Source organism: Corylus avellana, chromosome 9, assembly GCF_965113065.1.
Source record: "Corylus avellana chromosome 9, dhCorAvel1.hap1.2, whole genome shotgun sequence".
Lineage (NCBI taxonomy): Eukaryota > Viridiplantae > Streptophyta > Magnoliopsida > Fagales > Betulaceae > Corylus > Corylus avellana.
Genome location: NC_142498.1, coordinates 17,690,598 through 17,743,260, shown reverse-complemented (window position 1 = coordinate 17,743,260; position 52,663 = coordinate 17,690,598). Strand labels below are relative to the sequence as shown.

At 36.2% G+C, this 52,663-nt stretch overlaps 7 protein-coding genes across 7 annotated transcripts; 6 read left to right on the top strand and 1 right to left on the bottom strand.

The window, feature by feature from the left end:
- Positions 1-12,665: 12,665 nt before the first annotated feature.
- LOC132191132 (putative pectinesterase 63) lies at positions 12,666-14,541 on the top strand. Its single transcript, XM_059606146.2, has 4 exons — positions 12,666-13,160; positions 13,678-13,884; positions 14,009-14,247; positions 14,382-14,541. Exons 1-4 carry the CDS (start codon positions 12,666-12,668, stop codon positions 14,539-14,541), a joined length of 1,101 nt encoding a protein of 366 aa, XP_059462129.2.
- A 2,172-nt stretch (positions 14,542-16,713) lies between these two features.
- LOC148583893 (uncharacterized) lies at positions 16,714-17,652 on the top strand. Its single transcript, XM_088510812.1, has one exon. It carries the CDS (start codon positions 16,714-16,716, stop codon positions 17,650-17,652), a length of 939 nt encoding a protein of 312 aa, XP_088366938.1.
- Positions 17,653-23,214: 5,562 nt separating this feature from the next.
- Positions 23,215-25,150, top strand: LOC132190627 (putative pectinesterase 63). Its single transcript, XM_059605668.2, has 4 exons — positions 23,215-23,709; positions 24,282-24,488; positions 24,618-24,856; positions 24,991-25,150. The coding sequence occupies exons 1-4, from the start codon at positions 23,215-23,217 to the stop codon at positions 25,148-25,150; spliced, it is 1,101 nt and encodes a 366-aa protein (XP_059461651.1).
- Positions 25,151-28,277: 3,127 nt separating this feature from the next.
- LOC132191142 (uncharacterized protein At5g08430) lies at positions 28,278-37,573 on the top strand. The gene is made up of 10 exons (XM_059606160.2): positions 28,278-28,340; positions 28,629-28,757; positions 29,745-29,824; positions 30,729-30,916; positions 31,526-32,384; positions 32,657-32,751; positions 36,080-36,139; positions 36,227-36,277; positions 36,555-36,627; positions 37,029-37,573. Coding segments are annotated over exons 1-10 (1,725 nt in total). The 5' UTR covers positions 28,278-28,338; the 3' UTR covers positions 37,217-37,573.
- Positions 37,574-39,278: 1,705 nt separating this feature from the next.
- Positions 39,279-42,315, top strand: LOC132189281 (metacaspase-1). The gene is made up of 5 exons (XM_059603948.2): positions 39,279-39,736; positions 40,869-41,199; positions 41,359-41,479; positions 41,568-41,774; positions 42,059-42,315. The coding sequence occupies exons 1-5, from the start codon at positions 39,361-39,363 to the stop codon at positions 42,116-42,118; spliced, it is 1,095 nt and encodes a 364-aa protein (XP_059459931.2). The 5' UTR covers positions 39,279-39,360; the 3' UTR covers positions 42,119-42,315.
- Positions 42,316-45,780: 3,465 nt separating this feature from the next.
- On the top strand, positions 45,781-47,246 carry LOC132189282 (putative xyloglucan endotransglucosylase/hydrolase protein 23). The gene is made up of 3 exons (XM_059603949.2): positions 45,781-46,294; positions 46,404-46,597; positions 46,692-47,246. Exons 1-3 carry the CDS (start codon positions 45,872-45,874, stop codon positions 47,083-47,085), a joined length of 1,011 nt encoding a protein of 336 aa, XP_059459932.2. The 5' UTR covers positions 45,781-45,871; the 3' UTR covers positions 47,086-47,246.
- A 906-nt stretch (positions 47,247-48,152) lies between these two features.
- On the bottom strand, positions 48,153-50,537 carry LOC132190064 (Transcriptional coactivator/pterin dehydratase). Its single transcript, XM_059604945.2, has 3 exons — positions 50,127-50,537; positions 48,675-48,870; positions 48,153-48,507 (listed from the first exon to the last, which is right to left on the bottom strand). The coding sequence occupies exons 1-3, from the start codon at positions 50,463-50,465 to the stop codon at positions 48,416-48,418; spliced, it is 627 nt and encodes a 208-aa protein (XP_059460928.2). The 5' UTR covers positions 50,466-50,537; the 3' UTR covers positions 48,153-48,415.
- Between the last annotated feature and the right edge of the window lie 2,126 nt (positions 50,538-52,663).

Genomic DNA, 52,663 nt, shown 5'->3' with positions numbered 1-52,663 from the left:
GATGAAATGAGTTTTTCTACCAACTCAACTACCACCTTGGTGGTATGTTGTACATCTTTTGATGTGTACACAACAGTTTTTTTTATTTATACAATCAGTGGCGCAGAGTCATGCTTTCGTTTCGAACGGCAAGATTAAAAAATGGATCGGAGTTGAACAAAAATTAATTAAAAATATTAAAAAATATAATTAAATAACGAAATAAATAAACAATTCAGTAAAAATTAATTATTGTTTAAAATATATAAATGTGACTTATAATTTATTTTGTTATACCTCGCATTAATTTATTAAGTTGTCTTCAACGAGTTTTCATATTTTGAAATCACTATAAAATTTCTTCACGGCTGATATTTTTGAATATATCATTCTTAATGTATTTAAATGATTAATCCACTAATCTTCTATTCAGTTATGTAAACGATTTTTAATAATGTTCATTGCTAAAAATGCTCTTTCAACAATAATTGTTGTAACTAGCAAAATCATTGACAATGATATCAATGAATAAACCAATGGGTGCACAATACCATTTTTCATGATCTCTACCATCTCCTCAGCAAGGTGTCCAATCCTTTTAAATATTGTTAATTCTTCACTAAAACACATGTCAATGATATATGTTGGAAGATAGTTATTCAAGGTGATAAGTTGAATTGCTAAAAAATTATGCAGATAAAATTGAGCAAGATGAATTAATTTTTCCTTGTTAAGAGAAGCAAATGAGTCATCTAGACTCAAGCACGCAATACAAAGTAATAATTCAAAATTCACTTTATCAAAACGATTGTTACGTTTATGGAGTTGCATGTCTATAATAGAATAATGAAGCTTCGCATGGTAATTATGTGAATTTTTCCTGCTTTGAGCTTTTCATCGAGACTGCGGTTAGAATAGATCATCCACATTAGGAACAAATAATATTGTTTTTTGCAAAAAATACATAAACTTCTTCAAATAAAAAGCTACAATCATCTTCACTCATAGCTTGTACACACTACTTTGAAAGTTCAACTAACTTCATTACATTTAAAATATCTTGATTTTTTTCATTGTAATGCTTGAAATAACTCAAATGTATTCCCCAAAATACTTCATCAAATATACATTAAAAGCAAATTCGAATTCTAGAGTGAATGAATCAATATATTTACTTTTGCTCTCTATTCAGAATATATAATCATCTTCTACAATATCTTCAATCACATCAATGACAGAAGAAAACATGTTAACAAGACTAACATTAACTGCACCATAAAGAGAACTCCAATGCTTATCTTCAACTCTCTCTGTATTCATTTCTTAATTCAAGTCATGACTAGTAGAAATTTTACTATTTTATAGTGCTTCCACAACTTTAGCAATTCTTTTTTCACAAATTAATGACGTTTGCATAATGCTCCAACAACATTAAAAACAATTTAACCAATCTAAAACAAGTTGTAATTTGGATGTAATTTTTAGCAATAACAACTAATGTTAGTTGAAGCTGACGTGCAAAACAATGAACATAATAAGCAGATTGATTATCGTTCAAAATAAGTATTTTAAGTACATTCAACTCAAATCACATATTACTAGCTCCACTGTATCATTGTCCTTACAATCTGATAATATTCAACGCATGCTTGCTAATTAAGCACTAACACAATTGCCATCTTCAATTCCAATTGTGGTATTGCTGATGTAATGCCAGAAAAGCGGTCGATTATATGGACATGCTTATCTACATACCACAAAGAAATTGTCAATTGTTCTTTAACAATTAATACATCAGTGGATTCAACAACTATGATAGCAAACAAAGACTCTAAGATCGACTGGAGAGAGCCCTAGGGTTTTATACAGAAAAAGTCAATGGAAAGGGGATACATGCATGGGATACTTTACGTCCCCAAATAACAGAAACCACAAGAAGGAGCGAGGAGCTCTCAAAATCTCACATTGTTTACGCTTCCCTCTCCTGGTACATGCTCCTTTTATAAATACACCCCATTTATCTAATTCAAAAAAAAAAAAAAATGTCAATAGACAAATATGGCCCGAAAAATGACATGTGTTGCGGTCCATGCGGCTCTCACGATAATTCTCCTCGTCGCTACCTCGGTCATCTCCGATACGCCGATCCCTGCCGACAAGTCACAAGTAAACACGTGGTTTAACAACAATGTGAAGGGCAAAGGGTGCTATAGAACCAGCACTTGCGAAGGCCGAGGAAGCTCCTAAAGTTATTAAGGTTGCCAAGACTGGAGGAGGAGATTTCAAGACCATCTCCGATGCCGTCAAAAGCATTTCGGACGGGAATGGCAAACGTGTTATTGTGCATATTGGAGGCGGAGAATACGATGAGAAAATTACAGTTCCGTGGAAAGCTGTTTGTTACTTTCTATTGCTCTCTGGGTGATATGCCAACTTTGACACATGCCGACAACGTGGCACAGTATGGAACCGTGGATAGTGCCACCTTGATTGTCGAATCTAATTACTTTGTTGCTGCAAACCTTATTGTTGAGGTACCTATATTGTCCAATCTAGCTGCTTTTTATTTATTTATTTTTTTTTTGTGTTCTTTTTTTATTTTATTTTATTTTGTATGATATAAAAATAGTCATAAATTCAAAGTTTTACATGATTTAGATACTAGGTAAACTGAACTTTATAAAAGATTTTAAACAAATTTTAGGAAAAAATGCACTTTAATCACCCCATTTGTAATTTGGCTTCTAATATTTAAAAATTGACAATGTGTTCCAACAAAGTATCAAAAATTCGTAATATAACTCATCTGCCAATAATTTTCGTTAGAGAAAATAATGGAAATTATTAGAAAGACCTATTTGCCCATATATTTTTTTAAAAAAAGAATAAAAATTAAAAAATTAAAAAATAAAACAACAACAAAAATTGGGGGTGACTCGCCTATGGGGGTGATTTGGCCACCCCCAACCCCGAAGGAGCCAAATGGGGGTGGTCGAGCCACCCCTTTGGCCATTGGGAGGTGGCTCATGTAACCACCCCCAATGGGTTTGGTGATGGTTTTGGCCACCCCCAGTTGGTGCCTTGGGGTAGCCGAACCACCATGCACATGGCCAATGGGGTGGCAACGACTACCCCATTTTTATTTTGGTTTTTTTAATTGCGGGTATTTTTGGAATTTCTTCAAAAACATATTGGGCAATTTGGAAAGTAGAGACAAAAAAATGCACGTGCTAAATTTTCAGTCAAATTAGACGAAAATGGGTAACGAATGTGTCACATTGCAAATTTTTGATACTTTTTTAGAATACATTGTCAATTTTTAAACGTTGGAGGCTAAATTGCAAATGTGGTGAAACTTTGAAAGGTAAAATACATTTTTCCTAAAATTTTAAATTGATTTATGTGAATTTGAGGAGTCAACCATTGATTTATATGGGTTCTACATAAGTCTACGAATCCAATGGTTAATTATAATGAAATATAGGCCAAATATAAAGAACTTATTAATTCATAACATTTCTCCCTTACTCTGTATCTTTTGTTTCTTTTCCTTTTTGCAACGATTAAGGATATGTGTTGCACATCTTTTCATGAGTAAAAAAATTTTATTATATATATATACACATTAATGTCAGAAACCATATTAAATAAAATTTATGTGTGCACTTTTTATACAATATCTTTTGACGTGCCATAAAATGGGTATAAAAATTTCAATGTCGTACTTTTGTAATTGTGGTACCATAATTTTTCACATTTGTTTATAAAATTGATAATGCAATAGGGCGAACTTTAATTTCTGAATATTTTATGACAAGATTGCAATTAAGCATGTATTATAAACAGTTAGCAGAATGAAAAAATTTCTTCGGGAAGCTAAATTAATATCAAAATATTAATTTTTAATAAATTATTTTTTTAATTTCACACGACTACGAAGAGTAATACTACACTTACTTTTAAAGCCACCATTTAATTAAAATTCAACAAAGATCTATTTCATATTTAATGGTATATATATATATATATATATATATATATATATATATATATAGGTGTGTAGAAATGGATGTAAGGAATTGAAGTGGGAGTAATTAGTGTAATATTATTTCTAATTAAGAAGAATACAAATGATCGGCTCAAAGCATAACTTTTTTTTTTTTTTTTTGACATGTCCGCACAAAGAGAATGAAATGAGAATTTGAACTAGTGACCTCTACTTTATATGATGCGTGCTTCTCGACCCACGATGCATAACTTTAGATTAACCCAATATTGTTCCCATCACAAAACTTGTTAGGATGACAAATACTTCTCTAAACGCCCAATATGGAAACCACAACTTTAAGTACCCTCAAAATGATATCCAAAGCAACTTGACGAGGAGGGGTGGTACCACGTTTATCTTTCGGGGGTGGGGGCAGTAGCCTCCAAAATTTTAAAAACTCCTTTAAATTTCATATTTTCTATGAAATAAATCTTTAAAAATTAATTTTTTACTATGAAAAATCTAGTTTTACCCTTGTTGATGAGATTCTTGTGCCACATATGCCTAAGTGCTTTCACCTCCACTTTAAATTAAGGGAAAACTTCACTTTAGACCTCTAAACTACCGTGCGTTTTGAGAAAACCCTCATAAATTTCAAAAACTCTCAATTTAATCCCCTAAACTTTTAATTTGATTCAATAATTGACCCCCTTCGATCAAATTTTAAACGTTCAAAGTGATAAAATGACTTTTATACCCCTGAATTTTTTTATAAAATTTCAAATTAAAAAAATATATATAAAAAAATTGAAGGGTAATTTAGTCTTTTTAGGCATTTCCGTTAGAAGTTAAAGGCTAAAACTAACGGAGGGGAGTAAATTGATTGAAATTGAAAGTTTATGTGTGTAAATTGAGAGTTTTTGAATTTTAGGGGGTCTTCTCAAAACGCGCAGTAGTTTAGGGGTCTAAAATAAAGTTTCTCCTTAAATTAAATCTCAGCTCGAACCCTAGACATCAATCAATCAATCAATTTAATGAGCTAATGCATGAAAGGGAAGGAAAAAAAAATAAAAAATTGAAGGACAAACATTAATTTCCGAAATTTAAAATTTTATGCCAATTAAGATGACAAACTTGCACATCAAGACGGTCGATCTACAAATTTCCTCCGTAGAAGTTTCTTTCTGAGAGACTACTGGGTGCGAGGGAAACGTCTCTTATCGGGTTTCTCGAGAAGGAGGTTTAGTGGGATTATTGCTGGAATTGGGTGTATGGCGGAGGAGATAGAGGAGTTATGTGGGAATATCTCTCTCACTGAGGGAGAGCAGTATGGTATTAAAATATCTGAAGGTGAAATTGCACTGGCGAGAGAGAAAGGAATGAGGTGTTTGGTGGGAAAGATTTGGATTGGAAAGCGTACTAATCAAGAAGCATTTAAACAAGTTCTATAAAAAATATGGCGAACAAGGCGAGGGGTTATATTCAAAGAAGTGCAGGACAATTTGTGGATTTTTGAGTTTGAAGAGGATGGGGATAAAAGGAGGGTATTGGAGGGCAGACCTTGGTCCTTTGATCGACAAATTCTGGTAATCAATGAGTTAGAAGGCAATACTCCTCCTTCTCAGATGAAATTCTCTATGTCACCATTTTGGGTGCAAGCACATGATATGCCACTAGTATGTATGACTAAAGGGGTTGGAGTGAAGATTGGGGAGTCATTGGAGAATTTGGAGGTAGATGTGGCAGGTGACGGTGCCGGATGGGGGAGATGCCTTAGGATCCGGGTGTCCATTGATATTACGAAGCCATTAGATCGCGGAAGAGCATTGGATTTGGGTGGAAAATCAACGTGGGTACCTTTCAAGTATGAAAAACTCCCCTTATTTTGCTTTAGTTGTGGACGTATTGTTCATGGAGATCAAGGTTGTCTAGTCCCACGGCCAACACGATTGAGTACAGTGGAAGAAAACAAATGGGGGGTGTGTCTTCGAGCAGAAGACCCTCGGAGGCATTGGAATGGAGGTAGAAAAGATTATTACTCGGCGACTGACCATTCCGGCGAGGGGATGCGGGACAGAGCAGCGGAGAGCAGTGGCCTGGTTGGAAATCGATACCGCAGGGAAAGCAGCGAAAGTCCAGGAATTTCAAATCGTGGGAAGCAGTTACAAAGGGCAGTTGGCGATGATTATGGTTCCTATGTTACAGGGAGTGTGGATACTGCGAAAGGTGGGGAGCAAGTTTCTCCAACAATCGTATGTGGAGATGTGGATAAGGAAGATGTGGTGGGGCCAGCTCTTGATGTGCATGATGGGCTTTTCTCCAAAAAGGCTCATATAGATCATCAGGCCCTTTTGAATGAAGAAATTAAGGTGGCCCAAATGGAGTGTGAGGGTAGTCCGACAAGTGCAATGCAAGGGTCTCTCAATTTCAATGTGGAGAATGCAGAGGGGTATGTGAATTTAACGGAGGTGGATCATGATCAAACTAGTGGGGTGTCCGATGCTGGAACAAATATTCGTAAGTGGAAAAGGAGTGCTCGTGGTGCATCTGGAATTTGCGCAGAACTGGAGGATGGTGTACTCATTGGCAACAAGCGGAAAATGTCCAAAGATGGAAAGAATCTAGATGAGACAAGGGGAGGCTGAAAGGGAAAAAAATCAAGGCAAGCTCAGGCACATAGTGGCATTGTCATGGCGGAGACTGTTAAGCAGTCCCGCCAAATCCAATGATTCTACTAAGCTGGAACTGCCGAGGGCTTGGGAACCCTTGGTCTGTTCGTGATCTTTGCCAAATGGTAGGGAATAAGAAACCCCATTTTGTTTTCTTGATGGAAACAAAGTGTAAAAAGGCTAGAATGGAAAGTGTTCGAGTTCGACTGGGGTTTGAAGGTATGTTCACAGTGGACCCGATTGGAAGGAGCGGTGGGTTAGCTCTATTATGGAAGGAACGGGATGAACTGGAAATTCAGAATTTTTCTAGAAGCCATATTAATGCCATAGTGAAGCCTTTGGGGGAGCAAGGAGATTGGAAATTAACTGGTTTCTATGGGAATCCAGATTGGTCAAAACGTAATGAGTCATGGGAATTGCTTCAACATCTCCAGATTTACTCCCCACTGCCTTGGTTATGCTTGGGAGATTTTAACGAGATACTATGTCAAGAAGAAAAAGTTGGGGCTGCTCTTAGGCGAGATAATCAAATGGTGCAATTTAGAAATGCATTGGAGGTTTGTGGGTTGGCTGATTTGGGGTACAAGGGCTCAAGATATACATGGAATAATGGTCAGAGTGCTAATGGTTTCACGAAGGAGAGGTTGGATAGAGCTGTGGCGAATAAGGAGTGGTGTGTGAGTCATTAAGCAGTGGAGGTCCATATTCTAGCTGCAAGGTCTTCTGACCATAAACCAATCTTAGTGGTAGGAAGGGACAAAAATGATGATAGAAGGCCATTTAAAAAAGGGTTCAAGTTTGAAGCACGGTGGTGGCTTAATGAGGAGTATAATCATATTGTGCATAATGCATGGGGACGTGAAGAAGGTGGGCTGAATGCCATGCAAACTACTCAGCAGAAATTACAGAATTGTCAAGCCGAATTGTCCAGATGGAGTCGCCAGAAATTTGGAGATACTGAAAAAAAGGTGAAGGAAAAAACAAAGAAGTTGGAAGGCTTACAATTGTTTGAAGGGCCTGCACACCAAGAAGAAATACAGCAGATTAAGGGGGAAATTGATTATTTGCTGGAACAAGAGGATGCAAAATGGAAACAAAGGGCTAAGCAGAACTGGTTCCAGAATGGGGATCGTAACACTCCTTTTTTCCATGCTTGGGCTACCCATAGAAGAAAGATCAATCATATTAGGCAAATTAAGGATGAGGAAGGCCGGGAGTCGAAGAAACAACAAGAAGTGAGTCAAGCATTTATTCAATTTTATCAAGGTCTTTTTAGGACAGCATGTGCATGTGATGTGGAGACATGTTTGAATGGGCTGGAGAGTAAGGTTTCTATAGTAATGAATGATAATTTGCTGAAAATGTTTACATCTGCTGAGGTGGAAGGAGCTTTGGCCCAAATGCATCCTCTAAAGTCACCGGGCCCAGACGGATTTTCTGCAAGTTTCTACCAAAAATCTTGGGGGACAGTTCATAATGAGGTATGCCATGCAGTTCTGAATTTTTTAAATCATGGTAATTTTGTCTCTTCCATCAATGAAACTTATATAGTATTGGTCCCAAAAAAAAAAGAACCCCACTCTTGTTACGGAATTTAGACCCATAAGCTTGTGTAACGTCCTATATAAACTCATTGCGAAAGTCCTTGCGAATAGAATGAAGAGAGTATTACCGTTAATTATCTCCCCAAGTCAGAGTGCTTTTATTCCAGGTAGATTAATATCTGATAATGTACTTGTTGCTTTTGAGGCATTACATACAATGGATACTAGGTTGACTAGGAGAAAGGGTTATATGGCCTTGAAACTCGATATGAGTAAGGCCTATGATAGAGTGGAATGGAATTTTCTAGAGGAGATCATGAGGAAGCTTGGGTTTGTAGATAGATGGATACAATTGATGATGACGTGTGTCCGTACAGTTTCCTATTCAGTTTTAGTTAATGGGGTTCCATATGGAAAGATCACCCCCTCGAGAGGTATAAGACAAGGAGATCCATTGTCACCTTATCTCTTTATTCTTTGTGCGGAAGGTTTGAGTAATCTTTTGAATAAGGCAGAAATTGATCGACAAATTACAGGGTTACCAATTACGAGGGGAGGCACTCGATTAAATCATCTCTTCTTTGTGGATGATAGCCTACTATTTTGTAGAGCTACAATATTTGAATGGGCTCGTATACAAGAGATTCTGGAATTATATGAGAAGGCTTCAGGGCAAAAATTGAACAGAGATAAGACCTCTATTTTCTTCAGTAAGAATACAAAATGGGAAACTAAGTCCCATATTACAGCAGTTGCGGGGGTCGGTTCTACCAATCGTTATGAGAAATACTTGGGGCTTCCATCTCTTATAGGGAGGTCTCGTGTGAGTTCCTTTAATGGAATTAAAAGCAAAATCTGGGAAAGGATTAATGGTTGGAAGGAGAAGTTTTTGTCACAACCAGGGAAAGAAGTGCTTTTGAAGGCCGTTGTTCAAGCAATTCCTACTTACACCATGAGTGTATTTTAGCTCCCTAAAACGTTATGTAAGGACATCAATTCTATGATGGCACAATTCTGGTGGGGACATAAGGACAAAAAATCCAATATAGCTTGGTTAAGTTGGAAGAAAATGGGCTTGGCAAAGGAGAGTGGAGGACTGGGGTATCGAGACTTGGAATGGTTCAATATGGCACTTCTTGCAAAACAAGGATGACGTCTTCTACAAAATCCTGAATCATTGGTTGCTAAAGTTCTCAAGGAAAAATACTTTCCTAATGGGACTTTTTTGGGGGCAAAGTTGGGGAGAAGACCTTCTTATACATGGAGGAGTATTTGGAATTCTAGAAAACTGCTTAATGAAGGAATTTTTTGGAGAGTGGGGGACGGCTGTTCGATTAATATATGGGGAGATAAGTGGATGCCTAAGCCAACTCCCCATATTGTTCAATCCCCTGTAAGAATTTTGGATAGTTCTGCTAAAGTTAGTGATTTGCTGGACCAGGATACAAATTGGTGGAAAATAGGATTGGTACAAGACATCTTCAATGAAGACGAGGCTCAAGTAATTTGTAGTATGGCAGTCTGTCCAACACGTAACAAGGACCAAATAGCTTGGGCTGGTACAGCAAGGGGGGAATACACAGTGAAGAGTGCGTATCATCTTGCTAAGGCAAGGTTTGTTGTTAAAGAGGGTAGCTGTTCTAATCAGCAGGTTCTCAAGGATGAATGGAAGAATATTTGGGCCATAAGGGGGAGCAGAGTAGTAAAACTTTTCCTATGGAAGGCATGCATGAACATTTTGCCAACTATGGAGAATTTATTTCGGAAACATGTAATAGTTGAGCCGTTATGTCCTATCTGTAAGCTTGAACCTGAGACAGTGGATCACATATTATGGAACTGTCCGTCGGCCAGAGATGTTTGGATTGAGTGTTCTGGAAAGTTACAAAAATGCACTAGTGATAAGAATGATTTCCGTGATATTATTATCAAGCTGATGGAGAAGTTGTCTATGGAAGAAATGCAAGAAATGGTTACAGTGGCAAGGCTCACTTGGCATAGGTGGAATAAATTCATTTTCGAAGGTGAATTTACTCCACCTGCTGCTCTGGTGCGTAATGGCCTTGACCAAGTAGAAGCTTTTAACCAATCAGAAGCAAGGTTACGTGGGAGTGGAGCTTTGGCTAATGTCCAGGTAACTGAAACATGGCAGAAACCACCAAATGGTTGTATTAAACTTAATTGGGTTGCAGCTGTTGATAAGGTAAGAAACAAGATTGGGCTGGGGATTGTTGCACGAGATTCAACTGGTCAGGTGGTGGCGATGCAGACTTCTACTCGTCAGTGTTTTAGCGACCCGGCTGCAGCAGAGGCGTTGGGAGTGTGGACGGCGGCAGAACTCAGTTGCAAACTTGGATTACAATGTATAATTTTGGAGGGAGATGCTCGAGAAGTTGTCCAATCATTTTGTCAACATGGAATTTGCAGAGGAAGTTATGGACATGTATTGAATGATGCAAAATTCTTACTCACTCATGTCCCTGAATGGAGGATCAATCACGTCAGACGTACTGCAAACACGGCTGCACATGGATTGGCGAAAAGGGCGTTAGTGTATGGTGAGAATAGAGTTTGGATAGATGAGTATCCTCTGTGTATTGGTGAAACTGTACTTGCTGAACAAGATTCTTGTTGATTCATGAAAGTTTCGAGTAACATTTCAAAAAAAAAAAAAAGACGGTCGATCTACATTGTATTGAGAAATCATATATATCAAAGCATTTCATATATGATCGAGGAAGATCTCTATTCTTCTGATTTATTTTCAACTTGTGCTAACAAATTTCAGCTAAAAAAACGTATCCATGAATTCATAGAAAACTCAGACTGAGAGAGTTGAACAATTGGTGCATTTATTCCTATCTCTTTTACATTTGCTAGCTGGACGTACGTAATAGCAATTAAGCAAAATAATATGATAACATAGTTAGTAATATTTGATAAAATAGTTTGTTAACGGTCTATTGAATAAAATAAATTACTACATAAATATTGCATGTGTACTTATAATGTACTTATAACAGGATGCACCGTCGTCCCTAAGTGATGCAACGTGACGTAATGGGATTACAAAGAAAAAAAAAAAAAAATCACAGCCCTTTCTAAAACCAAGAATTCAACTAAGGAATTAAGGTAAAATAAAATAAGACGTAAATTCTAAGTAATTCTTATTTGAAATTTGATCAAATATACCAAAGCTATGTTTTAGATTGTCTATGTAGAAGTATTTATAAGCAAAAAACTCTCAAAACTAGTAGAAATTGAAAATAAGTCAATTAATAAATCTGTCGCAACTCGTTTGAACGAGTAGGAGAGCTCGTCACTTTTACTCGTTTAAATGAGTTCACAATAAACATAATAAAACACTAAATTTTATCACTCATTTATACGAGTCTTCGGACAAGGTAGCGAATGAGCACTGTCGTGATTCCTTGAAACATCTTGTTCGGACAAAATAGCGAACGAGCGTTACTGCAAGCCTCATGGATAAACTCATTCATATGAGACTTTGGACGAGTTATTGAACAAGCACGCACCTCTAAACATCAAAAACTCTTAATTTAGTTGATTTATCTTTCTTTCTTTTTTTTTTCTTTTTTTTTTTTTTTCAATTCCACCCATCCATTAAATCCTAATGAAGGCACATCAAAATTCCCAAAATGTCACTATTTTTTTAGGAAAGAAAAAAAAAAATGTAAGGATTTAGGCGTTTGTTAGAATTTTCAAAAATACATACACCTGAATCTTTGAAATTTTGTTTATATATATATATATATATATATATATATATATAAAGAGCATATCAAAAATTTTGACAAAATTTAACAAAAATCCTAACCGGTGATGAAATTTTAAAAAAATTAATAGATTGATATACTGAAATTTAAATTGAGAGTTTTTAAAATTTAGAGAAGTAATTACAAAAGTTAGCTAGCAACAACTCAAGTGGGTTAAACTAAGTTTTTATTTTTTATTTTTTTTATTTATTTTTATAAGATATAGTACCAATGCAGACGCCACTGTCATCATTGCTGATGTGAATTTCTTTTTCTTCATTTTAAATGCAACAGCTCATATATTGCTATTAACACATGTTAATAAATATATTAATGCTATTTAACACCTGTTAAATGCAACAGCGAATATATTGCTATTAACACTTGTTAAAACAAAAAACCAAAAAAAAAAAAAAAAAAAAGAGGAAGAAGGTTTTGTGTGACAACATGTTCTATTCTATTTTCAGAAAGATCAACTAATTAAGAGAAGTAGAGCAAATTAAATATATAACCTCCTGGAAGTCCATTTTGCTAGCTGATAATTAATTAAGAAGGAATGACAGAAACCACAAATGAGAAACAAAAAACCGTGCGTGGGAATCTACCATGAATTTAGGATTCCCTCGCTCGATCTCCATGGTTCAGCTAGCATATAAATACCCTAGTACCCTTGCTTATTATCAATATTCAGACGCCAAAACACGCATAAATGGTCGAAAAAGTGACATCTATCACACTCCATGTGGTTCTCACGACAATTCTCTTTGTTGCATCCCTTGTCATATCGGATGATACGGCGCCGGCGCCCGCCAACAAGTCACAACTAGACAACTGGTTCAACAGCATTGTCAAGCCCTACACGCAGAGAGCGGCTACTCTAGACCCTGCACTCGTGGCGGCTGAGAAGGGTGCTAAAGTTATTAAGGTTAGCAAAACTAGGGGAGGGAATTTCAATACCGTCTCTGACGCCATTAAAAGCATTCCGCCGCGGAATACAAAACGTGTCATTGTGCATATTGGACCTGGAGTATACAATGAGAGAATTAGAATTGACTGGACTAAGCGTTTTGTTACTTTCTACGGATCGCCGGCAAATATGCCAACTTTGACATCTTCCGGGACGGCGGCACAGTATGGAACAGATGATAGTGCCACCTTGGTTGTCGAATCTAATTACTTTGTTGCTGCAAACATTATTCTTGTGGTACGTACATACGTACCTGTGTACGTTGTCCCATATATATATATCACTTAGAACTTTTGAACTATCACGCGTTTTGATAAGATTTCTTTCAATATTAAAAACTTTCAATTTGATGCAATTGACCTCTCCGTCAATTTTTTCCGTTAAACCTTAACGGAAACCACTAAAAAGACTAAATTACTCTTCAATTTTTTTGAGTTTTTTTTTTTTTTTTTTTCCAATTTAAAATTAAAGGTAAATTTAGAATTTTATAAAAGTTTTAGAGGTATAAAGGTCATTTCATCACTTTTAACGTAAAAAACTAACGGATCAGGTAGATTGTATCAAATTGAAAGTTTGAAGGGTAAAATTAAAAAGTTTTAAAATTTAGAGAAATATTTTCAAATTGCATGGTAGTTCATTAATCTTTGTAGAATTTCCCCATATATATATATATATATATATATAGAGAGAGAGAGAGAGAGAGAGAGAGAGAGAGAAACACACGATATACATGTAATGGATTTTTTGTAAACAGAATTCTGCGCCAAGGCCTGGGAACGGCAAAAGTGGAGGGCAGGCACTTGCAATTAGGATCGCTGGCGACAAGGCTGCCTTCTATAATTGCAAGTTCAAAGGATTTCAGGATACCGTCTGTTCCGACCATGGCAACCATCTCTTTAAGAACTGCTACATTGAAGGCACTGTCGATTTCATTTTTGGGAGTGGCACTTCTCTTTATTTGGTACGTACATCTCAACTATATATATATATCATGTCAAAATGAGACAACTTCATCAAACAAAAATATTATTCAGTAGACAGTTATCTGATAATAAAGAAAGATGTTTTTTTTTTTTTTTTCACAGAATACTGTATTAAATGTACCTGGGGATGGTGGGTTCACGGCGATCACAGCACATGGGGAACTTCCCTCGGAGACCAATGGATTCTCGTTTGTGCATTGCAGCGTAACAGGCACTGGAAATGGTACATACTTGGGAAGAGCATGGAGACCCTATTCCAGAGTGATTTTCTCCTACACTACCATGAGCGGCATTGTCAATCCTCTTGGATGGAGTGATAACTCACACCCAGAACGTGACAGGTGACCCATCATCATTTTCTATTTGTTTCATCACTTCAATATGTAATATAATTCGTTTCTAAACATCTAATCGGAGGCGATTAGATCTTTAATCGTTATGGAAATTAATTAAGCGGCGATTATTTGCATTGCAGAACGGTTTACTATGGAGAATACAAATGCTCAGGACCGGGTTCAGATCTTTCTCGCCGTGTCCCGTATACAAAGAAATTGAGTGACAATGAAGCCCGACCATTCCTCGCCCTTCACTTTATTCAGGCTTCCTCATGGTTGCTCCCTCCTCCAACGCTGTAAATGCACTACTGCTGACAAGAGTCGCCCAACAATTGCTCATGCATTGAAGGAGAATCAAGAATTTTAGTGTGGGAGACTAAAATGAATTAAAAAAAATATATAAAAAAAATAAGGGGTGGAAAGTAATTTTTGAGGGTCTACCTCATATATACACGGCTATGTACTTTTTTTGGAGGATGTTTTAAATTTCTAGGGGGAGTCAAGCCCCCAAGTCTTATGCTGGGTCTGGCGCCCCTCACTCTCTCTCTCTCTCTCTCTCTCTATATATATATATATATATATATAAAGTTTAAAAGAAAAACATATATCTCCAATAATCTTTTTATTTCCACCGTCTTAATTACAAGATGTTTGTCAAATTAATGGCATGAACAATGTATTTGGATTTAAAAGAAAAACTTTAAATTTTGATCGTGAAATGAATACTATCTATTTCATTTAAAAATGAGATGATCTTGTCCTTAAGGGGTAGCTCAATCAACTGTGAACCACGTCTCATAAAGCAAAGGTCACTAGTTCGAATCATCTCTCCTCCTTCCCTTATGTGGACATGCATGTCAAAAAAAAAAAAAAAAATGAGAGGATCTTATTTGGTTTAGAAACTAACAACAATTTACATCCCATTAAATGCCAAGCTAATGCTAGGACTTTCTACGTAATAATTAAGCTAGTAGCTCATCAAACTACATTAGCTTGCTAGTTTCTTTTAGAGCATTTCTAGAGAGCTCTCTGATGCAGTGCGACTTAGTGAGCTGCATAGTAGAACAACAAGAAATAATGAATAGATATTTCTAGATCTTGATACGATTAAATAATTTAAAAAAATTTCTCTAAACGCTAGATACTCTGTATGGTTTGAAAGAAAATAATGAAGAAACTCAACTCTAAGACTTCTTATTGATAAAAATTGATTCATAAACAAAAGCTATACGTTTCTAAAGGCATAAGGATATATTTATATTTATAGCCCTAAAGTTCTAACCCTAATTGTAAAAGGAAATTAAGTCGGTTTAGACTTTTATGCTGGCCATTCGAACGGGACATATCCGTGTTCAGACGATCACCCAAATAACTAAAATTAAAGTACGTAAAACAACTAAAAATTAAGTAAAAACTGAAACATAATATAGGGCCGTTCCGATGGCTTGTGAACAGGATGTGAACGGACGTCTCTGGTTTTACCATATATGGTGACTTCCGGAAGAGGCCCATGCCGGTTTCCGAACGAAGGTTCTTTTGACCTAGTAAACATTGAAATTAGCAAACTTTCGTGAAACATGACTTTGTAGATATTTGAGTTAGCTTTCTAACGCTGCAAATCTTGCTTAAATCTGAGGTCTAAAACTCTAGATATAGCATTTTTAGTAGGACTTATAATGTGTGAATCATCGCTCTTCTTTATGGAATCCTTAGCTTTCCGATCTTCATCACTTTCTATTTTTAACTTTTCCCTAAAAGTTAGAAAAATCTCATAAAACAACCATTTATCAAGCTTTCTTCTCTTTCTCCATTTTAGTTTTTGACAGAAACCCTTCCCAAAAGAAGACAGAAGGCAGCCGGTGGGGAAGAACATGGAGGAGGGGTATTTCGGGGAAGACGGCAATCTGAAACTCCACATGGAAAAGGCGAGACTCACGGCAGAAGTGTTGGGGAGATTTTGAAAAAGATCCCTACAGAATCCCAGCATGCCGAGAATGGTGGAGTCGTAGGTATTATGAAGGACCATTTTGAAAAACAATCAATCAACCTTGATGAGGAGTGTAATCAAGTCAAAAATGGAAAGAATCAAAGGGAAGTTAAGAAGGGAGGATTCGCTGAAAATTCAAATGGCAAGGAACGGAAATCACCAGCTGGAACTTGGTTGGCGGGACAGGGATTTGAAAGGGAGTCCAAATCTCAACAGGCGCTGACCTTTAGTAGTCCCGGGGGCCCATATTTAGGCCCAGTGCTTGCAGACGTTGAGAAATCCATGAGGGGGGCCTAGATGGGAAATATGGCAGCAAAGAGAAAGTACCGAGAGGAGGACTCACATCAGTTGGAAGGAACGGTTTATAGGAGGAAAAAAACAGGAAGTGAAGGTGATGAATTAGTAGCAGCTCGGGGCAGTGGGGAAATTGAAGTAAATTTTGGATCGGGATTGGCGGAGGCTGAAAACCAGCCCCGCCAACCGCAATGATCGCCCTAAGTTGGCACTGCCGGGGGCTTGGGAACCTCCGGACAGTTCATGAACTTCGCCGTATGGTGAAAGCAAAGAAACCCAATTTGGTTTTTATCATGGAAACCAAATTACGCAAAAATAAAATTGAGGTGATTTGGATGAAATTGGGATTCGAAAACATGTTTGTGGTTGAGAGTGTGCGACGTAGCGGAGGATTGACACTTTTTTGGGAGGAGGGATGTGAAGTAGAAGTTCAAAATTTCAGTCAACGACATATAAACGCTGTAGTGTATGATCGGGCTTTGGAGGTTGACTGGAAATTCACGGGCTTTTATGGCCACCCGGATGCTACCAAACGCCATGAGGCATGGTGTCTCCTAAAAAGATTGGCTCTTTTGACCCCGGGCCCTTGGGTGTGTCTCAATGACTTTAATGAAGTTTTGACTACTACAGAGAAGATGGGGGGACAAATACGACAACACAACCTCATGCAAGATTTCCAAAACACTCTTGAGGTATGTGAACTATTTGATTTAGGTTTTGTGGGACCTAAATTTACCTGGAGCAACTATCAAGAGGGGAGTGCACTTATTAGAGAGCGGCTTGATAGGGGAGTAGCCAACGTTGAATGGAGAAACTTATTCCCGGATGCTGTAGTAGCTGTGCAAACAACTACTTGCTCTGACCATGCAGCTTTAGTCCTATCTCTATCTAGGCCTCGAGCAGCTATGGGAAGACGAACCCGTTTTTTTTATGAGGCTAGTTGGACCTTGGAAGCAGGATGTCAAGAGGCCATTAACACGGCATGGAATCACTATCCAAATTTTGATACCAGTTGGGCGTGTCTTACTACAAAACTAGCTGGCTGCATACACGAGTTGAAAAGCTGGCGGAGAAAGGCGTATGGCAGTGTACCTGAAGCAATATCCAAGCTGCAAGGGAGGCTTCAATAGCTCCAGACCAGGGAGGATCTCTCGGCTTTACAGGAGATTAAGACCATCCAGACAGAGTTACAAGTTTTATTAGACAAAGAGGAAATCTGGTGGCGTCAACGAGCAAAAGAAGATTGGCTCAAAATGGGTGATCAAAACACAAAGTACTTTCATGCATGCGCAAATCCAAAACAAAGACATAACTATGTGGGGATGATTTTGGATGAAAGGGGGCAGCGGTGGGAAAATCCAAAAGCAATAAAGGAAGCCTTTGTATCTTATTTTACAAGCCTTTTCTCCAAGGGACCGGATGGTGACTCTAATCCATGCCTTACACCTATGGCTAGCCAAGTAACTGACCATATGAATTCAGAATTGGTACAGAATTTTTCTGTGGAGGAGATTGAAGTAGCTATATTCCAAATGGCGCCGCTCAAAGCTCCAGGTCCGAACGGGCTGAATGCATGCTTCTTTCAAAATAATTGGCCTATTATGGGCAAGGAGGTATGTCATGCCATTATTGATATTTTGAATGTCGGAGTGATGCCACATGATTTGAATTTGACTCATGTCACACTTATCCCCAAACTAAAAAACCCCACGAGAGTCACGGAGTTTAGGCCAATAAGTTTATGTAATGTGTTATATAAACTTATCTCAAAGGTCCTAGCAAACCGTTTGAAAAAGATTTTGCCCAATATCATTGCCCCTACTCAAAGTGCTTTTATCCCGGGGCGCCTCATTTCGGATAATGTACTTGCGGCATATGAAACACTTCATACTATGAACACGGGGATGATGGGGAAAAACGGTTTTATGGCGGTAAAGCTTGACATGAGTAAGGCGTACGATAGGGTGGAATGGGGTTTTTTGGAGGCGGTAATGCGACGGATGGGTTTTAACGACCGATGGATTTCTCTTGTTATGATGTGTGTTACATTGGTGAAATACTCAATTCTAGTGAATAGAAAGCCTTGTGGATTGATTACCCCATCTAAGGGCATCCGACAAGGGGACCCCATATCACCTTATCTTTTTTTGTTGTGTGCAGAAGCTCTCAGTTCCATGATCACCCAAGCAAACTGAGAAGGTGTTTTGTTGGGGGTGCCTACTTCCAAAAGAGGCCCGAAGATAAGCCACTTCTTTTTCGCAGATGACAGCTTGTTGTTTTGCAGGTCAAATGTATCGTAATGGAATCATCTGTCAGCTATTTTACACTTATACGAGATGGCGTCGGGGCAGAACATGAACGCAAATAAGACGGCTATCTTTTTTAGTTAGAATACACCCCATAGCGACAGAGATCAAGTACAAGGGCTAGCTGGAATCCCTATCAATCAAAAATATGACACCTATCTCGGGCTGCCTGCCTTAGTGGGAAGGTCACGAACGAGAGCTTTTAAAAGAAAAAAAGAATCGAGTATGGAAGCGTCTTCAGGACTGGAAGCTTAAATTTTTGTCCCAGGTGGGGAAGGAGATTTTATTAAAAACGGTGATCCAAGCGATGCCCACTTACAGCATGAGTGTCTTCAAGCTTCCAAAGGTTTTATGTTCCGAGATAAATTCCCTCATGATGAAGTTTTTTTGGGGTCATAAGGAGAGAGACAAACGGATTCATTGGGTGAATTGGAATAAAATGAGTTCCTCCAAAGCTCTTGGCGGTATGGGCTTTCGTGATATAGAATGTTTTAATACAACTCTATTGGCGAAGCAAATATGGCGCTTATGGAAAACACCGGACAGTTTCATTGCGAGGATAATGAAAGCCAAATATTATCCAAATTGTTCGGTGCTAGAGGCGGTTTGTGGAAAAAAACCGTCCTTCGCGTGGCGTAGTATACAAAGCTCAAGTGACCTGGTTTAGGAAGGGATGGTGTGGCGAGTTGGCAATGGAAAAAAAAAATCAGAATATGGCAGGATCATTGGCTTCCCTCCCCGACCACTTTTCGAGTGATCTCTCCCCCACGGATATTGGATGCTTCAGCCACTGTGAGTACATTGATTGATGAACACACTAAATGGTGGAACTCTGCTCTGTTGGAACAAATCTTTTCGCGAGAAGAGATTATCTCCATTCAATCAATTCCAGTTAGTGTTACGGAACAAGAAGATGTCATCATCTGGAGGGGAACGACTAAGGGTTTGTTTTCCGTAAGAAGTGCATACCACCTACAAAAAGCATGTGAGCAGCAGAATAAAGCTGAGAGCTCTGTTCCACTTCGAAATTGTACACTATGGAGGCACTTGTGGCAACTCACCATTCCAAATGCAGAAAAGCATTTTCTATGGCGAGCCTGCCATGATTCCCTGCCCACTCGAGCCAATTTATGTTCGCGCAAGGTTCTAATTGATCCTCGCTGCCCAATATGTGAACAGGAGCCTGAAACTCTTTTTCATACATTATGGCAATGCCTTGCGGTGCGTGATGTCTGGACGGAAGGTGGTGTTTGTTTCCAAAAGAGCAGTTTTGAGGGGCCTGAGTTCTTACAGGTGGTTGAAGGAATGTACAGCATGTGTGATCGGTCAGAATTTCAACAATTTGTGGGCGTAGCTCGTCGAATATGGCTCCGGAGGAATGATTTTATCCACAATGGTTTGTTCACACACCCAAAGTCCCTTGCTAAACAGGCTCTCCAGGCCACAGACCTGTTCCAAACTCTAAAGGACAGAAAGCAAACAGAGGAGGCATCAATGGCAGAAAATTCGGTGCTAGGATCGATGGACAGCGCCACCTCACGGTTGGTTTAAAGCCAACTGGGATGCAAGGGTGGACATCAAGAGAGGACGAGTGGGGCTTGGAGTTGTTATTCGCGATCACTAGGGCCAAATGTGGGCTGCTCGTAGCCAAACGCGACAGGGATATCTGGAACCTTCAGCGGCAGAAGCGATGGGGGCCCTGATGGCAATGCAACTTTGCCTGGAGATGGGGATCCATCAAGTCCAACTGGAAGGCGATGCAAAAACTGTAATAAGGGCGGTGAACTCAGAAGCTCCAGATGAGAGTAACAGGGGACAGCTGACTGCAGATATACGATTGACGTTACGGGCCATACCGGCTTGGGAAATGCATTTCATACGTAGAGAGGAGAACCAAGTGGCCCATGCATTAGCTAGAATGGCTGTGACTGAAACTATGCAAATGGTGTGGCTTTATACCCCACCGGACTGTATACGTGATCTTTTGCAAGCAGACTTATCTGCTTTGCAAGATATGCAATAAATGAATAGCGAATGCTACTGATTCAAAAAAAAAAAAAAAAAAATGGACATAAGGAATTGTAGTAGGAGTAATTATTGTAATATTTTTTCTAAGAAGAATACAAATGACCGGCTCAAAGCATAACTTTTTTTTTTTTGACATGTTCGCACAAAAGGAGGGAAATTAGAATTTAAACTAGTGACCTCAATTTTATGAAACATGCTTCCTAGCCCTTGAAGCATTACTTTAGATTAACCCAATTGTTCCCATCACACGACTTGTTAGCATGACAAATACTTCTCTAAACGCCCAATATTATGGAAACCACAACTTTAAGCGCCCTCTAAACGATATCCAAAGCAACTTGATGAGCAGGGGCGGTACCACGTTTATCTTTCAGGGTGGGCGCAGTAGCCTACAAAATTTTAAAAATCTCATATGCCTAAGTGCTTCCAGCTCTACTTTAAATAAAATCTCAACTCGACCCCTAGACATCAATCAATTTAATGAGCTAATTCATGAAAGGGAAGAAAAAAAAAAAAAAAAATCGAAGTACAAACCTTAATTTCCAAAATTTAAAATTTAATTTATGCCCCAAGATGGCAAACTTGCACATCAAGACGGTCGATCTACATTGTATTGAGCAATCTTATCAAAGCATTTCATATACGAGGAAGATCTCTATTCTTCTGATTTCTTTTCAACTTGTGCTAACAAATTTCAGCTAAAAAAAATATATCCATTAATTCATAGAAAACTCAGACTGAGAGAGTTGAACAATTGGTGCATTTATTCCTATCTCTTTTACATTTGCTAGCTGGACGTACGTAATAGCTATTAAGCAAAATAATATGATAACATAGTTAGTAATATTTGATAAAATAGTTTGTTAACGGTCTATTGAATAAAATAAATTACTACATAAATATTGCATGCGTACTTACTGGATGCACTGTCGTCCCTGAGTGATGCAACCTGACGTAATGGGATTACAAAGAAAAAAAAAAGATTCACAACCCTTTCTGAAACCAAGAATTCAAGTAAGGAATTGAGGTAAAATAAAATAAAACGTAAATTCTAAGTAATTCTTATTTGAAATTTGATAAAATATACAAAAGCTACGTTTTAGATTGTCTATGTACAAGTATTTATAGGCAAAAAACTCTCAAACCTAATAGAAAATTGAAAATAAGTCAATTAACAAATCTGTCGCAGCTCGTTTGAACGAGTAGGAGAGCTTGTCACTTTTACTCGTTTGAATGAGTTTACAATAAACATAATAAAACACTAAATTTTATCACTCATTTATACGAGTCTTCGGACAAGGTAGCAAATGAGCACTGTCGTGATTCCTTGAAACATCTCGTTCAGACAAAATAGCGAACGAGCGTTACTGCAAGCCTCATGGATAAACTCACTCATATATTTGAGACTTTGGATGAGTTACTAAAGGCGCACCTCCAAACATAAAAAACTCTTAATTAATTTAGTTTATTTATCTTTCATTTTTTTATTTTTTTCAATTCCACCCATTCATTAAATCCTAATGAAGGCATGTCAAAATTCCCAAAATGCCACTATTTTTTTAGGAAAAAAAAAATGTGCAAAGATGTAGGCGTTTGTTAGAATTTTCAAAAATACCTACACCTGAATCTTTGAAATTTTATATATATAAAGAGCATTTCAAAAATTTTGACAAGATTTAACAAAAATCCTAACCAATGGTAAAATTTAAAAAAAAAAATTAAAAGATATTGATACATTGAAATTTAAATTAAGAGTGTTTAAAGTTTAGAGAAGAAATTACAAAAGCTAGCTAGCAACAACTCAAGCGGGTTAAATTAAAATTTTATTTTTTATTGTTTTTTATTTATTTTTATAAGATATACTACCAGTGCAGACGCCATTGTCATCATTGCTGATGTGAATTTCTTTTTCTTTTCTTTTTTTTTTCTTCATTTTAAATGCAACAGCTCATATATTGCTATGAACACATGTTAATAAATATATTAATGCTATTTAACACTTGTTAAATGCAACAGCTAATATATTGCTATTAACATTTGTTAAAACAAAAAACCAAAAAAAAAAAAAAAAGAGGAAGAAGGTTTTGTGTGACAACATGTTCTATTCTATTTTCAGAAAGATCAACTAATTAAGAGAAGTAGAACAAATTAAATATATAACCTCCTGGAAGTCCATTTTGCTAGCTGATAATTAATTAAGAAGGAATGACAAAAACCACAAATGAGAAACAAAAAACCGTGCGTGGGAATCTACCATGAATTTAGGATTCCCTCGCTCGATCTCCATGGTTCAGCTAGCATATAAATACCCTAGTACCCTTGCTTATTATCAATATTCAGACACCAAAACACGCATAAATGGTCGAAAAAGTGACATCTATCGCACTCCATGTGGCTCTCACGACAATTCTCCTTGTTGCATCCCTTGTCATGTCGGATGATACGGCGCCGGCGCCCGCCGACAAGTCACAACTAGACAACTGGTTCAACAGCATTGTCAAGCCCTACACGCAGAGAGCGGCTACTCTAGACCCTGCACTCGTGGCGGCTGAGAATAGTTCTAAAGTTATTAAGGTTAGCAAAACCGGGGGAGGGAATTTCAATACCGTCTCTGACGCCATTAAAAGCATTCCGCCGGGGAATACAAAACGTGTCATTGTGCATATTGGACCTGGAGTATACGATGAGAGAATTAGAATTGACTGGACTAAGCCTTTTGTTACTTTCTACGGATCGCCGGCAAATATGCCAACTTTGACATCTTCTGGGACGGCGGCACAGTATGGAACAGATGATAGTGCCACCTTGGTTGTCGAATCTAATTACTTTGTTGCTGCAAACATTATTCTTGTGGTACGTATGTATGTACCTGTGTACGTTGTCGCATATATATATATATATATATATATATATATATATATATCACTTAGAACTTTTGAACTATTACGCGTTTTGATAAGATTTCTTTAAATATTAAAAACTCTTAATTTCACCTATAAACTTTCAATTTGATGCAATTGACCTCTCCGTCAATTTTTCCCGTTAAACCTTAACGGTAACCACTAAAAAGACTAAATTATTCTTCAATTTTTTTTAATTTTCTTTTTTTTTTTCATTTTCAATTTAAATTAAAGGTAAATTTAGAATTTTATAAAAGTTTTAGAGGTATAAAAGTCATTTCATCACTTTTAACGTAAAAAAACTAACGGATCGGATAGATTGTATTAAATTGAAAGTTTGAAGGGTAAAATTAAGAAGTTTTAAAATTTAGAGGAATATTTTCAAATTGCGTGGTAGTTCATTAATCTTTGTAGAATTTCCCCATATATATATATATATATATATATATAGAGAGAGAGAGAGAGAGAGAGAGAGAGAGAGAGAAACACACGATATACAACATGTAATGGATTTTTTGTAAACAGAATTCTGCGCCAAGGCCTGGGAACGGCAAAAGTGGAGGGCAGGCACTTGCAATGAGGATCGCTGGCGACAAGGCTGCCTTCTATAATTGCAAGTTCAAAGGATTTCAGGATACCGTCTGTTCCGACCATGGCAACCATCTCGTTAAGAACTGCTACATTGAAGGCACTGTCGATTTCATTTTTGGGAGTGGCACTTCTCTTTATTTGGTACGTACATCTCAACTATATATATATATCATGTCAAAATGAGACAACTTCATCAAACAAAAATATTATTCAGTAGACAGTTATCTGATAATAAAGAAAGATGTTTTTTTTTTTTTTTTTTTTTCACAGAATACTGTATTAAATGTACCTGGGGATGGTGGGTTCACGGCGATCACAGCACATGGGGAACTTCCCTCGGAGACCAATGGATTCTCGTTTGTGCATTGCAGCGTAACAGGCACTGGAAATGGTACATACTTGGGAAGAGCATGGAGACCCTATTCCAGAGTGATTTACTCCTACACTACCATGAGCGGCATTGTCAATCCTCTTGGATGGAGTGATAACTCACACCCAGAACGTGACAGGTGACCCATCATCATTTTCTATTTGTTTCATCACTTCAATGTATAATATAATTCGTTTCTAAACATCTAATCTGAGGCGATTAGATCTTTAATCGTTATGGAAATTAATCAAGCAGCGATTATTTGCATTGCAGAACCGTTTACTATGGAGAATACAAATGCTCAGGACCGGGTTCAGATCTTTCTCGCCGTGTCCCGTATACAAAGAAATTGAGTGACAATGAAGCCCGACCATTCCTCGCCCTTCACTTTATTCAGGCTTCCTCATGGTTGCTCCCTCCTCCAACGCTGTAAATGCACTACTGCTGACAAGAGTCGCCCAACAATTGCTCATGCATTGAAGGAGAATCAAGAATTTTAGTGTGGGAGACTAAAATGAATTAAAAAAAATATATTAAAAAAATAAGGGGTGGAAAGTAATTTTTGAGGGTCTACCTCATATATACACGGCTATGTACTTTTTTTGGAGGATGTTTTAAATTTCTAGGGGCAGTCAAGCCCCCAAGTCTTATGCTAGGTCTGCCGCCCCTCTCTCTCTCTCTCTCTCTCTCTATATATATATATATATATATATATAAAGTTTAAAAGAAAAACATATATCTCCAATAATCTTTTTATTTCCACCGTCTTAATTACAAGATGTTTGTCAAATTAATGGCATGAACAATGTGTTTGGATTTAAAAGAAAAACTTTAAATTTTGATGGTGAAACTATCTATTTCATTTAAAAATGAGAGGATCTTATTCCATTTAAAAACTAACAACAATTTACATCCCATTAAATGCCAAGCTAGTGCTGGGACTTTCGACGTAAGCTAGTAGCTCATCAAACTACATTAGCTTGCTAGTCTCTTTTAGAGCATTCTTAGTGAGCTCTCTGATGCAGCACGACTTAGTAGGCTATATAGTAGAACAGCAAGAAAGAATAAATAGATATTTCTAGATCTTGAAACGATCAAAGAATCTAAGAAATCTTTTTTAAATGCTAGATACTCTCTATGGTTTGAAAGAAAATAATGAAGAAACTCAACTCTAAGACTTTTTACTGATAAAAATTGATTCATAAACAAAAGCTATACGTTTCTAAAGGCATAAGGATATATTAATATTTATAGCCATAAAGTTCTAACCCTAATTGTAAAAGGAAATTAAGTCGATTTAGACTTTTTCACTGGCCGTTCAAACGGGACATACCCACGTTCGGATGGTCACCCAAATAACTGAAATTAAAGTACGTAAAACAACTAAAAACTAAGTAAAAACTGAAACATAACATAGGGCCGTTCCGATGGCTTGCAAACGGGATGTGAACGGACGTCTCGGGTTTTACCGTATATGGTGACTTCCGGAAGAGGCCAGTGCCTGTTTGCGAACGAAGGTTCTTTTGACCTAGTAAACATTGGAATTAGCAAACTCTCGTGAAACATGACTTTATAAATATTTGAGTTAGCTTTCCAACACCACAAATCTTGCTCAAATCCGAAGTCTAAAACTCTAGATATAGCATTTTTAGTAGGACTCGTAATGTGCAAATCATTGCTCTTCTTTATGGAATCCTTAACTTTCCGATTTACATCACTCTCTATTTTTAACTTTTCCTTAAAAGTTAGAAAAATCTCATAAAACAACCATTTATCAAGCTTTCTTCTCTTTCTCCATTTTAGTTTTTGACAGAAACCCTTCCCAAATATCAAAAGCCAAAACGTTTAGCCATTAAATTTACTTTTTCTTATCAATTTAACCTTTTGAGATAAATGGTAATTTAATATCAGAACAAAGGTCATAAGTTCAAATCTTATCTTTGTTATTCACCTCTCTTATCAATTAAATATTTCATGTGTAATTAGCCTCACTTATTGAATGCGGATTTGAGTTTAACCCCACACATGATGAAAAAATTAGAATATTAATTAAATTCACTAGTTTTTATCAAATTTAAGCTTTTGAGACAAATGATGATTTAACACAGAAACTAGACTAGTTTTATTCTGGCTTAGACTTGAATGGCACAACAAGATTATTCCTTGTTACACCTTCATTTTATGGCTGCTGTGAGAAGGAGGCTGAATAGGCAAAGATAAATTGGTTGGTTATAGTTAATTTTCTCTAGGTTTAACATTTGGCGTAATTTGTGGTATAGATGCAACATTCCTTAGAATTGCTAGATTTGGTTCCAACAATATTATTGTTTGTTTTTTGGTACTGGGTAAGGGCTAAGATTAGTAATGAGATCTTAAGGATGTATGAATTAAGCAATCTTTCTCCAAGGTGTGATGTCAAGGAAAGTCCAAGCGTAGTACTTTGAGAAATTTGGTGTGATGCCTAAATTTTTCTCATTTTTCTATTTTCATTTTAGTTTCCCAGCAATTTTATATCAAGGTCCAACCAATGTTAGATTTGATTTTTCATATACTATTTCCTACTTAGTCTCCAAACCACCCATCCAACAACATTAAACTACCAAAGCATCATTCTTGGTTTATTGTTCACTAAATTTTCTTCTTTGTTTTAATCTAAACCCTAACTATTAGAGACCCTAACTTCATGATGGAACTTGCCTTAATCAAAGAGAAGATATTTGTACTTATGTCTACTTTAGTAATATTTTCTCAACTTGTAACCTTGTTTTGGATGATAAGTTAAATATTTGTGTTGGAACCTGCTATGACTAATGAGGAGAATCAAATATTGAGTCAAAATCCCAGATGAGGGTGAAATCTACTAAGCCATTGCCCAATTGGGTCCAAATAAATCACCAGGGCTTGGCATGACTGAACTAATTTACAAATTATACTGGCCGATTGTGAAAGCCTGTATTAACTGTTTAGAGTTTCACTGATGTGTTGATTTAAACTATGGCTTAATTGAACTTGAAGGAGCGCTTGTAGTTTGTACCGTTTATGTCCCTTCTATGTAACTGCAAATAGACAAGTGTTACTATGATCACATTCAAGTAAAATAACTACAGTCAATCTCCCTCACCTGTCTTTTGGCTAAATTTTTTTTTTTTCTTAATTAATTGGACCTTCTCCCCCCATCATAGCTGACATTCAGAAGCTGCTGCAGCATCTTCAAATTAAGTTGGACTGAATCAAAAACATCCATAAAGTGCCCATTTCCGTGCAAACCGTGTAAATATCTCCTGTTTAATCTTGTTTCCGTGTATTGCCATTAAAAATAAATACGCCCAGTACTAGATAGTCTTAATATGAGTGAGACAAATTACAAAAAAGAGTCCACCCAAAAAAATATATATGTTTTGGTTTTTCGAAAGGCACGTGTCGGAGAGTTTTGAATTACGAGCTCTCTTCCATGTTGTTATTTGTGGAAGTGAGTTCTTTTCATTGCATTTACCGTGAAAGGTCGAGCCAGAGCCAGAGCCAGAGCCAGAGCCAGAGCCAGTAGACACTAGACAGTGGGTCGACACTGACAGAGCAGAAGTATTTGCCTTTTGCATGCCAAAAATTTGTTTTATTTAATCAATGTGAAAGACTTTTTACTTTTATTTTATATTTCTGTCGCAATAATTCTGCTTTCTAGTTCCCTTTTTTTTTCTTTTTTTTCTTTTTTTCTGTGGTTTTCACTCAGACTAGAACTTGGAAAACCGACCGGCCATTTGGAGTTTGAACTATTTGTCGGAGGCCGAGCGAAAAGTGCTTGCATTTTGTCTATAATTTTTTTCTATTTAGTGATCAGAGCTTTAATTTTTTCTGGGTTTTGGTTTAATCGTTATTTTTCGGATTTTTTGTCCTTTTTCTCTTTGAATTGTCAGGGATAGTCAGAAGAAAGAGTGTAAGATGAAGAAGCAAAAGAAGCGAAGGAAGATAATCAAAGAGATAGATTCAGAAGACTGGTGCTTCGTGTGCAAAGATGGCGGAGCGCTAATGATCTGCGACTACGGGTGGGTTTCTCACAACTAAAAGTGGTTGATTCTTGAAATGCAGGTCGGTGTTTGTTGATTGTGATGAAGCAGAAAACAGCCATTTTCCTTCCCTGAGATCAAGGGTAGTTTGGTCTTTCAATATCATGGGTTTGTCTGGGAAATGTAGCGCTTAACCCATTGGCCTTGCTTGCATGTGCTTCGATTTCTTTTTTATTTTGTTTTGATGGTGTGTTTTTATTTTTTAACACGTCCATACAAGGGAAGGGGAGGGGCATTTGAATTAGTCACCTCTGCATCATGAAACGTGAAACGTGATTCACAGCGGATTGAGTTATCTCTCGGAGACTTTTTGATGGTGTTTTCGGTGGACATCGATTTTAATAAGTTTTAAGCTATCTGAGATTAGCTGATGCCAGAAAAGAATTGGGATTGTAACAAAATTACTAAATAAAATCAATATTATTTTATTTTCTATCTTTTCAATTTACAAAACCATGAAAGACAAAAATTACGCGGGTCATCTCAGTTGCCTTCTCTCTTAACATGGCTTATTCAACTGTTGATTGTTAACTTGCTTTGTTCTAAAGTATGCTGGTTTTGTTACCTTTGTGGGGGAGCAAAGGAGTTCATAGCTATTAAAGTCATAGAAGATGATGCAATTTGACATATGCATCAAAGAATGTGACTCTTAATGAAGCATATTGTTCGTTAATTTCTTGTATGAATGATGAACATGTACACAAGGACCATTTTTTTTTCCATATCTGCTTGTATATGGTTACCATTTGTATCTTAGTTTTGGGTTCTCAGAATCAAATAACCCATAAAATAGCTTCTTCTACTTTTATATTGCAACTAAATTTTTCCAGAAGATCGAGGGTTAACAATTGTTAGGGCTGATCAAATTTTTTAATCTGTGCCTCCTAATACATTGATAAATGCTTTTTGCATCTTTTATGGACGGCCTTATTTCAGTAACATGTCTTAAGTTCTTAACACTTTCAGGGATTGTCTAAAAGTTTACCATCCGGAATGTGTGGGAGAGGATGATTCATGTGTAAAGACTAAAGTCCACTGGAGTTGCGGTAAGTCGCTCACAACTATCACGATGATATTGAATCCGCTTGTTAATTATCTGTTGGAATTTTTTTATAATCAAAAGAATGCGAACAGAAAAGGAAGAACTTTATTTGACATTCCTGTGAAAGATTCAACTAGAGGACTCCCTCAAATCATATCCTCAAACTTCTCTAAAAGGCCCTTGAGAAGGCAAAAACCCTGGCCTATACATTTACGGACCCGGGAATCAATAAGAAACATGGTTTGTTTCCCTGAAGAGCTATTTGTATTTACAAGGAATAAACTGCCAGAAAGTTTGTAATTTCAGCAATCAAAGTTCTGGTCTTGTGATGAAAAAATATCACATCTTCCAACATGTGTTCAAGAATGAATAGATTCGGCCATCAAAGTTTTGACCTTTATAATGGACATCCACAAAGGTTTGCAAAGAAGCTTCTTAGCAACAATAGAATAGGTCACAGTATCACATCTTCTGGTCAGGTGCTATTTTAAAGGCATCTGTATGTCCTTCAGCTCATGCAATTACAGAGCCTAGTAGTCAAAGCAAACAGTCGCACCCTTCAATGCAGAGTAGGACCAATCAGTATTGATTTTCCAAACTCTCACAGGGGCTCTCATATGCAAGCAACCTTTTGGCAGCTTTTGCTAATCTACATTTTCTTTGGTATTTTTCCCAAGATAATTAGTGTAGGCACAGTGAAAAAATAAAGACGCAGATGGTTTGTGTTCTCTGCAATGATATGACAAAAATGCACTTTGAGGTGCCATGTAAAATGTTTTCCCTTGCAACTTCCGTGTCACAGCATCATACATTATTAAAAAAATGCCATTAATTTTTCTCTTCATACTTGTTTCACATTCTGAGATTTTATAAATACCAGATTCACAAGTGATGAAATTATGTTTCAGATTGGCATTCTTGCTTCTTATGCTATAAGGCTGCAAAATTTCATTGCTTTTGCTGTCCAAATGCCTTATGTGGAAGCTGCATTGATGTTGCTGAGTTTGCCCCTGTTAGAGGGAAGAAAGGATTCTGCAACGACTGCTTGAAGCTTGTTCTACTTGCAGAACAGAATGTGGATTATGATTCTAATGTGGTATGTATAGGAATATTACAACTCTGTTAGAAAGTTATTGGATATCTCTTTACTGCAATCTTTTCTATATCACCCAGTGTTAAATTTTTGTAGGGCCTTTTGTTTTCTAATTTTGTAATTTTTTTGGAGACCCCTAACCCCACAATATTAGCAGCTGCTCCTACCTTAGCTCATGATACACTATGTAGAATACAAATTCTGTAATCTACTCTTGTCATTTTTATTTAGGGGTTGAGTTATAAAATTCTACTGGTAGTTTAGAGAAGAATGTTCATAGAATCAGTAATCTAAAAGTTGATTCAAGAGAGTAAGTATAAACTGGGGTAGGGATGGCCAAAAAATTTGAAAAGTTTATCTTTGTTTCGATCTACCTATGAACCTGCTTTAAACATTTTAAAATGTAGGATTTGATTCTCAAAGTAAACCTTTCACTGTTTCCTATTAAATGAAGAGCAACAATACATTATGATGTATTAAATGCAGGACTTTCATTCAGTGTCTTTTACTTTCAATAGCATCTCTCTTCAGCTTCCTTCTCTTCATAAATTTCTTTCTCTTTTTGGTTAGGGGAAAATATGCTTGTTTTAATCTTGTTTCTTATGATTGCAGGGAAAGATAGATTTGAAAGACCGAGAGACGTATGAAGGTCTATTTAAGGAATATTGGGATATAATAAAGGAAAAGGAAGGCCTGACTGTTGATAATGCGTATTTCGCCGATGCCCAATTAAAGAAGAAGAGAGAGGACCACAAGTGCTACTCCAATTCAGTTAGAATTGGCGAGGCCAAGGGAGATAATAAATTGATAATCCATGATTGTTACATCAGTGATATAGAACAGCAGAAGGCAATGGGAAAAAAGAGGGGTTCCAAGGCACTACAATTTATAGGATGGGGATCAAAACCTCTCATTGAGTTCCTCACATCCATTGGTAAGGATACAACCAAACAACTCTCGCAGTATGATGTGGACTCTATCATATCAGGATACATCCAAGAGAAAAATCTTTTTCACCCAAAAAAGAAGAAGAAGATTCTTTGTGACAAAATGCTCTATTCTATATTCAGAAAAAGATCACTGGATAAGTACAAAATATATAATCTTCTGGAGGTTCATTTTTCTGAGAAGTTGGAGCAATCAGAAGAGGATGATGATGAGGATCAAGATGAAAGCTTTTTGGTAGAGAAAAACAATGAAAATGATATGGTTGAATGTAAGAAACAGAAGACATCAAGCTCGTCTAGAAAATATCAGGAAAAGGAAGTCAATTTTACAGCCAAGCAAAGCTGCTTTGCATCTATAGTTGCTGATAACATCAAACTTGTCTACTTAAGAAAAAGCTTAGTAGAAAGGCTACTGAAGCAGCCTGGAAGTTTTGAACACAAGGTAGTGGGAAGTTTTGTGAGAGTCAAAACAGACCCTAGAGACTATCAGTACTGGACGTCTCATAAACTCTTGCAAGTTAGAGGTAATTGTACTCGGAAATTTGGTCCTGGCATTTGGTTGGTGATGGCAGATTGGATTGCGTTCTACTTTGGATTGTTTAGGTTCTTTTATAAAGTAGATCTTTTTCCTAATTTTATCTAATACGATGCAATATGATATTCTGTTTATCATATTAATACTGTTTCAACAGAAAGCTGTAGGTTCTCTTCAAGTTTATGTTCTCTTAAATGGTTACTTATCTTTCTCTCTTTTATTTATTTTTTTCTTGAAATTTTTTCCTCTTAATCCTCTTAGGCATAAAGAAAATCTCAAGTGAAATTCTCCTGCAAGCAGTTAATGCACCAATAGACATTCACATTGCTATGCTTTCTGATGGTGACTTCACTGAGGTAACCAAACTGTTTGGAAGTGATATTTCTTAATATTATGATATCATTTTAAAAGCTTAGCAAATCCAAAAGCTATTGAGATTGTTACTTTTCTGATTTTCTTCACATGTATCATTTCATTCACTTGAACGTATGGGGTGGGTTTATGGAAGAATATTAGGAGGGGTTGGGAGAAGTTCCATAGTCACATCAGATTTGAGGTGGGAGATGGCTTCAAGGTTAGATTCTTGCGTAATATTTGGTGTGAGGATATGGCCCTTAAGGATGCCTTTCCAGTTTTATTTGGTATTGCTTGCACAAATGATGCTCCTGTTGTGGTTCTCCTGGGCTTTTTTGGAGGTGCCATTCAATGGAATGTGATATTTATTAGAGCGACTCAGGATTGGGAGGTAGATGCCTTTGCCTCGTTCTTCATGATGTTGTATTTAGTCAGAATGAGATGGGAAGGGGAAGACAAGTTGTAGTGGGTCCTTCCCAAAAGATGGTTATTTGGTGTTAAATCCTTCTACAAGGTCATGGGTTGTCACGATGATTTCCATTTCCCTTGGAAGAGTTTATGGAAGGCTGAGGTTTCATTGAGGATTGCCTTTTTTGTGTGGTCGGCGGCTTTGGAAAAGATCCTTACAATGGACAATCTTTGGAAGCGGTATGTCATTGTGGTCGATAGGTGTTGTATGTGAAAAAAGAATGAGGAGTATGTGGACCGTCTTCTCCTTCATTGTGAGGTTACTTCTTCCATTTGGAATGTTTTCTTCAATCGATTTGGGTTGTCTTAGGTTATACCTAGATGTGTAGTCAATTTTTATGCTTGTTGGTGGACTTTTGGCAACACTTAAAGTTTTGTTGTGTGGAAGATGGTGGCTTCATGCCTTTTGTGGTGTCTATGTAAGGAAATGAACAATAGGTGTTTTGAGGATCGTGAGAGGACTTTAGAGAATATTAAGTTTTTATTGTTTAACACTTTGTATTTTTGTACAACTGCTTATGTTTCTTCTTTGGTGATTAATTATAATGATTTTGTTGTTCTTTTTGCTCCTTCTAGTTGGGTAACATCTCTTGTATAATTTTTGTGTACATGGGAACACCCTATGCTTTTAATGATATCTCGATTATTTATAAAAAAAAAAATGATAGGCTTGCGGCAAGGTCTGAGCCAAAGTGCGAAAGCGGTAAGTCTAAGGGGAAGAATGACAAAAGTAGGCAATCTCGGTCTAAGTCACGATTGGTAAAGGATGAAGAATTTTGGCAGATGCAAAAGATGTGGAGTGCTATTATTGTCTCAAAAAATGGACACTACAAAAGATTTTGCAGTCACATAAAAGGGTACTACAAAGGATTGCAGAGTAATGAAATAAGATTTGGAAGATTTGCATAGATTTTCTCTTAGTTTCTTTAGATACATATTCTCTCTTAGATTCTAGGATTTTGGATTGCATTGGCTCATATCATGTGTCCAAATAGCAATGGTTTGAGACGTTTAAATCTTGTAATGCCGGTACTATTCTGATGGGTAATGATGCTATGTGTAAGGCTATCGGAATAGGTACCATAAAAAGTCAGGATGTTTGTTGGGGTTGTGGGAACACTGATTAATGTTTAATATGTTCCAGACTGTATGAAAAATCATATATTTTTAGGCGCATTGGATTCTTTGGACTATAGTTATTCAATTAGAGATAAAGTTGTGAAAATAACTGAAGGTATTTTGGGGGAATGAAAGATTAGAAAATTGACAATTTTTATAAGAAGGAATATAGTTACACGTGGAGTTGCAACATCCACTTCGGCATAATCATTTAATCATATATTGATGGTACTGTCTTGTGGCATATATGACTTAGCCATTTAGGCAAGCGTTATATGTTTTAGCTTCAAAGCAGAATTTGTTGAAATGAGTGAAATCATGCAAATTGGATTTTTTCAAGAACTATTTGTATGGGAAGAAACGAAGAGTTTGTTTACATAGTAGATACCTTTGGGGTTCGCTAGCCCTCCAGAGCGGTTTTACTTTTGAATAATTCTTCAGAAGGTTTTCACTTTGTCACCAAATCTCTATATTTATTTTATTTTCTGCATATTGTGATTGAGGTGACTTAAACTGTGGTGATTGCCTTAATCATTAATCTATTTGGTAAACTTGTTTGTAACAACTTGAGGTTTAAAACATATTGTTTAGTATTGTTGAAGGACCATGGTGCTTTATAGTCATCGGTGACTATTTAGTTGTATTTGTCAGAAACTTGTTTTGGTATAATTGTTATGGCAACTTACAGTTACAAAGAGTCTCCACTTTGGCTACTCCCATGGTGTGGGAATAAGACCACCATCAATAAATTGAAATGTAGTGGGAACCCAAAAAGTAATCAATAGTATGTTTTGAAAGGTCCAAGTTAGAACTTAGGAGTACATTATGAGGAAAGGCAAGTTGGATATTCTGACTGAGTGCCCGCATTAGCGTTAATATTGTTGCTTCTTTTTGCATTTTTACTTTTGTGATAATCCTCCCTTTTTTTGCATCAAACAGCAATAGTAGGCTACAAACTGGGGGATGGTTCTCCCCACTCCCAAAATCCTTCCCTTCCATGGGTTGGATCCAAGACCTCCTTTCAAAGCAGGATAGGTATGACTTGGCTACAAAAGTTTTTGTTAATTATGTAGAAATTTGAGATTTCAGTGATAAATTATTATAAACATTTTGATACCTCTTGTGTAAATTCTTTTATCTTTCATGAGAAAAATCGCGCTCGTTTGCTAATGCTTTTTAAAAGGCTTTTTGCTTTTTGATTGTATTGTGATATAAAGGTGAGTAATTTTGAGTGTTTTGTGTATTGAGTTGTTTGTTAATGCTTTTTTATTTTTTACTAAAAAGCAAAAAACAGTCGAAAAAGCATTAGCAAACAAGCTCATCTTGTTGTGATTAATCATTTTGTTTAAGAGTCTGTCTTAAATCAACTCAGCCAATGTTCAGATTCCATTAAATGTACCCAGCATTTACATGGGCAGAGCCATTAAACACCTGGCACAGTGCACAAATGCGAATTTAGGCATGTGTAGACACACAAAAATGTGTTCATGCATGTAACTCATCAATGACTAAACCTTTTAATCAACTACCTGATTTCATGAATAAAACAAATGGTTCATTATATATATGACAGATATTGCATATCATTCCTCTATCGGTCTTAACTTACAAGATTTGCTGTTCTGCCATTATTGCTCTTCCTCACTACTTATATGTAACGATTAAGTTCCAAAACTTTCCACTCATATGAATTCGCCCCTTCCGAAGAACATTGTTTACTTTGTTGCATGGTATTTTTTGCAGGAAGAATGTGAGGATTTGCGAAAGATGGTTAGAACCGGCCTGCTAAAGAAACCTACTATTGTAAGTTGTTCTATTCATAAGCATTTGTGTCTTTTCTTAGAGATGGTTAAAAGTTGCAAGCTCTTAAACCAATTGTAACGTTGATAGGTGGAGCTTGAACAGAAGGCAAGAAGTCTGCATGAGGATATAACAAAGCATGTAAATTTCCTTGATTAATGTTATTTATTGCTTCTAAAAATACATTATGTTATTCCTAAAGAATATATATAATGTGTTATTCCTCTCCTCCCGCCTTCCCCAAGAAAAAAGAAAAATCCACTCCAAAAAATAAAAAATATATATTATATATATAAAAGCTTGCAGAGCTATATTCATCTACAGCTTATCTCTGGAGTTCTATCAATAGGAACAGAACTATTTCTTTCTGTCCTTTTCTTGTGATCATTTCTGCCTTATATGGAAGTGCTTTTGTCAGTGGATTGAGAGGGAGCTAGTCAAACTACAAAGCTGCATTGATCGGGCAAACGAGAAAGGATGGAGAGCAGAATATCCTTTCATGTTATAAGTCAGCACTTGTAACATATCACTATGAATACACCATGACTGATTGGTTGTACTTTGAACACTCACCCACTAATAAACTACTAAGCAGAACCACTCTAGAACCAGCTGAAATGTCATTAAATTTTCAAAAAAGGAAAAAGAAACTTATTGTATAATCCTAAAATTGTTGTTATGCTATCTTCTCCCTGTATATTGACTGTAATCAGGCCTTCTTTGAATGGGATTTCTTCTTTTCCTCCATGCGTTATTGTAAAACTATGTTGCCTGTGCCTGTGTGTATGAATGAGCAACCAAGTGTTCAAGCATGTGTGTTTGTGAATGTTTCAAGATGCTGTGTTCAACTCAATAAATTGAACTGGACCTTAACCAGCTTTATTTGGAACATTATTTCAATATTTAGACAGAAGAGAAGTGCTCAAGAAACCATCAGAACAGGAACAGTTATTAAAGCAGGCGCCGAAGGTCATTGCAGAACTTGAAGAGCTCAAATCTGATTCTGCAGACTCCTTGGAAATCAATGAACAAAAGGGTTTTTGCTCGGATTCGTCGTTGGAATGTGAAAACTCCCAATAATTATCGCTGCTTCACCTGGTATATGAGAAAATTTTGAAACTCGTTTGGTTACAAGAGGTATCAGAAGGCAACTAACTCTGTCATTTCAAGTGCCTGATGGCCAAATGTGTAATAGTTGAAGTTTCTAAGATAGATGTTTTTCTTTTTCCTTGTAAAATATGTTTGCTGTTTCCTTGTAAAATGTCTCTTGTGACCAAGGAAAATTTCATGTGCACAATATTGTTGTTTGCTTATTATCTTGCAGTTGTCAAGATTTGAAGAATGCCTTGTTTGCATTTTATACAAACATGTGCACAATATTGCATTTTGTTGAATATTTGGCTAGAAAATGATCTTGAAATTCTTCTTATTCATCAATATTCTTATGTAATTTCACATAATTAATGATCTTTATTCACAATATGAATATAACAAAGTGCAATTAGTAAATGAAGCCACTAAAGTTTGAATTAGTTTTTGTGAAAAAACAATACAAAACAAAAAGAATAAATTGTAAAATTAATAATTAATAGAGTAAAACAATTTAGGAGAAACTTTACAGAAGGCCTATGAACTATCATGAGTTTTGAGAAGACACCTTTGAATTTAAAAAAACTCTCAATTTCGCTCTTCGAATTTTCAATTTGACATAATTTACCCATTTCGTCAATTTTTGCTATTAAACCTTAACGGAAACCTCTAAAAAACAAAATTACCCTTCAATTTTTTTAAGAAAATGAAAAAAAAATAAAAAATGAAAAAAAAAAAGTCACAAGGTGGCCCAACCGTGGGTCACCTTGTGAATTTTTTTTTTTTGATAATAAATTTATTTATTTTTATTTTTATTTTGAAATAAAGAATAAATTTAGAATTTTATTATAAAATTAAATTAAATTAAATTAAAATTTAAAAAAAAAAAAAGGCAAAGGTATAATGATAATTTTATCACTTTTAATGTTTAAAAATTGACAGAGGGAGATAAATTGCATCAAATTAAAAGTTTATGGGTGAAATTGAGAGTTTTTTAAATTTAAGAGATTTTTTCAAAACGTATGATAGTTCAAGGATTTAAAGTAAAGTTCTCCCAACTATTTAACATCCAATTTCCAATGACAATCTGGGAGGCTCAAATTAATTCAATGTACAAAATGATAGTTCTTAGTTAAAAATTGTCCTTTTAACTTGTAATTATTATTTTTTTCTAATTTGTCCTTTTAACTTGCATGTACTATTGGATGGTCTCAATCGCTTTTTCATTTTCTTCTTATTCGTCATTGTCGCTTCAAAGACGTTGTATTTGAAGGGCTAGGATCCATAGATTTGGAGCTGCCTCGTAGGGAAGTCTAACTCGGTGAGCTCAATGAGTTTTGGAGCCCACACAATCATTCCAAACTCACTACCAACCGACCCAATAAACTCCAGTTTGGTTTTGTTAGAAAAAATTACGCAAGAAGGAAAAACAAAAAATTTAACATCTACTCGTTGAAAGCTGCGTAAAGCCGAAGCAATGAGAATTAAATGTGTTTTCTTAAATTCGATTGAACTATAGCATGACTCAATCCTATCAGGTCATTAATACAAACCAAGATCTTATCACAGGCACTCTTTTAAATCTGACCGAACTATAACTTGATTCAGTTTCATCAATACATCAATGAAAACTAAAATTGATTACACTAATCATGCTTGAAAATTGAATCCCATAATTTAGTGTTAATATAAACACTTGGAAAAAAAAAAAAATTTAGTCATTAGGCCTCCACATAAGAGCACACACAATGATGGGAAAGTGAAGGACATACAAAATAATGAAAGAAAGAAACACATTTTCCTATTGGTGGGTGTCAGTAGGGAATAATTTGCAAGTCAAAGGAAAATGGTTTGTCGTTGTCTCAGTTGTCTGATTGTCTCGCACTTTCCTTGGAAAGTTGATTCTCACATCTCCGTCCCCCCTTTGCAATTCCTTTCCAAGCTCTTTCTCAGTTTTCTCTCCCTGAGGAGAGAAGACTTTTTGACTTTTCACCACAAATTCATATTTTCTTCTCCCCTTCCCATCTCCATTTTTCTAAAGCGTCGATTCACTTCACATCTCTCTCTCTCTCTCTCTCTCTCTCTCTCTGTCGAATTCCATCAACTTTTTTTGATCTTCACCAATCGCCATCGTCATGTTAATGCTCGTAAACTGCTCAAACTGCCGCACGCCACTGCAGCTCCCGCCAGGCGCCCAGTCCATCCGCTGCGCCATCTGCCATGCCATCACCCGCATAGCGGAGCCCCGCAGCCTCCAACCACCACCGGCACCGCCATCCTCCACCCACCACCCGTACGGGGCCTCACCGTCCATGGCTCCATCTCCTTACAACCACGCCCCTCCTGGCCCCTCTCCCTCCGTCCACGGCCGCAAGCGGGCCGTCATCTGCGGTATTTCCTACAAGAACTCCTCGCACGAGCTCAAGGGTTGTATCAACGACGCCAAGTGCATGAAATATTTGCTCGTCAGTCGGTTCCACTTCCCCGAGTCCTCCATTCTCATGCTCACCGGTACTCTCTCCCCGACTCTCTCGCGCGTTACAATTTAAAGTAAATGATAAATTCCTTCCTTTTTATGAATGCTTTTAAGAGAATTGTGTAGTAAAACTTACAAAGTATTTTTAGTAATTTAAAAGTTACGTTGAACATGGTAAAAATTGTAGAAGTACTTTTTTATTTTCTTTTTTCATTATGAAAATAGTTTAAATGCACTTTTAGAGAAAAAAATAATAATAATAATAATAAAAACTCTTTCTGGTTATAAAAGTTTCAATCCCAAACGTGTTTTGAGTTCGAGTTTAAACCTTGTTCCCGTTCTTTACCTTTCAATTTAATTAAATATTTCACGCATTATGTGTCATTTGTGAGGAGAAAGTAAAAAATAAAAACTCTTTTTGGTTATAAAAGTTTCAATCCCAAACATGTTTTGAGTTCCTGTTTGAACTTTGTTCCCGTTGTTTACCTGTCAATTTAATTAAATATTTCACGCATTATGTGTCATTTGTGAGGAGAAAGTATGAGCATAGAAGCGGGAAAGTGTTAGAATATAAATTAAATGATTAAATTTATTATATTTTATGGGAGTTATTTAATGGCATACATATTGCTTAATTGTGTTCTACTTGCTTTTGTTTATCATTCAATTTTGATGGGTGGATAGAAAAAATAATGTTTATTTGGATTCTTCAAACCCCTCTAACAAAAGCCTTTGGATGGAACATCCCAAAAAATATTTCTCATTTGGAGGTCGAATTTAATTTTCTGATACATGTTGATCTCATCTCATCTGCGTGTTGAGATCAATTATAATCTATGTAAACTAAAGCAAATTAGAACAGAGGTTTACTGTCACATGGCTGTCAGAATCGAAGGCAGACTGCTGTAACATGATGATACAAAGAATTTTAATTAATTTTCAAAGCCATTATATTTGACTTGCTTCTTGTGTAGTCAACTGCAATGACCTTAACAGTACGGTGTGAGAAACACATTTGTGAATGCCCTTTGCTTCAAGCTTGATGGCTCAATGTTTTATACACCTTTTAAGTGATTATTACATGTTTTATACACATGTATGATGCATGCACATGCACGCATGCTCGATACATCTAATCTGAGTCCCTTTCTGAAAGTTACTGTGCAGAAGAAGAAACTGATCCTTACAGGCGTCCAATTAAAAGCAACATTCGAATGGCAATGTATTGGCTTGTGCAAGGTTGTCAACCAGGAGACTCTTTGGTTTTTCACTATTCTGGCCATGGTTCACAGCAGAGGAACTACACTGGAGATGAGGTGGATGGATATGATGAAACACTCTGCCCCTTAGATTTTGAAACTCAGGGGATGATTGTTGATGATGAGATCAATGCAACGATTGTTCGGCCACTTCCTCCGAGGGTTAAGCTCCACGCAATCATAGACGCTTGCCATAGTGGCACCGTATTAGATTTACCATTTCTCTGCAGGATGGATAGGTGAGTCCTTTTGATATTATTGTTACTCAAAATACTAAATGGTTTCCATGATGCAATAAGTGATGAATTGTAGCCTCTGCCATTGTGTACTATCTATTGATAGGATTTAGTGTCTTCTTTCATACATTTTCTATCTTCTGTTTGGGAGTGTGGATGTAGGAATGGAAGGTATATGTGGGAGGACCATCGCCCAAGAACAGGTATGTGGAAAGGAACAAATGGTGGGGAAGTCATATCCTTCAGTGGCTGTGATGATGATCAGTCCTCAGCAGATACTCTGGTAAAGTCTCAGGCATCTGTTTAATTTGACCATTAAAGTAAACTACAGTGGTGAGCTAAGAATCAAAGCTTATGCTTTCTCTGGACAGGCTCTATCAAGGATCACTTCTACTGGTGCCATGACTTATTCTTTCATTCAAGCCATCGAGCGTGGGCACGGAGCTACTTATGGAGCCATGCTAACCGCAATGCGGTCTACCATTCGAAACACCGATGATAGTCTAGGGGGTGGTGGTCTAGTGACATCTCTTCTCACCATGCTTTTAACAGGAGGGAGCGGTGGCGGGTTGAGACAGGTTTGATTCTCATTGCTCCCTCATTGATTTGGATACATGTATTATGGAAGCAGACAATTGTGTCATTGTTAGTGTTTGTTTTGAATGGAAATCATCATATTTAGTCCCTCAAATGTAGAGTAAGTTCTAATTTGGTCCCTAAATTTAGTAGAGTTCAAAATTTTGTTGCTATAACTTTTGATTTTGAGTAATGTAATCTCTCATTTGGGGTTGAATAAGTAATGCTATGCTGATTTTATATTAACAGTATCTTTTAACCTTGACCAGTTTGTTTCTTGCTGCAGGAACCACAGCTAACTGCAAATGAACCATTTGATGTGTATGCAAAGCCTTTCTCCCTATAAATATTAGAGGCTGATAATCATTCTTCACTGTGACTCCTGGCCTTGAGTGTATGTACAGATGCCGGGAAAACCCATTTCTGCAATATGATTGCATTTCATTGTGTTCTAAGGTTTTGTTTAATTATTATACTTGTGTTCGACGCTTTCCTGACTTCAACAAAGAAAAATGTCATACCTTGAAGTAGGATTTTAAGATATGGAGGACGTAAGCTTATAATGGATATATTTGTTTTACTATAAAATGTTGTTTCCTCCGGAAAATTGACAGTTAAAAGTGTTGGAGAAAATACGGATTTGGGATTTGGCTTAGGTGCTGTAAAAAAAAAAAAAAAAATTACAAGATATCTTCTATAGTTTTTTCAACGGTTTATATTTAATTGCAAATTTTTCATAAGAAAGAAAGAGATAATTAAATTAAATCTGAATGGTTGAAAAAATTATATTTCAATTTTTTTTTTTTTTTGAAAAGTCCATATAACCCTTTCAAACTACCACCAAATTGACAATATCTACCTTTAATATTCTCTCTCACATATGGGCTCAAATTCCCTTTTTAATAGGTGAAGTCCGATACATGAAATATTTAATTGAAATAGGAAATGCAAGTGATATTTGGCTAATACTATATTAAATCACCAATTATTTGAAAAGTTTAAACTAATAGAAAGAGGTAAATTTAATCATTTAACAATATTTTAACACTCTCCACTTCTTGTGTAGTTTAAAATTTTCGATTATGACATGAAAGTATGAACTGAAATGGGTTTTTGGAAGGAAAATATATTTTTGAAGTTTTGCAAAATGAAACTGGATTCTCTCTTTTTTTGAATTATGGTCTCCTCACTTTCAAACCACTAACCACACCAATTATGTTATTTTACTTATGTGTTAAATTCACTTTATCTATGAAGTTTTAGGGGTTTTTTAATTTTAATCCAATGTTTAAAAATTGGCAATGTACCCTCCTAGTGTTTCAAAAATTTTTAATTCAGATCTTCTGTTACTAATTTTCGTCAAATTGGGCGGAAATCTATGAAATTACGTAATTACCCTTAATGTTTTTTTTTTTAATAATTTATTTCCATCCAATTTGACACAAATTAGTAGCAAAGGATCTGAATTGAAATTTTTTGAAACATTAGGGGAGTACATTGCCAATTTTTAAACATTAGGATTTAAATTGAAAAACTCTTGAAACTTCAGGGAGTAAAGTGAATTTAACCCTTTACTTATTTATGTACCAAAAGAATTGTTGTTCGACCTTTAATTTCTAGTTTCTCAACTCTTATATCTTAATTTCAAATGATTTTCTTCTCTAAAAGTAAGTAAAAAATAAAAATGTTTCAAAATTTTGCCATTTAAAAAAGGGAAATACTAGGTGTTCTTTTAGTGTTCTCTTGGTGTCCTCTCAACTGTGATGTGACTTTTAAAATCACCAATATATTAAAAGTCAATAATGATAATTTCAAATTCAAAGATAATTTTAAAAGCCATATCGTAGTTAGGGGGACACCAAGAGAAGAACACCTAGCATTTCCCTTTAAAAAATGAGAATGTTATGTGCTCTCTTTGTAACCTCCTTCTTCTAATCTTAGGTGGATATTATTTTTTTTTTAAAAAAAAAATTAGCTCTTATTTCTCTCACTTAATTTTTAAAAAATAATATTTCACATATGACTAGGAGAATACCAAAAAAACACGAATAGAACACTTAGCATTTCCCTTTTAAAAAAATTGGAAGGCTTTAAATTTCAATTGAGAATCATTGTGGGAAGAAAGTCAAGCAACTCGTAACAACAAAGGTATAAAATTTTGTGGTCGTGATTTTGGTAAATACTACAAGAACAAAGACATCGCTAGCTAGACAAATTCCTCCAGCATCGAATCAGAATACCGCTTCAGAAGGGGGAAAATCCAACTAACGAACAACCTATAAAGGAAAAATCATATTCGGTTTGCAATTCTTGATTCAAGTGTTTATAACAGTTAATACTATAAGTCATTATTGTGTTTCTCGTGTGTCATTTTAAAAAGAGAAATGCTTGGTTTCATTAAAAAATCCATCTTTTAACCATATAAATTCTAGGGGGCAAAGGACACATGGCCCATTTTAATTTTTTATTGTTTAAAATCATTTAATTTTAAAATCAAAATTAAAATGATAAAAATAAAAAATAAAAAAGGCTGTTGGCCACCTCCTATGGGGGTGGTCGAAGCCACCCCATGGCCCTTGGGGTGGATCAGCCACCCCCAAGGGCCAAACCCACCAAACCTATAAATTTTATTTTTTATTTTTGGCCCTTGGGGGTGGTTCGGCCACCCCCAAGGCTCAATTGGGGTGGCCGGCCACCCCCTATGAGGTGGCCAACCATCCCTTTTTATTTTTTTTTTATTTTTTTATTAATTTTTAATCATTTTGATTTTGATTTTAAAATTAAAAGATTTTAAACAATAAAAAAATTAAAATGGGCCACTACCTATGATTAAAATGGCCAAAAGATTGACTTTTTAATGCAACCAAGCATTTCTACTTTAAAAACAACGTAATTTTTAAAACTACCATTAAACTTGTGATGAATTATTATTAAATGTTGATCAAATTATGATTTTAAAGCCACTTCATTCATTGAGTGACATAAAAATAACTTTTAGAATTACTGATTTATAACAAGGTGAACCATTTTTTCTCTCATCACAGTAAGTATTCTCATAATTATGGGTTTAGCAATTTGAACCTATGAACTTTCAATTGCAGTCAATTTGAACCTTTCCGTCAGATTTTAAACGTTAAAAATGAGATAATAACGTTTATACCCTTAACTTTTTTGTAAAATTTTAAATTTACCCTTATCAAATTAAAAATTAAAAATATATATATATTATAAAAAAATAAAATAAAATCACAAGAACAATATATTTACCCTTATCAAATTAAAAAAATAAAAAAATAAATTAAAAATCTACCCATTTTTAAAAAAACTTGTTTTTTTTCAATTTTTTTTAATAAAAAGAATTTTAACCGTAATGTTGTCTTTTTAGTGGTTTTAATAGCAAAAATTGACAGAGATGGTAAATTAATTGCAATTAAAAGTTTATGAATTCAAATTGAGAAGTTTTAAAGTTCAAAAACTTATCAAATAACGTGATAATTCAAAATTTGAAAGTGAAGTTAAAAAAAAAAAAAAAAAAAACGTGCAATATAGCTTTAATTCATAGAGTGTAGTAAAAATAAAAAAAGACGCAGCATACGCTTCTCATCGTTGTGGCAGTAAAAAAAACATATCTTCTTATGTTTCCAAGGAGGAAGAAATAAAAATGGGCCCAAAAGTGTGCGAAGTAGCATCGAGTCATGGACGAAGTTGCTAGGAGATAGAGATGGAGACACCACGTCACACCAGTAAAGGTAAACGTATGATATTAAGGTGCTGTGTCTCGAGTGGTGGAGTGGTTGTGGTTTGGGACTATTGCGTATTGGTTGGAACCGGCACTTGCACCCAAAAATATTAATATATGTGTTGGAAATCCAGAGGGCTAGGCTGTTGCCCACCCACAAGAAAGCGCGAGAATACATGCGTCGTGGCGGTGCTGTGCCACTTGCCAGCCAGTTGTGAGAGCTTAGCAGCAAATAATGTTAACGCGTACGTGTTAAATAAAATAAATAAATGATGTTGGGTTTTGGTAGTGCAATATTGACAGCAAATAATCTCCCAAGCTGCCAACAACTGTATACAGCTTTGCTGACTGGACCTTCCCATGCCTTTCCTTTCCCTTCCTTTCCTTTCCTTTCCTTCCCTTTATTCTCTCTTTATTTGTTCACTATATATACCGAACAATGAAAACTTCAAGCTTCACGACATCCATCGATCTCTAGACTTGCAAAAGCTTAATTTGATAGCACTGCCAATGGCTTCTTCAAGCGCTCCATTTATGTTTCTGGCTCTTACCCTTCTTAGCTCTTTCCTGGCTCTCACAGCTGCTAACTTGTCCCAAGATTTTGACATCACGTGGGGAGATGGCCGAGGGAAGATGGCCAACAACGGCGACCTTCTTAGCCTCTCTCTAGACAAAGCCTCTGGCTCTGGATTCCAGTCCAAGAATGAGTTTCTCTTTGGAAAGATAGATATGCAACTCAAGCTTGTTCCCGGAAACTCTGCTGGCACCGTTACTGCTTACTATGTAAGTTCTCTTCTACCAGCTCTTCGTATATGTTTTTCTTAAAACCAGCAATTCAAATTTATGTTAATCCTTTGAGTTTGAACTAATGTGTGTGTTAATTTATATACAGTTATCCTCAAAAGGATCAGCATGGGATGAGATAGACTTCGAGTTCTTGGGAAATCTGAGTGGCGATCCTTACATTCTTCACACCAATGTCTTTAGCCAAGGCAAAGGCAACAGAGAGCAACAGTTCTATCTCTGGTTTGACCCAACTGCAGATTTTCACACCTATTCCATTCTTTGGAATCCTCAGCGCATTATGTACGTTTACCAACTCCTTCTATCCATGCATCTTTCTTTTTATACATCTTTTGTGTTTTTGTTTGCTTATATATTTTTTCTGTTCATAATTCAGATTCTCTGTGGATGGAACTCCCATTAGAGAGTTCAAGAACTCAGAATCGGTTGGTGTTGCATTTCCAAAGAACCAACCAATGAGGATATACTCCAGTCTCTGGAATGCTGATGATTGGGCGACAAGAGGTGGGCTTGTGAAGACAGACTGGAGCCAAGCCCCCTTTACTGCTTCCTACAGAAACTTCAAAGCCGATGCTTGCATTTGGTCCTCTGGAGCATCTTCCTGCACTTCATCTTCTTCCACCTCTACTAATTCCTGGCTTTCACAAGAGATGGACACTTCAAATCAAGACAGGCTTAAATGGGTGCAGAAGAACTACATGATTTACAATTACTGCACAGACACAAAGAGGTTTCCCCAAGGCATCCCTCCAGAATGCAACACCTCCTAGAGAAACCATTTAAGCACCCCTCAAATTCTTTTATTATTAGTCTATTCATGTAATTTCTAGGATCCAATTCTTTCATTCTTTTTCTGATCATTCTTTTCATCGTTTGTTATATACGATGTAAGCCCATAATGTTGTCTCTATACAAGCGACCACTTTCTCCATTGAATTCCTCTGCTGTTATTTATTGAGAATTGTTAAAATAAATTAACTTGTATCCTTTAAAAACCACCGTGCCGGGCTGGAAGCACATGCCCATAAATATGCATATCCTAAAACTTGAAGAAGTGACAAAGAATTCTTGAAAATTGCGTCAACCAATAATGTCTAGCTTCCACAGCATTTTGACCAAAACTAGAAATCCTATGAAATGTTTTATTAATCTATCCTATTCCTACCGACAATCATATAAACAAGAGTTGATAAAGTATTCTTCATAATGGGATATGCTATAATGCAACTGCCACAATCCCATGTAGTGCCCCAAATGCCCCGATCTTGCATGGAAAATTACACAGTTCTTTGATTCGTCTATTATGTGCACAAAAATAAATCGAGTTTTTCGTTAAAAATTAGATATTAAGATCCAGCATGCCTACGTAGCTTTGAAATGGTAAACATGATACTGACTTTATATATACTGTTATGCATCAACTTTAAATTCTAATAAAAATATATAAATACTATTTATTTCAAATAAAATATATAAATACTATTTATTTCATTTGAAATAGAGATCATATTTCATGAGTCGTAACCTTACGTGTGTACATTTGCATGCACATAAACATATATGCCTCGAATTAGGGAAACTTTGATAAGAGCATGACAAAAAGAGAATTGGAGGAAAATGTCTCCAGATATATACAGTTACACTATAGCATAATATGAAGCACACATGAAATTGAGTGAATCATTTCCATTACTTGAGTTTTAAAAAGCACAAAGAATGCTTAATGTCAACTGACAGCTGTTTAATATAGGACTTCACCCCTAAGTTGCATACATCTGATGGGTACTTCAATATCTTGTCACCAAAAGCCACTAGTAATGAAGTGAGACAAATGGAATAGAGTATAACAATCAGAAATGCTCAAGATTAATTCATCCAAAATTCAATGATAATTTTTACTGTTACATCAAAGCGTAAGCACTTAAAAGTACACGAGATAATTTTCACTGTTAAACCAATGATAATTATACACAAGGGGAAAAGAAGTACCAAAAAGATTACGAGTACATTTTCTCATAAAGACCGAGATTACGGCATAGGAAAACCCTAATGGCAAGATAATTTTTGTAGCTTCTTCAGGCAAGCAACATAGCACTTCAACTAGGCCCAAATTCTTTTTTTGGGGACAAGATCCGACGTTTTTATCGCATCTATTTTGGCTGCTACAATGAAATCATTCATACTCAATCCCCCTGCAATTCAAATAGAATCCTTTCAAGGGCCATGCAGGAAAATATGGAACTTACCCATGCCCAATGCAATTAAAATCAGAAAATGAACTTGGACTATGCTATATGAGGTACAATAGATGAATCTTTTCCAATTGACTCAAGAAATATATTTTAGTTTAGAGGTTTACCAATGGAAGCTGTCCAAAGTTCAGCTCTAACTTGATTGGGTTGTTCCAAGTGGATATTTGGATAATGCCCTGCAGCTTCTGCAACCTGATCATAAATCCTATTGATGAGTTCAACCCCACATTTAAAATCTCTCAGCTTCCACAAGCATTGAAGTTTAAGCCCGCCTTCTTCATCTAGTAGCCTCCAGCCAACCACCTACTGACAAATTCATAAAAATCAATTTTTTAATAAGAAAAAGTTAAAGAAAAAAAAAGGGGGTTCCAAAACTTTTAACATGTGCAAACCACCTTTCACTTGATTATAGAACAAACCTTTGACAAAAAGTCTTTGAGGAGCCTACTATTACTCATATATGTTTGCAATTCATTTTTTATATATAAGTAAATCAATCTCATTAGAGAGAGCAAAGGAGCACAACCCAAGTACAAAGCAAGTAGACAAGAGAGACCCCAATTAGGTTTGCCATTCATATAACTACCTTGACAAGCCTTTCACATTAATTAACTCTGTAATAAAAATGAGAAACAGTCAATCTTTATCTCCTCATGCTTTTCTACACAATGCAACAACATCAACCATGACCGTATGGAGATATACTACTATTCCAAAACTGAAAATCAGCTCAAAAGCCAAGGTTCTTTTTCTTTTTTTATTAAAATTTTGTTTTATTTTGTATGTGATTTTGATGTTGAGTTTGACTTCTGTTGTTGAATTAATTTGTGTCTTCAGCTCAAATACCTAAAAGAAAATGATCACTTACAGATATTTCACCAAAAAAAGAATTTCAATAATCCTTTTTTTTTCTTTATCTTTATTAGCTACTGAAAGACATAATTTCTTGAAAATGCTAAAAGAAAAAAAAAATTGTATGCCATTTGCGATATTTGGGATTAACTTGTGTCTACTTTTTACCAATTATTTGATTTTTTGAATAATGATTTAATTCTCAGTATTTTAATTTAATTACTATCCTTTTTCTATGTATACAAGTTCTACCATATGCTAAAGTGATTGATATCCAATCTTTTTTCAATATTGGTATACAACTCCGCGCTAATGATAAATACATAGTCCTAATTTCAGCTCGGTCCCCAATTAAGGTTGATGCCACAGTGTTCCCTACTCTCTACGAGCATGAAAATGAAAACAATTTGAACTTCTTGGACCGACCCAAATACAATAAATCAATTTTGATAGTGCAATTCACTCTTACAATCAGTTTGTATATCGCAGCATAATGAAGTGCAGGAGACTTGAGGATTCAGATAAGTTCTTTAAATGTATAAAAAGAAACAAACAGGTTAAACCAACGGCAAAGGCGATTTATCAAACACATCATCCGGGTAAAGCTAACTTCATCTAAAACAACGCATACATGCATAAAGACGAAAACATGATAAGAAATAATATGATTCATCGGTATTCAAAGCATATGGGTATTGAAAACTGACCTTTTTCAAGAGCTTCTGAGCCTCATCGGCGGTCATGGGGGCTTGGAAAGGAGAAAGAGGGGCGCACTGCTGCTGGGAAAGAGAGAGCGCGGAGAGGTTGGGGATAAGGATCTTGTGATCGGTGCCTGCATTTCCCAGCACCTTCTCTCCAAAACGACTCTCCACCTCTGCTGGGAAGGGGTCCCTGGCCCCAAAGTCACCCAGCAGGTCAATGTTCCCAACAGCCCTGATTCTACTTCCTCTGAAGGAGAGAGTTGGGTTGGGGTTGGGGTTGAGGTGGGCATGGTGACGATGATATGGAAGGAGAAGAGGGGAGGAGAAAGGGGCGGTGAGGGCCATGGATGAAGGTTCTGTGGTGCCCTTTCGTTGGAGCTAAGACCAAACAGTTTTTGTCCGCTGACGATGTTATCCGCTGATTATTAGACGAGTAATGATACATTGCGAGTCATGATACAAGTTACGCCGGCGTGCTTCAACAGTGAAGCACGCCAGGCTAAAATTTTTTTTTTTTTTTTTTTCAAAAAAATTAAAATAATAAAATAATAATAAAAAAAAAAATCACGTCCGGCGTGCTTCACTGTTGAAGCACGCCGGGCGTGTTCAATATCTTTACCCGATACATTGCACGCCTGGTGTGCATCAACAGTGATGCACGCCAGGCACAAATTTTTTTTTTATTATTTAAAAAAAAAAAAAAAAAAAAAATTTGCACTGGCGTGCGTGGGCGTGCCACGCACGCCGCGTGCATTGTATCATTACTCCTAGAGACAGGCAGGGGCGAGCACTGATACAGGGTACGCGGCGTGCGTGCTGTTTGCATTTACCCGGCAGGGGCAGGCCATGGTGGCAGGGGCGTCACTCGCTAGTGGTTTGGTTAGGGCGAGTTGCTAAGTCAAGTATGGATTGGGGGCATCTAGTGAGTCAGCCAAATTTAGAGATTTTTTCAAACGACAAAATTGCATTAGGGTTAAATACTAAATATTCCCTAAGATTTTGAAACTTTATTTTTATTCTCTTAGGGTTTTATTTTTATCACAGGAAGTCCCTATGATTTTGATAATAAACCAAGTTAATCCTCCGTCAGTTGACCGTTAGTTGACTTAACGAAAAACCCCGTGAACCAATCAAATGTTAACACATGGCATCTACTTAATTTAAAAAAATTAAAAAATTAAAAAAATGTATTTTTTTTAAAAAAAAAAAATTGGGAGTGGCCGAGCCACCCCCAAATGGCCAAGAGCCACCTCCAATTTTTTTTTAAATACATTTTTTTTATTAAAAAAAAAATTAAGTAGATGCCACGTGTCAACATTTGATTGGTCCACGTAGTTTTCCGTTAAGTCAACTAACGGTCAACTGATGGAGGACTAACTTGGTCTATTATCAAAACCACAAGGACCTCCTGTGATAAAAATGAAACCTTAGGGAAATAAAAATAAAATTTCGAAACCCGAGGGGTATTTAGTATTTAACCCATTACATTATCCTGGATTTTGAGAAAATTTTGTTTTTGGATTTCTCTTTAAATGGTAGGTTTAAAATTATTGGAACATGAAAAATGAAAAATGATGAAGTTCATTTGATGGGATCGAGTTTCCTTTGAAATATAAACTCAACACTTCGAAGTTAGTAGAGGAATAAAATATTAACAATTCAAGGGTTAAGGAGGAAATACGCTTAACAAATTCCAGTAAATAAGTAGGAGGATTCACTTATTATAGTTTGTTGGTATGTTTTTTGGTCTAAGAATTTTGTTACTCGGTGATTTTCTTGATGATTAAGTTGTGACAAATTCTCTATGCGGCAATGAGATTCCTACAAAACAAAAACAATGTCAGATAGTTTTCGGTTAGAGCTGAAGACTCTCTGATGCTTAAATTAACATTTTTATTTGTGAAATAAAGAAATAATAGAAAATTACTTCTAAATTCTAACGAACTAATGTGTGCGAAAGGTGTGAGAAAGGGAGGAGATAAGAGAGAAAGAGAGGCGTGAGAGTGCCTAAGAAATGGATATATATATATGAGGGTTTCTCGGAGTCCCTCCGAGGAGAGTGAGGTGTGTGGGGAGGAAGAAGCACCAATAGAATAGAGCCATTCTCCTTTCTTTTTTTCTTTTTATCCAAAGATGCAAAAAAGGTGGACACATGTCAATAGGTGAGTGGGTAATGGCATATGGCAAATAAGAATAAAAAAAATGGAGCTGGCCGCTATGAGAGATTTTCTCCCCAACATATTTAAAAGATTATGTGAAATAAAAAGATCATTTTTTGTCCATAAAAGTCATAGGTGGTAAGAGGTCATAGGCCTCATTTGTAGTTGATGTGACTCCACCCACTGATGAGCCTATGACCTTTTACCACTTAAGACTTTTATGGGTTAAAAATGATCTTTTTATTGCATTATAACATATTTCTGAAATAAAACATGAGATACGATATATGTTGTGCATGCTTTGAACTTATGTTTTCATTATCATAACATGAATTGTTTTACTGGTCTATAAAAAGATCATTATCATAACATGAATTATTAAGG

What these genes read in the sequence shown, in the direction of transcription:
- LOC132191132 (XM_059606146.2), top strand. Translation starts at nt 12,666, where the DNA reads ATGGTCGAAAAAGTGACATCTATCACACTCCATGTGGTTCTCACGACA. An exon ending in GTGGCACTTCTCTTTATTTG is followed by an intron (nt 13,885 to 14,008) that starts GTACGTACATCT and finishes TTTTTTTCACAG; the next exon opens with AATACTGTATTAAATGTACC. An exon ending in TCACACCCAGAACGTGACAG is followed by an intron (nt 14,248 to 14,381) that starts GTGACCCATCAT and finishes TTTGCATTGCAG; the next exon opens with AACGGTTTACTATGGAGAAT.
- LOC148583893 (XM_088510812.1), top strand. Translation starts at nt 16,714, where the DNA reads ATGATCGCCCTAAGTTGGCACTGCCGGGGGCTTGGGAACCTCCGGACA.
- LOC132190627 (XM_059605668.2), top strand. Translation starts at nt 23,215, where the DNA reads ATGGTCGAAAAAGTGACATCTATCGCACTCCATGTGGCTCTCACGACA. An exon ending in CTGCAAACATTATTCTTGTG is followed by an intron (nt 23,710 to 24,281) that starts GTACGTATGTAT and finishes TTTTGTAAACAG; the next exon opens with AATTCTGCGCCAAGGCCTGG. An exon ending in TCACACCCAGAACGTGACAG is followed by an intron (nt 24,857 to 24,990) that starts GTGACCCATCAT and finishes TTTGCATTGCAG; the next exon opens with AACCGTTTACTATGGAGAAT.
- LOC132191142 (XM_059606160.2), top strand. An exon ending in TGCTAAAGAAACCTACTATT is followed by an intron (nt 36,140 to 36,226) that starts GTAAGTTGTTCT and finishes TAACGTTGATAG; the next exon opens with GTGGAGCTTGAACAGAAGGC. An exon ending in ATGAGGATATAACAAAGCAT is followed by an intron (nt 36,278 to 36,554) that starts GTAAATTTCCTT and finishes TGCTTTTGTCAG; the next exon opens with TGGATTGAGAGGGAGCTAGT.
- LOC132189281 (XM_059603948.2), top strand. Translation starts at nt 39,361, where the DNA reads ATGTTAATGCTCGTAAACTGCTCAAACTGCCGCACGCCACTGCAGCTC. An exon ending in CTCCATTCTCATGCTCACCG is followed by an intron (nt 39,737 to 40,868) that starts GTACTCTCTCCC and finishes GTTACTGTGCAG; the next exon opens with AAGAAGAAACTGATCCTTAC. An exon ending in AGTCCTCAGCAGATACTCTG is followed by an intron (nt 41,480 to 41,567) that starts GTAAAGTCTCAG and finishes TTCTCTGGACAG; the next exon opens with GCTCTATCAAGGATCACTTC.
- LOC132189282 (XM_059603949.2), top strand. Translation starts at nt 45,872, where the DNA reads ATGCCTTTCCTTTCCCTTCCTTTCCTTTCCTTTCCTTCCCTTTATTCT. An exon ending in GCACCGTTACTGCTTACTAT is followed by an intron (nt 46,295 to 46,403) that starts GTAAGTTCTCTT and finishes ATTTATATACAG; the next exon opens with TTATCCTCAAAAGGATCAGC. An exon ending in TGGAATCCTCAGCGCATTAT is followed by an intron (nt 46,598 to 46,691) that starts GTACGTTTACCA and finishes TTCATAATTCAG; the next exon opens with ATTCTCTGTGGATGGAACTC.
- LOC132190064 (XM_059604945.2), bottom strand. Translation starts at nt 50,465, where the DNA reads ATGGCCCTCACCGCCCCTTTCTCCTCCCCTCTTCTCCTTCCATATCAT. An exon ending in CTCAGAAGCTCTTGAAAAAG is followed by an intron (nt 48,871 to 50,126) that starts GTCAGTTTTCAA and finishes ATTTGTCAGTAG; the next exon opens with GTGGTTGGCTGGAGGCTACT. An exon ending in ACTTTGGACAGCTTCCATTG is followed by an intron (nt 48,508 to 48,674) that starts GTAAACCTCTAA and finishes TTTGAATTGCAG; the next exon opens with GGGGATTGAGTATGAATGAT.